General features: G+C 38.4%; 4 protein-coding genes across 6 annotated transcripts; 3 read left to right on the top strand and 1 right to left on the bottom strand.

The window, feature by feature from the left end:
• Positions 1-21,250: 21,250 nt before the first annotated feature.
• LOC107774574 (cyclic nucleotide-gated ion channel 17) lies at positions 21,251-36,364 on the top strand. The gene is made up of 7 exons (XM_016594150.2): positions 21,251-21,601; positions 22,329-22,881; positions 26,337-26,549; positions 26,752-27,053; positions 28,075-28,186; positions 34,685-34,921; positions 35,272-36,364. Exons 1-7 carry the CDS (start codon positions 21,573-21,575, stop codon positions 35,998-36,000), a joined length of 2,175 nt encoding a protein of 724 aa, XP_016449636.2. The 5' UTR covers positions 21,251-21,572; the 3' UTR covers positions 36,001-36,364.
• Positions 36,365-38,368: 2,004 nt separating this feature from the next.
• On the bottom strand, positions 38,369-54,294 carry LOC107774575 (preprotein translocase subunit SCY1, chloroplastic-like). Of its 2 annotated transcripts, none has more exons than XM_075236534.1 (8): positions 54,001-54,294; positions 42,483-42,625; positions 42,007-42,392; positions 41,115-41,414; positions 40,931-41,023; positions 40,295-40,418; positions 39,591-39,754; positions 38,369-38,816 (listed from the first exon to the last, which is right to left on the bottom strand). In XM_075236534.1, exons 1-8 carry the CDS (start codon positions 54,216-54,218, stop codon positions 38,589-38,591), a joined length of 1,656 nt encoding a protein of 551 aa, XP_075092635.1. In that variant the 5' UTR covers positions 54,219-54,294; the 3' UTR covers positions 38,369-38,588. The 2 variants fall into 2 exon arrangements, with proteins under 2 accessions (XP_075092635.1, XP_075092636.1); XM_075236535.1 differs by having other exon boundaries at positions 38,369-38,707.
• Positions 54,295-54,796: 502 nt separating this feature from the next.
• LOC107810797 (uncharacterized) lies at positions 54,797-61,235 on the top strand. Its single transcript, XM_016635626.2, has 10 exons — positions 54,797-55,161; positions 57,045-57,197; positions 57,477-57,692; positions 57,859-58,041; positions 58,432-58,653; positions 59,170-59,286; positions 59,370-59,513; positions 59,905-60,006; positions 60,251-60,319; positions 60,606-61,235. Exons 1-10 carry the CDS (start codon positions 54,964-54,966, stop codon positions 60,837-60,839), a joined length of 1,638 nt encoding a protein of 545 aa, XP_016491112.2. The 5' UTR covers positions 54,797-54,963; the 3' UTR covers positions 60,840-61,235.
• A 2,673-nt stretch (positions 61,236-63,908) lies between these two features.
• On the top strand, positions 63,909-68,711 carry LOC107810798 (uncharacterized). 2 transcript variants are annotated; one of them, XM_016635628.2, is made up of 7 exons: positions 63,909-64,067; positions 65,255-65,431; positions 65,639-65,721; positions 66,444-66,599; positions 67,433-67,543; positions 67,892-67,958; positions 68,040-68,664. In XM_016635628.2, the coding sequence occupies exons 2-7, from the start codon at positions 65,314-65,316 to the stop codon at positions 68,318-68,320; spliced, it is 816 nt and encodes a 271-aa protein (XP_016491114.1). In that variant the 5' UTR covers positions 63,909-64,067; positions 65,255-65,313; the 3' UTR covers positions 68,321-68,664. The 2 variants fall into 2 exon arrangements, with proteins under 2 accessions (XP_016491114.1, XP_075092634.1); XM_075236533.1 differs by lacking the exon at positions 63,909-64,067 and adding an exon at positions 64,343-64,616 and having other exon boundaries at positions 68,040-68,711.
• The last annotated feature ends 3,165 nt before the right edge of the window (positions 68,712-71,876 follow it).

Below are 71,876 nucleotides of genomic sequence, written 5' to 3'. Positions count from 1 at the left end.
TGACGATAGTATACTGGATGATTGAAGGACCTATTAACTTATATTAACTTTCCGTAGCTAGTAGGGAAACTTTAATATAATTGTATATCCAAGACTCTTACATAATTGAGTATAGAAAGAGAAATCGTCTTACGTGTTGATTGGAGTGCGTGATAGAAATAGATGATTCGATAAGCTTACTTCTTTCAGAAAAACTAAAATCTTTTAGTCTTCCAGTTTATGCACTCTTTAAGAAAGACATCTAATAGTCTTTAATCACAATTCCCGTTACATCTAACAATCATAATTTGTTAAATATTTTAGTAAACTTAAAAGATCAATATTGCCCAAAATTAAAGTATATATTAAAGGACTATTTTAAACATAATTCCAAACATAAGGGGCCGTTTTTTGTTATTTTATCTTCCCATTTCTCGCACAAAATATTGTAGTTCTACATGTAGTAATAGATGACATAGTGCCTTAAACTTTCAACCAAAAACGTTTGCTCTAATATTTCCTATTAGCACCTTTTCACTCTTAACTACCCATTTGATGGAACCTTTCTTTGCAAAACATGTCTAAGGCTAAAACTCTAACGTAAAGTTAGTGGTAAAATGAGACTAGAAAGTAAAGAATGAAAGGATGGTTAACAAGCTTCCAAACCAACTGACCTAACCCATGGATACAAGAAGTGAAAATAGCTAAGCTAAGAGCTAAACTTAATTAATAGTAGAGCTTGCGAAATATTTAGTAAGTATTCGTACTAGGGGGTGGGCATTCAGTATTTAAGAATTACGGTTCGGTACTTCAGTATTCGGTTTATCAATTATATATATCAAATACCGTACCAAAGTATTTCGGTACGGTTCGTATTTCTTGTTTGGTTCGATACGGTATCGGTATGATTTCAGTATATCAGTTTGCATTACAAATTTTCATATGAATATAAAAATTAGGAAAGGCAGTAGCGACTAGATATTAAAAAGTGAACCATAGATACTCATGGCATAAAACTTTCAATTTTACTTTGTGATCCCACATTGAATCTTGAAAAGTTTTTAAAATCATGCATGTTCCAATAGTTTTTTTTCTTTTTCCAACATGATATGATAGTCAACTCAGGAAACCCGGTAGAGTAGAGACATAGCAGTTATGTCACGACCCAATTTTACCTATAGGTCGTGATGGCGCCCAACACTACGGCTAGGCAAGCTAACTTAATAAATTAAGCATACATTGACAAAATTTAAAATCAAGAAAAAAATAAAAATACCAAATTCTACCAATGTGTGTGCCAAGACCTGGTGTCACAAGTGTATGAGCATCTACTAGATTATACAAAGCCTCAAATACTGTCTGAAATAAAAATAAACAGAATGAAAAATACAAGGAGAGACACTAGTAGCTGTAGAACGGCTCAGAAAGGCAGCTCACCATTATGCCCCGGGATAACGTGAGTGTAAGACGACAGGTCCCCCACTAGTACTTGCCTCAGGTCCTGTACAAAAAGTGCACCAAGCGTAGTATGAGTATGTAAACAACGTGTACCCAGTAAGTATCAAGCCTAATCTCGAAGTGGTAGAGACGAGATGACCAACTTTGACATTCACTATGGGTCATTAATAATAACTAAAATACAATTAGAATATCTAAATCAGCATGATTCACAGAATTTACAATAATTTATTAAACCAACGGAAATAATCATATTCCTTCAAATGCAACAATTCTCAATATATCAATTAAATTCCTTAAATTCAAATAATTTTTAATTTAGCAATTAATCTCATTTACAGGAATAACAATTTATTCCTTAACAAGCAGGAATAATAAATTCATTAAATTTCAAGGATTCTCCAATTTATCAATTAGCTTCGCAAGCTTGAAATAACTATTAAAGTATCGTGTAATTATTATTATTAAGCGCGATTTCTGCCGAGGACGTACGGCCCGATCCAGAGTGTCGTGTACACTGCCGAGGTACGTGCGGCGCGATCCATAGATGCATCTATCCTGCCGAGGCATTCGGCCCGCTCCACAAGAAAGGAGGACATTTTCTTATGTACCTCCGAAAAGAGAGTATATTTATTATAAGATAAATTTGGGAGGAAGAATAATTTCTTTTAACAATTAATTAATTTAAACAGAAAATCAAGCATATGAGATTTTCATCCTTTAATATCATTATCTAACAATTCACATTATATTCATATATATTAATTAATATTAATTAAACAAAGAATATAATTTACACAAGTAATTCATGCTTTGAGTCCTAAACTACCCGGACTTTAGCATTAATAGTAGCTACGCACGGACTCTCGTCACCTCGTGCGTACGTAGCCCCCGCAATTAGCAATAATTATTCAATTTAATCCCTATGGGGTAATTTTCCCCTCACAAGATTAGACAAAAGTATTACCTCGTATCAAAGTCCACTTTCTGATTATCACGTCGCGTTGAATTCTTGATTCTACGCCGAAAGATTCGAAACTATCCAAATATTATACACAATAATTAATATATCCTAAATTATACGAAATTTATCTATTAAATAAATTACCTTATCCGAAATGGTAAAATTTTTAAAATTCACCCTGGGCCCACGTGCTCGGATTCTTGAAATTTTTGGATGAAAACGTTACCCATAATCTCAAGAACTTAATATATAATTTCTACCAAATTCCATAACTATTTTTGTGGTTAAAATCTGACTTTTATAAAAATCTAGGTTTTTCATCTAAATCTTTGATTTCTAAGATTTACTAGTTATAATCTACTTATAATCTATGTATTTAACTCAAGGGGTGTGGAATTAACTTACCTTTGAATTGCTAGTTGAAACCCTCTTCTCAAAAGCTCTGAAATCGCCCAAAAATGGAGAGAAAATGGCAAAAGTGGTGGATTCCCGTTCTTTTAAGCTTTCTGCCAAACAGGCCTTTCGCACCTGCGGAGGTTGGAAGGCACATGCGGCTCCGCACCTGCGGAAAAATCCTCGCAGGTGCGAGTTCCACTCGACTGGCCAATTCTCGTATCTGCGCGTCTAGCCTCGCACATGCGCGTTCGCAGGTGCGCCCAATATTCCGCACCTGCGGTGGCAGGCCTCCCATTCCTTTTCCGCTTCTGCGAAGAAATCTCGCATCTGCGAGTGTCGCGCCTGCGAGCTTCTGTCGCATCTGCGAATGTCGCACCTGCGATTGGCCAAGCGCAGGTGCGATTCTGACAGTAGTTGGGAGTTTTAGTTTGGGCTCCCAACTTTCAATTTGGTCCGAGCCTCGTCCGATTGACACTCGAGGCCCCCGGGACCCCGCCCAAATATACCAACAAGTTTGAAATCATAAAACGGACTCGCTCGAACCCTCGGAACACGTAAAACAACATCAAATCTAAGAATCATACCCTAAACCAAATTGATTCAAACTTAAGAATTTCAAGTTCTTCAATTTACTTCCAAGGCGCCGAAATATACTTAAACTACTCGGAATGACACAAAAATTTACGTGCAAGTCTTAAATCACTATACGGAACTATTCCCAAACTCGAAATTCCAAACGGGACTCAATTACTCAAAATCCTACTCCAAACCAAATTTAAAGAATTTTAAACCTTCAAATAGTTAATTTTTACTATTAAGCGTCAAAACGCTCCCGGGTTATCCAAAACCCGATTCGGACATACGCCCAAGTCCAAAATCATCATACGAACCTATTGGAAATGTCCAATCCCGATTCCGGGATTGTTTTCTCAAAATATTGACCGAAGTCAAACTTGTCCATTTAAAGCTAACTTAAGGAACCAAGTGTTCCGATTTCAACTCACACACTTTCAAATCCCGAACCAACCATCCTCGTGGGTCATAAATTAATAAAAGCATGTTCGGGGAGTTTTATTTTAGGGAACGGGTTTATAAAAGTTAAAATGACCGGTTGGGTCATTACATTCTCCACCTCTTAAACAAACGTTCGTCATCGAACGGGTTTAGAATAATATCTGGAGTGCTAAATAAGTGTGGATATATACTACGCATGTCCTCCTCGGCCTCCTAAGTCGCGTCCTTGACTGGTTGGCCCTTCCACTGAACCTTTACTGCAGAAATCCTCTTGGACCTCAACTGGCGAACTTGTTTATCAACAATGGCAAATGGCTCTTCTTCATAACCCAAACTCTTATCTAGCTGAAATATGCTGAAGTCCAACACATGTGATAGGTCAGCATGATACTTCCGAAGCATAGATACATGGAAAACCGAATGAACTCCTGATAGACTGGGAGGCAATGCAAGCTCATAAGCAACCTCCCCAGCTCGTCTCAACTCCTCAAATGGGCCTATAAACCTTTGGCTCAACTTGCCTTTCTTCCCGAATCTCATAATTCCCTTCATCGGCGAAACCTTCAAGAGAACAATTTCACCTACCATAAATGATAAATCACGCGCTTTATGATTCGCGTAACTCTTCTTTCTGGACTGTGCTGTACAAAGTCGCTCCTGAATCAACTTTACCTTTTCCAAGGCATTCTTTACCAAATTAGTACCATATAACTTAGCCTCATCGAGCTCAAACCATCCGATAGGTGAACGACATCAACGACTATATAAAGCCTCAAATAGAGCTATCTCGATGCTGGATTGGTAACTGTTATTATAAGCAAACTCGGCCAAAGGCAAGAAACGATCCCACTGACCTCCAAAGTCAATCACGCATGCCCTGAGCATATCCTCCAAAATCTGAACTGTCCGCTCTGACTGCCCGTCGGTCTGCGGATGAAAGACTGTGCTGAGCTCTACACGGGTCCCTAATTCACTCTGTACTGCTCTCCAGAAATGTGAAGTAAACTGAGGGCATCTATCTGATATGATGGAAATTGGCACACCGTGCAACCGAACTATCTCCTGAATATAAATCTGGGCCAACCTCTCTGAAGTATACATAGTCACAATAGGAATAAAATATGCCGACTTGGTCAACCTATCAACAATCACCCAAACTGCATCAAACTTCTTCAAGGTCCGCGGCAATCCAACTACAAAGTCCATAGTAATTCGTTCCCATTTCCACTCTGGTATAGTCATCTGCTGAAGTAGGCCACCTGGCCTCTGGTGCTCATATTTAACTTGCTGGCAATTTAGACACCTAGCTACATACTCAACTATGTCCTTTTTCATTCATCGCCACCAATAATGCTGCCTCAAGTCACGATACATCTTCGTAGCACCTGGATGAATAGAGTGCCGAGAACTGTGTGCCTCCTCCAGGATCTTTTTCCTCAGTTAATCCATATTAGGAACACACAGACGATCCTGGAGTCGCAGAACACCATCTGCACCAATAGTAACTTCCTTGGCACCACCTCGTAGTACTGTTTCTCGAAGAACCATTAAGTGTGGGTCATCATGCTGGCGAGCCTTGATCTGCTCAAATAGTGAAGACTAAGCTACGACACATGCAAGAACTCGACTGGGCTCTAAAATATCTAGCCGCACAAGTTTGTTGGCCAAGGACTGGATATCCAAAGCTAATGGCTTCTCTTCTGCTGTAATGAAAACCAAACTACCCATACTCTCCGCCTTTTTACTCAAGGCATCTGCAACTACATTTGCTTTACCTGGATGATATAGGATAGTAATATCATAATCTTTTAGTAATTCCAGCCATATGCGCTGCCTCAAATTTAGGTGCCTCTGCTTGAACAAATGTTGCAAACTGCGATGATCAGTATAAACTTCACAAGACACCTCATAAAGATAATGCCTCCAAATCTTAAGGGCGTGAACAATCGCAGCTAACTCCAAATCATGTACCGGATAACTCTGCTCGTGGGGCTTCAACTGACATGAAGCATATGCAATAACTTGCCCTTCCTGCATTAATACACAACCCAAACCAACACGTGAAGCGTCGCAATATACTGTATACATCCCCGAACCGGAAGGTAACACTAACACATGTACTGTAGTCAATTCCGTCTTGAGATTCTGAAAGCTTGCCTTACAATCATCGGACCATCGGAACTGAACACCCTTCTGGGTTAATTTGGTCAAAGGTGCTGCAATAGATGAAAAACCTTCCACAAACCGACGATAATAACTTGCTAAACCCAGAAAACTCCTGATCTCAGTCGCCGAAGTGGGTCTATGCCAATTCTGAACTGCCTCAATCTTTTTGGGATCGATTTTAATACCTTCGCTCGATACAATATGTCCCAAAAATGCTACAGACTCTAGCCAAAACTCACATTTAGAGAACTTAGCATATAACTTTTGTTCCCGCAATGTCTGAAGCACTACTCTCATATGCGGCTCGTGTTCCTCCTTACTGCGTGAGTAGATCAAAATGTCATCAATGAAGACAATGACAAACGAATCAATATATGGCCTGAATACCCTGTTCATCAAATCCATAAATGTTGTTGGGGCATTAGTTAAACCGAAAGACAATACCAGAAACTCATAATGACCATATCTAGTACGGAAAGCAGTTTTCGGAACATCCGAATCTCGAATCTTCAACTGATGATACCCCGACCTCAAGTCGATCTTATAGAACACTCTAGCACCCTGCAACTGGTCAAATAGGTCATCAATACGCGATAACGGGTACTTTTTCTTAATAGTAACTTTGTTCAATTGGCGATAGTCAATACACATTCGCATTGTGCCATCTTTATTATTCACAAATAATACTGGTGCACCCCAAGTCGATACACTCGGTCTGACGAACCCTTTGGCTAGTAACTCATCAAGATGTTCTTTCAACTCTTTCAATTCTTTCGGAGCCATGCGATACGGTGGAATAGATATAGGCTGAGTATCTGGAGCTAAGTCAATACAGAAATCAATATCCCGATCAGGTGGCATACCTGGAAGATCTGAAGGAAATACATCGGAGAACTCTCGAACTACTGGCACTGCATCAATAGCCGTAGTCTCTGCAGTAGTATCCCGAACATAGGCTAGATAAGCCAAACAACCCTTCTCAACCATGTGTTGAGCCTTTATAAAAGAAATAATTGATTAAATGAACTAACCGACGAACCCTTCCACTCCATCCTAGGCAAAGATGGAATAGCCAAGGTAACAGTTTTGGCATGACAATCTAGAATATCATGATATGGAGATAACCAGTCCATACCCAGAATAATTTCAAAATCAGTCATCTCGAGCAATAAGAGATCTGCTCTAGTTTCATAACCACATAATGTAATAATACAAGACCGGTAGATCCGGTTCATAATAACAGAATCGCCTACAGGAGTGGACACATAAACATGAGTATTCAAGGACTCACGAGAAACACCCAGGAATGGAGCAAATAGAGATGACACATATGACTACGTGGATCCTGGATCAAATAATACTGAGGCATCTTTGCCGCAAACAGAAATAATACCTGTAATCACAACATCTGAGGCCTATGCATCTGGTCTAGCCGGAAAAGCATAGAACTGAGCTGGAGCGCCAACTAGCTGGCCTCCACCTGGCTAACCTCCACCTCTAGGACGGGCCCTACCTACTTGTCCTCCACCTCTTGGTGGCTGGACTACTGGTGTAGCAACTGGTCAGGTAAGCATAGGTTGTTGACCCTGCTGTGCTGGTCTACCCCGAAGCCTCGGGCAAAACCTCTGTATGTGACTGGGATCCCCGCACTCGTAACAACTCTTCGGTGCAATGGGCTGCTGACTAAGAGTCTAGCCCTGGGGACCTGAATACCCACTGGGAGGACCCTGAATAGCTGGTGGGCGGTATGAACTCTCTGGTATAGCACTGAGATAAGGTCGCACTGGAGCACCAGAAGGAGGTGGTGGTGCTGGAAATGGGGGTCTGCTGGACTGCCCCCTCATGAACTGACCTCTGCCCCCAGACGGAGCACCTCTGAACTCTCCAGAGTACTTGAACCGCTTATCTCTCATAATCTGCTCTCGGCTCCGCTGACGCACACCCTCAATCCTCCGAGTTATCTCCACAACTAGCTCATAAGAAGTACCCATCTCAACCTCTCGAGCCATAGTGGCCTGGATGCCACTATGTAAACTGGCTATAAACCTCCACACTCTCTCCACCTCAGTGGGGAGTATCATAAGTGCATGGCGAGATAATTCAGAAAACCTCGCCTCATAATCGGTCACTGACATCTGACCCGGCTGGAGCTTCTCAAACTGAAACCGCAACTCTTCCCTCTGGGAGGGTGGAATATACCTGTCCAGGAAGATATGGGTGAACCTGTCCCAAGTCATGGGAGAAGAATCTGCTGGTCTGCCAAGAACATAAGACTGCCACCATCTACGGGCCCTGCCCTCTAGTTGAAAAGTAGCGAAGTAAACCCCATGAGATTCCAATATCCTCATGTTGTACAGTCTGTCCCTTAAACGATCAATGAAGTCTGGTGGATTCTCATATCGCTCACCCCCGAATACAGGAGGATGTAGTCTAGTTCATCGGTCCAATAGTTTCTAAGGATCGGCTGCTACAGCTGGCCTGGGCTCAGGTGTAGCTGCTGCCACTGCCTGGGCTCCACCCATAGGTAGTGCACCCCGGGTCTGATATACAACAGCTGCCTGTCCATGAGCCTGCACGGTAGGGGTCTGTGCTCCCCCGCCCGCCTGAGATGTGGCTGGGTCTGCCTAAATAAACCAGCCTGAGTCATATTGTCCATGAACCTCAGCATACGACTCATGACATCCTGAAATCCCGGTGCAGATGTGAAATCCACCGGAGCTGGCTCTGCCACAGGCACCTCATCTTGTTCCTCAACAATGGGGTTCTCTGCTGGACCCACTGGCGGCATAACTGGAACAGCCCTGGGACGTCCTTGCCCTCTACCACGGGCTGGAGCCCTCCCTCGGCCTCTAGCAACTGGGGGAGTAGCTCTTCCCTGGCCTGGAACCTCATTTGAGCGCGTTCTCACCATATGAGAGAGAATAAGAGAAGGATATTTAGAACTATATCAATTGCACGATGGAATATTAAGAAAAGTAATTTCCTAACACCCTATAGCCTCTCGAAGATAAGTACAGACTTCTCTGTACCGATCCGCAAGACTCTATTAGGCCTGCTCATAACTTGTGAGACCTACGTGAACCTAGTGCTTTGATACAATGTTGTCACGACCACATTATACCTATAGGTCGTGATGGCACCCAACACTACAACTAGGCAAGCCAACTCAATAAATTAAGCATACATTGACAAAATTTAAAACCAAAAAAATAATAAAACACCAAATTCTACCAATGTGTGTGCCAAGACCTGGTGTCACAACTGTATGAGCATCTAGTAGATTATACAAAGCCTCAAATACTGTCTGAAATAAAAATAGACATAATGGAAAATACAAGGAGAGACACTAGTAGCTGCAGAACGGCTTAGAAAAGCAGCTCACCACTATGCCCCTCGATAACGTGGGGTGTAAGACGATAGGTCCCCCACTAGTACTTGTCTCAGGTCCTGCACAAAAAGTGCAGCAAATGTAGTATGAGTACGTATACAACGTGTATCCAGTAAGTATCAAGCCTAATCTCGAAGTGGTAGAGACGAGATGACCAACTTTGACATTCACTATGGGTCAATAATAATAACTGAAATACAATTAGAATATCTAAATCAACATGATTCACAGAATTTACAATAATTTATTAAATCAGCGGAAATAATCATATTCCTTCAAATGCAATAATTCTCAATATATTAATTAAATTTCTTAAATTCAAATAATTTCAAATTTATCAATTAATCTCATTTACAGGAATAACAATTTATTCCTTAACAAGCAGGAATAATAAATTCATTAAATTTCAAGGATTATCCAATTTATCAATTAGCTTCGCAAGCTTGAAATAACTATTAAAGTATCGTGTAATTATTATTATTAAGCACGATTTCTGCCGAGGACGTACGACCCGATCCAGAGTGTCGTGTACACTGCCGAGGGACGTGCGACGTGATCCATAGATGCATCTATCCTGCCGAGGCATTCGGCCCGCTCCACAAGAAAGGAGGACATTTTCTTATGTACATCTCGAAGGAGAGTATATTTATTATAAAATAAATTCACGAGGAAGAACAATTTTTTTAATAATTAATTAATTTAAACAGAAAATCAAGCATATGAGATTTCCATCCTTTAATATCTTTATCTAACAATTCACATTATATTCATATATATTAATATCTTTATCTAACAATTCACAATATATTCATATATATCAATTAATATTAATTAAACAAAGAATATAATTTACACAAGTAATTCATGCTTTGAGTCCTAAACTACCTGAACTTTAGCATTAATAGTAGCTACGCACGGACTCTCGTCACCTCGTGCGTACGTAGCCCCTGCAATTAGCAATAATTATTCAATTTAATCCCTATGGGATAATTTTCCCCTCACAAGAATAGACAAGAGACTTACCTCGTCTCAAAGTCCACTTTCCGATTATCATGTCGCGTTGAATTCTTGATTCGACGCCGAAAGATTCGAAACTATCCAAATATTATACACAATAATTAATATATGCTAAATGATTCGAAATTTATCTATTAAATAAATTACCTTATCCGAAATGATAAAATTTTTAAAATTCACCCCGGGCCTACGTGCTTGGATTCTGGAAATTTTTGGATGAAAACGTTACCCATAATCTCAAGAACTTAATATATAATTTCTACCCAATTCCATTACTATTTTCGTGGTTAAAATCTCACTTTTATAAAAAAACTAGGTTTTTCTCTAAATCTTTGATTTCTAAGATTTACTAGTTATAATCTACTTATAATCTATGTATCTAACTCAAGGGATGTGGAATTAACTTACCTTTCAATTGCTAGTTGAAACTCCCTTCTCAAAAGCTCTGAAATCGCCCAGAAATGGAGAGAAAACAGGCAAAAGTGGTGGATTCCCGTTCTTTTAAGCTTTCTGCCAAACATGCCTTTCGCACATGCGGAGGCTGGAACGCACATGCGGCTCTGCACCTGCAAAAAAATCCTCACAGGTGCGAGTTCCACTCGATGGGCCAATTCTCGCATATGCGCGTCTAGCCTCGCACCTGCGCGTTCGCAGGTACCCCCAATATTCCGCACCTGCGGTGGCAGGCCTCCCATTCCTTTTCCGCTTCTGCGAAGAAATCTCACATCTGTGAGTGTCGCGCCTGCGAGCTTCTATCGCATCTGCGAATGTCGCACCTGTGACTCGCCAAGCACAGGTGCGATTCTGACACTAGTTGGGAGTTTCAGTTTGGGCTCCCAACTTTCAACTTGGTCCGAGTCTCGTCCGATTGACATTCGAGTTCCCCGGGACCCCGCCCGAACATACCAATAAGTTTAAAATCATAAAACGGACTCGCTCGAACCCTCGGAACACGTAAAACAACATCAAATCTAAGAATCATACCCTAAACCAAATTGATTCAAACTTAAGAATTTCAAGTTCTTCAATTTATTTCCAATGCGCCAAAATATACTTAAACTACTCAGAATGACATGAAAATTTGCGTGCAAGTCTTAAATCACTATACGGAACTATTCCCAAACTCAAAATTCCAAACGGACCTCAATTACTCAAAATCCTACTCCAAACCAAATTTAAAGAATTTTAAACCTTCAAATAGTTGATTTTAACTATTAAGCGTCAAAACGCTCCCGGGTTATCCAAAACCTGATTCAGACATACGCCCAAGTCCAAAATCATCATACGAACCTATTGGAACCGTCAAATCCTGATTACGGGGTCGTTTTCTCAAAATTTTGACCGAAGTCAAACTTGTCCATTTAAAGCTAACTTAAGGAACCAAGTGTTCTGATTTCAACTCACACACTTCCAAATCCCGAACCAACCATCCCCGCGAGTCATAAATTAATAAAAGTATGTTCGGAAAGTTTTATTTTACGGAACGGGTTTCTAAAAATTAAAATGACCGGTTGGGTCATTACATTCTCCACCTATTAAACAAACGTTCGTCCTCGAACGGGTTTAAAATAATACATGGAGTGCTAAATAAGTGTGGATATTTACTCCGCATGTCCTCCTCGGCCTCCCAAGTCGCTTCCTCGACTGGTTGGTCCTTCCACTGAACCTTTACTGCAGAAATCCTCTTAGACCTCAACTAGCGAACTTGTTTATCAACAATGGCAAATGGCTCTTCTTCATAACCCAAACTCTTATCTAGCTTTACTGTGTTGAAGTCCAACACATGTGATAGGTCAGCATGATACTTCCGGAGCATAGATACATGAAAAACCGGATGAACTCCCGATAGACTAGGAGGTAATGTAAGCTCATAAGCAACCTCCCCAGCTCGTCTCAACACCTCAAATGGGCCTATAAACCTTGGGCTCAACTTACCCTTCTTCCCGATTCTCATAATTCCCTTCATCGGCGAAACCTTCAAGAGAACTTTTTCACCTACCATAAATGATAAATCACGCGCTTTATGATCCGTGTAACTCTTCTGTCTAGACTGTGCTGTACGAAGTCGCTCCTGAATTAACTTTAACTTTTCCAAGGCATCCTTTACCAAATCAGTACCATATAACTTAGCTTCACCGGGCTCAAACTATCCGATAGGTGAACGACATCGATGACTATATAAAGCCTCAAATGGAGCCATATCGATGCTGGATTGGTAACTGTTATTATAAGCAAACTCGGCCAAAGGCAAGAAACGATCCCACTGACCTCCAAAGTCAATCACGCATGCCCTGAGCATAACCTCCAAAATCTGAACTGTCCGCTCTGACTTCCCGTCGGTCTGCAGATGAAAGGTTGTGCTGAGCTCTACACGGGTCCCTAATTCACTCTGTACTGCTCTCCAGAAATGTGAAGTAAACTGAGGGCCTCTATCTGATATGATGGAAATTGGCACACCGTGCAACCGAATTATCTCCTGAATATAAATCTGGGCTAACCTCTCTGAAGTATACGTAGTCACAACAGGAATAAAATGTGCCGACTTGGTCAACCTGTCAACAATCACCCAAACTGCATCAAACTTCCTCAAGGTCCGTGGCAATCCAACTATAAAGTCCATAATAATTCGTTCCCATTTCCACTCTAGGATAGTCATATGCTGAAGTAGGCCGCCTGACCTCTGGTGCTCATATTTAACTTGCTGGAAATTTAGACACCTAGATACATACTCAACTATGTCCTTTTTCATTCGTCTTCACCAATAATGTTGCCTTAAGTCACGATACATCTTCGTAACACCTGGTTGAATAGAGTACCGAGAACTGTGTGCCTCCTCCAGGATCTTTTTCCTTAGTTAATCCACATTAGGAACACAGAGACGATGCTAGAGTCGCAGAACACCATCCGTACCAATAGTAACTTCCTTGGAACCACCTCGTAGTACCGTTTCTCGAAGAACCATTAAGTGTGGGTCATCATACTGGCGAGCCTTGATCTGCTCAAATAGTGAAGACTGAGCTACGACACATGCAAGAACTCGGCTGAGCTCTGAAAATATCTAGCCGCACAAGTCTGTTGGCCAAGGACTGGATATCCAAAGCTAATGGCCTCTCTTCTGCTGAAATGAAAGCCAAACTGCCCATACTCTCCGCCTTTCTACTCAAGGCATCTGCAACTACATTTGCTTTACCTGGATGATATAGGATAGTAATATCATAATCTTTTAGTAATTCTAGCCATCTGCGCTGCCTCAAATTTAGGTCCCTCTGCTTGAACAAATGTTGCAAACTGCAATGATCAGTATAAACTTCACAAGACACCCCATAAAGATAATGCCTCCAAATCTTAAGGGCATGAACAATCGCAGCTAACTCCAAATCATGTTCCGGATAATTCTGCATGTGGGGCTTCAACTGACATGAAGCATATACAATAACTCGCCCTTCCTGCATTAATACACAACCCAAACCAACGCGTGAAGCATTGCAATACACTGTATACATCTACGAACCGGAAGGTAACACTAACACTGGTACTGTAGTCAATTCTGCCTTGAGCTTCTGAAAGCTTGCCTTACAATCATCAGACCATCGAAACTGAACACCCTTCTGGGTTAATTTGGTCAAAGGTGTTGCAATAGATGAAAAACCTTCCACAAACCGACGATAATAACCTGCTAAACCCAGAAAACTCCTTATCTCAGTCGCTGAAGTGGGTCGATGCCAATTCTGAAACTGCCTCAATCTTTTTGGGATCAACTTTAATACATTCGCCCGATATAATATGTCCCAAAAATGATACAGATTATAGCCAAAGCTCACATTTAGAGAACTTAGCATATAGCTTTTGTTCCCGCAATGTCTGAAGCACTACTCTCATATGCTGCTCATGTTTCTCCTTACTGTGTGAGTAGATCAAAATGTCATCAATGACGACAATGACAAACGAATTAATATATGGCCTGAATACCATGTTCATCAGATCCATAAACGCTGTCGGGGCATTAGTTAAACCGAAAGACATTACCAGAAACTCATAATGACCATATCTAGTACGGAAAGTAGTTTTCGGAACATCCGAATCTCAAATCTTCAACTGATGATACCCCGACCTCAAGTCGATCTTAGAGAACACCCTAGCACCTTGCAACTGGTCAAATAGGTCATCAATACGCGGCGATGGGTACTTGTTCTTAATAGTGACTTTGTTCAATTGACGATAGTCAATACACATTCGCATTGTGCCATCTTTATTCTTCACAAATAATACTGGTGCACCCCAAGGCGATACACTCGGTCTGACGAACCCTTTGGCTAGTAACTCTTCAAGATGTTGTTTCAACTCTTTCAATGCTTTCGGAGCCATGCGATACGGTGGAATAGATATAGGCTGAGTATCTGGAGCCAAATTAATACAGAAATTAATATCCCGATCAGGTGGCATACCTGGAAGATCTGAAGGAAATACATTGGAGAACTCTCGAACTACTGGCACTGCATCAATAGCCGGAGTCTCTGCAGTAGTATCCCGAACATAGGCTAGATAAGCCAAACAACCCTTCTCAACTATGTGTTGAGCCTTTATAAAAGAAATAATCGATTAAATGAACTAACCGACGAACCCTTCCACTCCATCCTAGGCAAAGATGGAATAGCCAAGGTAACAGTTTTGGCATGACAATCTAGAATATCATGATATGGAGATAACCAGTCCATACCCAGAATAATTTAAAAATCAGTCATCTCGAGCAATAAGAGATCTGCTCTAATTTCATAACCACATAATGTAATAATACAAGATCGGTAGATCTGGTTCACAATAACAGAATTGCCTACAGGAGTGGACACATAAACATGAGTACTCAAGGACTCACGAGAAACACCCAGGAATGGAGCAAATAGAGATGACACATATGAATACGTGGATCCTGGATCAAATAATACTGAGGCATCTTTACCGCAAACAGAAATAATACTTGCAATCACAGCATCTGAGGCCTCTGCATCTGGTCTAGCCGGAAAAGCATAGAACTGAGCTGGAGCGCCAACTGGCTGGCCTTCACCTGGCTGACCTCCACCTCTAGGACGACCCCTACCCACCTGTCCTCCACCTCTTGGTGGCCGGACTACTGGTGGAGCAACTGGTCCGGTAAGCATAGGCTTCTGACCCTACAGTACTGGTCTACCCCGAAGCCTGGGGCAAAACCTCCACATGTGACTGGGATCCCCGCACTACTAACAACTCTTCGGTGCGATGGGCTGTTGACTAAGAGTCTGGCCCTAGGGACCTGAATACCCACTGGGAGGACCCTGAATAGCTGGTGGGCGGTAAGAACTCTCTGGTATATCACTGGGATAAGGTCGCACTGGAGTACCCCGAGGAGGTGGTGGTGCTGGAAATGGGGGTCTGCTGGACTGCCCCCTGACGAACTGACCTCTGCCCCCAGACGGAGCACCTCTAAACTCTCCGGAGTACCTGAACCGCTTATCTCTCATAATCTGCTCTAGGCTCCGCTGATGCACACCCTCAATCCTCCAGGCTATCTCCACAACTAGCTCATAAGAAGTACCCATCTCAACCTCTCGAGCCATAGTGGCCTGAATGCCAGTATGTAAACCGGCTACAAACCTTCGCACTCTCTCCGCCTCAGTAGGGAGTATCATAAGTGCATGGTGAGATAATTCAGAAAAAACCTCGCCTCATAATCGGTCAATGACATCTGATCCTACTGGAGCTTCTCAAACTAAAATCGCAACTCTTCCCTCTGGGAGGGTGGAATATACCTGTCCAGGAAGATATGGGTGAACCTGTCCTAAGTCATGGGAGGAGAATCTGTTGGTCTGCCAAGAACATAAGACTGCCACCATCTACGGGCCCTGCCCTCTAGTTGAAAAGTAGCGAAGTCAACCACATGAGATTCCAATATCCTCATGTTGTACAGTCTGTCCCTGCAACGATCAATGAAGTCCTGTGGATCCTCATGTCGCTCACCCCCGAAGACAGGAGGATGTAGTCTAGTCCATCAGTCCAATAGTTTCTAAGGATCGGCGGCTACAGCTGGCCTGGGCTCAGGTATAGCTGCTGCCACTGGCTGGGCTCCACCCACCGGTAGTGCACCTGGGGTCTGATATACAACAACTGCTTGTCCATGAGCCTACACGGTAGGGGTCTGTGCTCCCCCGCCCGCCTGAGATGTGGCTGGGTCTGCCGAAAATAAATCGATCTGAGTCATATTGTCCATGAACTGCTGCATACGACCCATGACATCCTGAAATCCCGGTGCAGATCTGAAATCCACCGGAGCTGGCTCTGCCACAGGCACCTCATCTTGTTCCTCAACAATGGAGTTCTCTGCTGGACCCACTGGCGGCATAACTGGAATAGTCCTGGGACGTCCTCGCCCTCTACCACGGGCTGGAGCCCTCCCTCGGCCTCTAGCAACTGGGGGAGTAGCTCTTCCCTGGCCTGGAACCTCATTCGAGCGCGTTCTCACCATCTGAGAGAGAATAAGAGAATGATATTTAGAACTACATCAATTGCACGATGGAATATGAAGAAAAGTAATTTCCTAACACCCTATAGCCTCTCGAAGATAAGTACAGACGTCTCCGTACCGATCCGCAAGACTCTATTAGGCCTGCTCATAACTTGTGAGACCTACGTGACCTAGTGCTCTGATACCATGCTGTCACGACCCAATTTCACCTATAGGTCGTGATGGCGCCCAATACTACAGCTAGGCAAGCCAACTTAATTAATTAAGCATACATTGACAAAATTTAAAACCAAAAAAATAATAAAACACCAAATTCTACCAATATGTGTGCCAAGACCTGGTGTCACAAGTGTATGAGCATCTAATAGATTATACAAAGCCTCAAATACTGTCTGAAATATAAATAGACATAATGGAAAATACAAGGAGAGACACTAGTAGCTGCAGAACGGCTCAGAAAGGCAGCTCACCACTATACCCCTAGATAACGTGGGTGTAAGACGATAGGTCCCCCACTAGTACTTGCCTCAAGTCCTGCACAAAAAGTGCACCAAGTGTAGTATGAGTATGTAAACAACGTGTTCTCAGTAAGTATCAAGCCTAATCTCGAAGTGGTAGAGACGAGATGGCCAATTTTGACATTCACTATGGGTCAATAATAATAACTGAAATACAATTAGAATATCTAAATCAGCATGATTCACAGAATTTACAATAATTTATTAAACCAACGGAAATAATCATATTCCTTCAAATGCAACAATTCTCAATATATTAATTAAATTTCTTAAATTCAAATAATTTTTAATTTATCAATTAATCTCATTTACATGAATAACAATTTATTGCTTAACAAGCAAGAATAATAAATTCATTAAATTTTAAGGATTCTCCAATTTATCAATTAGCTTCGCAAGCTTAAAATAACTATTAAAGTATCGTGTAATTATTATTATTAAGCACGATTTTTGCCGAGGACGTACGGCCCAATCCAGAGTGTCGTTTACACTGCCGAGGTACGTGCAGCGCGATCCATAGATCCATCTATCCTGCCGAGGCGTTCGACCCACTCCACAAGAAAGGAGGACATTTTCTTATGTACCTCCGGAAGGAGAGTATATTTATTATAAGATAAATTCGGGAGGAAGAATAATTTCTTTTAACAATTAATTAATTTAAACAGAAAATCAAGCATATGAGATTTTTATCCTTTAATATCTTTACCTAACAATTCACAATATATTCATATATATCAATTAATATTAATTATATCTAAAAATTTACAATATATTCATATATATTAATTAAACAAAGAATATAATTTACACAAGTAATTCATACTTTGAGTCCTAAACTACCCGGACTTTAGCATTAATAGTAGCTACGCACGGACTCTCGTCACCTCGTGCGTACGTAGCCCCCGCAATTAGCAATAATTATTCAATTTAATCCCCATGGGGTAATTTTCCCCTCACAAGATTAGACAAGAGACTTACCTCGTCTCAAAGTCCACTTTCCGATTATCACGTCGCGTTGAATTCTTGATTCGACTCCGAAAGATCCGAAACTATCCAAATATTATACATAATAATTAATATATGCTAAATGATTCGAAATTTATCTATTAAATAAATTACCTTATCCGAAATGGTAAAATTTTTAAAATTCACCCTGGGCCCACGTGCTCGGATTCTTGAAATTTTTGGATGAAAACGTTACCCATAATCTCAAGAACTTAATATATAATTTCTACCCAATTCCATAACTATTTTTGTGGTTAAAATCTCACTTTTATAAAAATCTAGGTTTTTTATCTAAATTTTTGATTTTTAAAATTTACTAGTTATAATCTACTTATAATCTATGTATTTAACTCAAGGAGTGTGGAATTAACTTACCTTTCAATTGCTAGTTGAAACCCCCTTCTCAAAAGTTTGAAATCTCCGAGAAATGGAGAGAAAACGGGCAAAAGTGGTGAATTCCAGTTCTTTTAAGCTTTCTGCCAAACATGCCTTTCGCACCTGCGGAGGTTGGAACGCACCTGCGGCTCCGCACCTGCGGAAAATTCCCCGCAGGTGCGAGTTCCACTCGACTGGCCAATTCTCGCATATACGCGTCTAGCCTCGCACCTGCGCGTTCGCAGGTGCGCCCAATATTCCGCACCTGCGGTGGCAGGCCTCCCGTTTCTTTTCCGCTTCTGTGAAGAAATCTCGCATCTGCGAGTGTCGCGCCTGCCAGCTTCTGTCGCATCTGCGAATGTCGCACCTGCGCCTTGCCAAGCGCAGGTGCGATTCTGACAGTAGTTGGGAGTTTCAGTTTGGGCTCCCAACTTCCAACTTGGTCCGAGCCTCGTCCGGTTGACACTCGAGGCCCCCGGGACCCCGCCCGAACATACCAACAAGTTTGAAATCATAAAACGGACTCGCTCGAACCCTCAGAATGCGTAAAATAATATCAAATCTAAGAATCATACCCTAAACCAAATTGATTCAAACTTAAGAATTTCAAGTTCTTTAATTTATTTCCAATGCGCCGAAATATACTTAAACTACTCGGAATGACACGAAAATTTGAGTGCAAGTCTTAAATCACTATAAGGAACTATTCCCAAACTCGAAATTTCAAACGGGCCTCAATCACTTAAAATCCTACTCCAAACCAAATTTAAAGAATTTTAAACCTTCAAATAGTTGATTTTTACTATTAAGCGTCAAAACACTCTCAGGTTATCCAAAACCCGATTCGAACATACGCCCAAGTCCAAAATCATCATATGAACCTATTGGAACTGTCAAATCTCGATTCCGAGGACGTTTTCTCAAAATGTTGACCGAAGTCAAACTTGTCCATTTAAAGCTAACTTAAGGAACCAAGTGTTTCGATTTCAATGCACACACTTCCAAATCCGGAACCAACCATCTCCGCTAGTCATAAATTAATAAAAGCATATTCGGGGAGTTTTATTTTAAGGAACGAGTTTCTAAAAGTTAAAATGACCGGTTGGTTCATTACAAGCTAGCTCTAGCAACTAGAAAGTATTGTGCAACTAACGAGCAACATCAAAATATTTGTAATTTAAAGCCCATAATATTTCTAACATTTTGAATAACCCATAATAGATCTAAGTTTTAACCGGCTTTAGAATCAGAACAATTAAAGGATAAGCAATTAGCAATGAAATTTGCAAATAGGAAAAAGAAATAATAGATAGTATGAATCTTGTAAGAGAAAAATGATGAGTTGCACGAGGGCTGCCTGCTAAATACCTAAACCTAACGGAAAGATACAGCTAATGGTTGTATACGTTGCTGCTGCCTGCGAATTGTGACTAACATTTAGTAAAAAAGTTCGGTATTTTGGTTAAACCGAATATCAATATCTTAATACCGCGGACTGGACTGTACCGAAGTACCAAACTTTCAAAAAATCCATACCGAAGTACCGAAACCGAAGTACTGAATTAATTTGATCCAATCCGATTTTTTAGTTTTTTGAATTTTATGCCCACCCCCTTATTCGATGTCCTAAATCGTGGCGCGAAAGCCTTTTATATATGTTCCGCGAAATAGTTGTGAGTTAAAGAATCATGAAACAATGACCATTATAATGGAATTACTTCACAATTAAGTGTGTAGATCATTCTAAGTAAAATATAAGCGGAACATACCGAATACTTTCTTTGTTCAATTATCAGTTATCAATTATCATTTCAGTTATCAGTTATCATCTATCATTTTAGTTATTATTTATCAGTTATCATTTCAGTTTTATTTCAATAATTATAAAAATAAAATTACATATTTTTTTTTTATAATTTACGAAATTTTTCAATAATTTTATTAGTTAGTTGCTTGAAATTTATAGCAATTGTTCTTTTGGAGGGGCGAGTATACGAACTCGCTAGTCGTTAAAAATTATGTCTTGTCCAAAAATTTAATAAGGATACAAAAAGTTTCTATTTTAACACAAAGGTATAACTCTGGTGGTAAATTTATCAATTAGAAAACTTAAAAAAGAAAAGTCATAATATCTTTTTTTCCTTTTTCCAAATGAAGCCTAAAATATCTAGAAGACATGAATCCTATTTTGTTTTTCTTTCATTATGAGGAAAATTAAGAAGAAGTAAATAAGTCCACTAGCAACCATGCCTCCAATAGGATAATTTTTGCTTAAAAAAATTGTACTGGGACCCACAGATGAATATGACATCACATGATTTTTTTTATTTAATAACAAAAATGCATTTCATTACAGTCCTAGTTCTGGTCAACATTTATTGACTAATTGCATCTGCACCCTTAATTAACTCCAAAACTTAATACTACTAACAACTCTTAAATATTAAAATAAAGTTTCCAAATCTATAAAAACCAATCACTAACTTCCTCATTCACTTCCTCTTCGCACTTCCCATTTATTCGTCAGAATTTATCAGAACTCTGCAAATCTTAAAACAGACACCACCAAAGAACTTGCAAAGAATGTTTTATTTTTCTCATTTAAATTAGATTCTTGATTAAAGGGCTTTTTGGGTATTTTTCAGTTGTAGTTCACTGTTGTGCTTTGCCCACTTTTTCTTAAGACTTGTGTTTGTTTGTGTTCACATTAGAAGGGGAAAATAGACTGGAAGATTTAAAAGAGTAAAGGGTTTTGAAAAAAACCATTTTCTTGGGTTTATTGTTTCCCTTCTTGGGATGGAGCTAAAGAAGGAGAGATTTGTAAGGTATGTGATATTTTTAGTTTTGGGTTTTTGTCTTTTTTTGTTTTTTATTGTTCTTTGATTTAGTTTATGTGATTTGGTAAATTGTGGTGTAATAATTTGAAAAAAAAGATTTTGTTTTTTAATGTGTTGAAGAATTAAGGACTTTGGGTATTGAAAGATTTGATTTTTGTATTATTGTATTGCTTTTAGGAGTAAGGAGAGGTTTGTAAGGTATGTGATATTTTGAGTTTTTGTTTTTCTGTTTTTGTTTGTTCTTTTGGTTTAGTTTATGTGATTTGTTAAATTGTAGTGTAATAATTTGGTAAAAAAGAGATCTTTTTGTAATATGTTGAAGAATTAAGGACTTTGGGTATTTAAAGATTTGATTTTTATGTTATTGTATTGCTTTTAGGAGTATGTTTTTCTTATTTTTGATGCAAGATATTGAGATAATTTGCATTTAGTTTGAAAGTTTATGTACTCGCTGAAGGGTAGCCTTGGCGTAACCGGTAAGGTTGTTGCCATGTGACCAGGAGGTCACGGCTCGAGCTGTGGAAATAACATATTGCAAAAATGCAGGGTAAGGCTGAGTACAATAAACCCTTGTGGTCCGGCCCTTCCCCGTACCCGCATATAGCGGGAGCTTAGTGCTTGGGCTGCCCTTTTTTTATGTACCCTCTTTTAATGAAATTTTTATTATAAGATGGATTTTCCTTTTTTGCTAATAGTTGATTTATGCATTTGTTAGGTTCTACTCCGGTGAAAAACAACAGGGTGGCTTTTTGGGAGGAAAAGCAGACAGTTCAAACTTAGAGAAATCATCTTCGGGATATAGATATTCATCTCCTTTATACTCTGATGGCAGATATAAAGTCAATGATACCCTTAAATTTGGGAGGTCTAAGGTGTATCCTGAGGACCACAACGGGTCATGGAGGAAGCGAATACTTGATCCGGGGAGTGATATTGTAATCCAATGGAATAGGATTTTCATTATATCTTGCTTGCTGGCTTTGTTTGTTGACCCGTTGTACTTCTTTTTGCCCATCATACAAGGAACTAAAGAGTCGAGTTGTGTGAAATCAGATTTGAATTTGCGAATTGTTGTCACCATTTTCCGAACTATAGCTGACTTTTTCTATCTGTTACATGTGTTCATTAAATTCCGGACTGCTTATATTGCCCCAAATACAAGGGTATTCGGGAAGGGTGAGCTTGTCATGGATCCTAAAAAGATTGCTCTCAGATATTTAAGATCAGACTTTTTTGTTGATCTGATTGCAACCCTTCCTCTGCCTCAGGTATGTCGTTCCACTTCATGACATTCAAATCAATACATTTTCTTTCATGTCCATATGTCCAGATATTAGTGTGAATATTAGTGTTTTATGTGAGGCGTAGTTATTGTTTTTGTGTACTGGGTTTTATGTGCCAAATTTGCTGCATATTTGGCCTTTTGAGATACTTATCTTGGAGTCAAGGTGGTCAAAATTTTGGTTTATGAGGAACGCAATGTTCAACAATTAGTTCCTTCAGCTTCTTGTCCCAATAGACTGTAATCCTTGTAAGTTGCTAATATTGGCCAAATTTGTAATCGAAAATGGTATGCACTATCATATGAAAAAATATGTTATTTTCCTATCCTCACTCTAAAAAAGAATAAAGAAAAAGACAGAGATATTCTCCATTTCTCCTCTTCCGCTTCCCTCAAACATATCCCCATTACAGAAGACCCCCACAATGCCACCACCCTCTACTATGATTTAGCAACACCCTTAGTCACAACAAGTTCGCTCTTTGCATTTGCACTTCTTTTCTCTAGACTCTGGTTGCAGTCCTGTCCTGTAAAATATAAGTACAAATGCTTACAGATACTCCTTTCTTATTTGTCTTGCTCTTGACTCTCTTGCGATTATAAGTGTTTTATCGATAGGAAAAAAAATCCTCGAGCCAAGTTTTAGAGCAACATGAAGTGTTTTACCTTGAACCATTTCACCAGCTTCTGTACTTACAGGGATTCTTTAAGAATTTATCTATAGCAAATAATAGGTACGGGGGTGGGAGGTCTTTCGCCCTGCTTAAAATTGATAATGTTGCAATACTAACCAAGTAATTGAATTGCTGCTGTCTTGATGTGCTCCTTCTTCTTATGTAAACTATGTGTGTACCGTTTTGTGCGAGGAGGTCTAAAGTGGTAGTAACTTTTGGGGTTTCATTTTCTTATTCTTTAGCTTTTTTACACATTTATCATTTAGTGTTGTGTGATTAGTGGCATGTCTATTTTTAGATATAAAGCGCCCAAACATGGCTTTTTTTTCTGTCCGATTTTTTTGTTTGTATTATGTTCATTTTATGAATTTCATTCCCATGAGTTTAATTGGCTTTTGATTTAGTTTCATAAACTGTCTCTAGAACAAATCATGTACGAGTAAGACTCTTTTTAGAGTGATAAGATGTTTGCTTTACGATGTGCTTGAAGTGGCTTGACAAGGGGCTAGGGGACAGGACAGGTGTCGCAATAAGGTGGTATGGACGTAGAGTTGTTGGATCAGAGTTCTGATAATTGGGAGTAGTCAGTGCAGTGGCGGAGCCAGGATTTTTATTAAGAGGGGTCAAAATATAAAGAAGTAAACCCACGAAGAAGCCAAGAAGTGTCAATATATAGTATATATACATAAATTCTTTTTTTTATCTAGCTAAACAGTGTAATTTTCTGACGAAGGCGTGTCGGTTGACACCCCTTGAATACATGTGGCTCCGCCACTAAGTCAGTGACTAGGGAACTGTTGTGGGTTTGGTTGTTGATTCTTTTTTCCCTTATGGAAAACAACTATATGTGCCGCTTTTGGTTGGTTCAGGGATCAAAATATACTTCTTCAAATAGTTTGAGGACCTTCAGTGTCATTTGCCTCAAATCATTACCATGTCTCGCGTCCAGCAAACAAGTCAACCATCTTACATGGCTTATGCTTAACATCTGTTGTAGGAATAAGTAACTGATGGTGAAACGTTAAGTGAACATGTTTAATTTGGTTTGACTTGAAAGAGATGTGGATGTTAACCATCTCGTTTCTCCACTTCTTTTTGCTACTTGTGTGTGGGATTTCTTCCCACATACCGGAGTGAGACATGATGATAGAAAAAGCCTGTAGCTTGTGCTGTTACCGTATGATGGACAATTAAAGAAGAGGTTGTATTTGTGAAACCATTTAGTCGTCGCAAGTGAAACTACTAATCTGTAGAGGGATAGGTCATGGCACCTTCGAACACAACTCTTACATAATAAAGAATGGTCTGCATTGGGACAGCCTCGTTTGAAGTGCCACTATATCCTGTGTTCCTTGCTTTAACTGACAGAAGAAAATAGTGCAGTTACATCGCAATGGCTTTTTGATTTAATGGATTAGGTGAGAAATACTGAGAAGTCTCGAAAAAGGTAACATTTGCTGAGATCAAGCACCTATTTGTCGAGGGATCAAAGCATTTATAAACCTTTTTTGTAGACTAGAATACCTAAAAAGACACATTTGATAGCCTTTGGCTGAAGTTTGTCTTTTCTAGGGGTAAGATCATGAGCAAAAGAGGTACAACCAAACACACGTGGAGGAAGTGGGAACAGAGTCTGGTCCGGATAAAAGACCGAGAATGGACTCTTGTTCTACAAAACAGAAGAAGGCATACGATTGATTAAATAACAAGCAGTACTAATGGGATCACCCCAAACACGGAAAAGCTACATAGTTGTGAATGAGTATGTCCAAGCCATTTTGATGAGATGTTTGTTCTTCCGTTTAACAATTCCATTTTGTTGTGGATTATGCGCACAAGAAAACAAGTGTAATAAACCTTGTGATGACATAAAGGAAGAAAGAGAAGACGAGAAATATTCTTGGGCATTATCACTGATTAATTTCTTTATGATAACACCAAATTGATTGTTAATTTCAGTACAAAAATTCTAAAAAGTAGAGAACAATTTAGACCTATTTTTTATTAAAAATAACCAGTGCAGCGAGAATAGTCAATCAATAAATGTAATAACATTATGTAAGCCTAGTGAAGTATTGACACGACTTGGACCCTATATGTTCGAGTGAACAACTTCAAACCTAGAGAAAGCCCTATTATTGGCATGTTTTGAGAAAGAAGCACGAGTGTGTTTTCTAAGTTGACACGACTCACATTCTAACAAAGATAAACTAGATAGAATCGGAGTACTAGATAAGGCAGGACATACAAGAGATGTTTGTTGGTCTCTTTATGGTAGGCCTCTACGTAATAATGATCGTCCTTGACATTCAATAAATGTGGCTCACGTTAGGGGGCGTTTTGAGACATAATATTATAAATTAATTAAAAGTATGCTATCTCTAACAACTTAAGCTTTTAGAGAGAGAGAGCATGTTTTTAATTAATTATATTATGTCTCAACATAATCTGTAAGTGGCTTTAAAATATAAGCAGTTGTTTCTTCCGATTCTACTATACCACTACATGATCATAAAGATAGCCTGATTTCGGGCAAGTGTACCCCTGATTTTGGACTAGTGATTGTGCCACATATTTCCAATTTCTTGATTCTATTTGGTAGCAGAGTATTTGATGCATTTGTTTGTTAAATGTGGTAGTTTTACATGTCAAGGAAATGATAACCCGTTCTTCTAGTTTTATCTCATTAGTCATCATTGCTTTCAATTTTTTCTCTCTTTTTACTGGAGTGGAGCGGGGTATGATGAAAAAGTAATCTTTCTTGCAGATGGTTATCTGGTTTATTATACCAGCGACAAGAAGCCAGCATGCTAATCATAACAATAATGCCCTAGCGCTGATTGTCCTACTTCAGTATGTTCCCAGATTGTATCTTATATTCCCATTAAGTTCACAGATTATCAAAGCAACTGGAGTTGTCACAAAAACTGCTTGGGCAGGGGCTGCATATAATCTACTTCTCTACATGTTGGCCAGTCATGTATGTAGCTCCAACAACCTTATTTTCAAAATATTGGTTTAAAACCGCTGTTGTTAATGTGGTATTAACCTGAGGGCCTCACAAAATATTGGTTTAAAACCATTGCTGTTATGCAAGGGTTTTTCTTTTTTGTTTTTTCTTTTCTTTATGTATTCTTTTCTTGGGAGTTTGATGTAACAGCAGTCTATTTGTTTTTCTTTAGGTTATAGGGGCAGCATGGTATTTGCTTTCAGTTGATCGATATACTTCATGTTGGAAATCAATATGCCGAAATGAAAACAGCTCTACGCAGTGTGTGCTTCGCTACTTGGATTGTGATACTTTTGACCAAAATACTCGTAAGAGTTGGGCAAATATCACCAAGGTTTTTGAAAGTTGTGATCCTGATGGGGATAGTACTTTCAAATACGGAATATTTGAAAGCGCAGTTAAAAAGGATGTTGTCTCCTCAAGGTTTATGGCAAAGTACTTCTATTGCTTGTGGTGGGGCTTACAACAACTGAGGTAATTTTCCTATGTGGTTGGACAAAATAATGATGTCTTTTGCATTTATAATGTTCTTATCTAGTGTTTTTGGCTGTAATTTATAGAAATGGTATCCCAGTTAGACATTTCCAAATTCGAAAGCACATGGTTCTTATCTAGTGTTTTGGTATTTAAAAAGAGAAAAGATAGAAGCAAGCAAACCAGTAGCATATCAGATATTACCTCAGTTCTAATTTGCTTGACCATTTATCTGTTTAGTCTATCCAGTTTATGAGACCTATTTTATAAGATGGATAACTATGTTATCTCTAACAGTCCAAAAATTCCATAAAATGATTCTATTTCGATTGTTTTGACCTTGAGTCTGTACTTCTTCAACAACTAATACTTGTTTAATCACTTTGAGCTTGTTTGACAATCTGCCCCACGTACCATCTTTCAGCCTGATTAAACACATCTAACTAACTCCAACAAAATACTGTTCAAAATTGTTGATTTTTGCAATAGTCAGTGGGGTTATCCAAGTTATGAAATCAGAGCCTCTTGTTTTAGCCTTGTCGATGGTGGATCAGAGTTCAACCGAGTTTAGGCAACCCGGTTAGGCGGGGCAAACCTCAGTGCTGAGTCTAGGAGAATCCCATGCGGTGGGGCAAACCTCAGCGAGGACGCTGAGTCCATAAGAGGGAGTGTATGTAACACCCCAAACTTTAGACAGAGTCTCACATCGACAAAACATAAAAGGGATGCTGGTTATATAAGTTAACAAGCCTTAGATCCTAGTGACACGTTTAAAGCGGTGCGGGCCTATGCCCAAAGCGGACAATATCACTAGCGGGCTGGGCTGTTACAGAAACTCGTTATGTGTGTGGTTTTGTGCTGCTTTTTCTTGAAAATACTTAGATGGAGTCATTGAAAAAGGTTCTTAAGGATGAAATTACATTGAGAGAGTAAATGTGCTAGTTGCACTTCTAATCCAACCTTTAACGAGCCATTTGAAGGAAGTTCTAAACTTGAAATCTTTCGTCTTCTTGTGTTACAGTTCTTACGGGCAGAATTTGTCAACGAGTACATTTATTGGGGAGACATCCTTTGCTATACTTATTGCAATTTTGGGTCTGGTTTTGTTCGCACACCTTATTGGGAATATGCAGGTAAATCAAAGGCTCTGCTGCTTTTCATTCTCCCTCCATACGAGCTTGTTTTGGTAGACCTTGTAATTCTTTCTCTTGAGATAAAAATAATAATCGAACAAGAACAGCTAAGAAACAGCGAAATGTCAACACCCAAGTATGCGAGCATTCTCTGCATGCTATTCCTCTTTGTACATTTATATGCAAGTAGAAAATGTAGAGAACTTCTAGAGTTAGAGAAACATTCATACCGGCTTATGACATAGACGGAGAGGGTTCATAAGCGGACCTCAACTTGCTTGGAATGAACACAGTTGTTGTTTTCTTCTTAATAGTGTAGTAGATTCCTCAAAACATCTTCTACTTCTTATGTCCCAAATGGTAAACCTTGGGCTATCCTTCAGTTGTACTACACAATGTTGTCAAAGGCGCGCTTAAAGCGCGCAGGGCAAAATATGTTGAGCGCTTCGCCTCGCTTATCGGGCGCTTCAATGTCGTCATCATGGCTCGAAGGCATACCGTTCTTTGCAAATGAGCGTAATCCTGAAGAGGCGACACTAAACAATTGGTATTTCACTTTATTGTAAATGTTTTCAATTTCTTTGTCCATATATTTATTATTCATGGTTATAATTATTAGTCTTGAACTACACATATACATTTGTATTTTTTTCTCCAATTGCGCCTTTCTTCACTAAAGCCCACGCTTTATTTGCGCTTTGCGCTTAAAGCCTTAATAGACCTTAGAGCTTTTTTGCGCTTTTCGCCTTTGATAACACTACTACGTATGCTATAAGCTTGTTCTCCCATGTTGGGGACCTTAATGTTGTGGGAGGTAAAAATACCAAAAATTGAGCAGAAGATTTCAACAAATAGCATGTGTTAAATCATTTTTTACGGCATTGTTTTTATGCTGGATGCTCAACCCAGCTTAATTTTAAACTTTTTTTCGAATTTGGCTATATTTTTAGAGAAGGGGGCAAAAAGACCTCTTGAGTCTTGAACAAAGGATCAGAGACTTTGGCTATGTCAAAGATAATTAGGTGAATTGGGGCCTGATTGTAATTTCTAAAATGTTGCGGGAACATATTAAAATCTGAAAATCTCCCACTTTTATAATTTCAAATTTAATTTGTTGGTTCCTTCTCCTCTTTCTTTCTTCATCTTCTTCCTTCTTCTCCTCCTTCTTCTTCCTTCTCTTTTCCTTCTCTCCCTCTTCCTCTTCTTCTTCCTTATCGTCTTTGCAATTTTTTTGTTCTTCTTTTTGGGTTTGTTGTGACGATTTCTGGAGATAAATTTGCGAATATAGATTTTTGAATCCATGGATGAAATTCTAAAGTCCATAAAAAACAACCGAGAATTGTTTAAACAACGTCACGTTGTTTATTTCAAATAGCCCAAGAGTTGTTTTAACAAGGTTGTATAGTTCAAACAACCAGGAAATGTTTAGGCATCCTCAAGTTGTTTAGTTAAAATAATCAAGAAATGTTTAAACATCCGTTAGTTGTTTGGAGGTGGTGGAAGGGGGAAGCGGGAGCGGAGGGTTTGTGAAAATAAAATAAACTTTGGGGCTTTTTCATTAACACTAATAAAAACGAGTACCTCCTACCTATTTCATAAGATTTGAGTCTTTGAAACTTAAATAAAAGACTAAAAGGTCTCTTATAAATTTTCCCCTATGTTATTAATATGCATACTTTTCATTGATTTACTTGTAGAAATGAATAAGAAGCTTAGACAAGCATTTGAATCACCGCAGATTTAGATTTTTGATCTACATACCTCTCCAAAAGCAATGTTAGATACTTTTTATGGTTAAACCTGATTAACAGAGAACTCAATTAATGTTATTTTACTCCCAAAGTTTTCTAAAATATAATTGAGGTTTCATCCCTTAGTTTCCCTTTAGCCTTTGAATGTTGTTGGTATAGAGGTTCCAAAATAAATTGTTTGACGTGGTAGATTCCACAACCGATCTATTTGGACATCAATCGGGTTGAGGCTGGAGTCGTGGTCCCTGGAAAAGTTAATATGCTACTATTCAAACCTTATGATTTGCAAGAACGCATATCTTTGACATGCTTGAATTGAGTATGAGTTGAAAATGGGCATGTATTCACCTCGTAACCTGAAAGTATGTGCCATTGAGCGGAAAACTTCCTTTCATAGCCGACCGACATGGTATATGTTAGACAAGAATAGCGGTGAATGACGAAAATTATCATCACTTTCCTATAATAAGAATTCTAACAGTTTGTGGGCCTTTTCTTACCAGAAGTGTCCCTCTCACTGTTTGAGAACTTGCGTCATGTATGCTGTTGTATGTGAAACATGTTTCATCATCTTATGGTCTGCCAGTTTCTTGGGAGTTGCATTGTCTTCCTGGTGGCTTACTAGAATCAACTTTCCTGGTGGCTTACTAGAATCAACTGTTTCACGTGATATGAATTTGGTACATGAGGGGGAATTAACTTAATTAACCTATTATCTTTTTCTCAGGCTTCCAAAATTAACTTAATTTTCCCTCGTGTACCTAATCAATATCACGTGAAACAACAAACTCTATTTAGCCTTCGGGAAGACTGTGCAACTCCTAAGAAACTGGTAATTATGTGATGTTGAAACATGTTTCACATGCAACAACATATGTAAAGCACGTTCTCAAACAGTGAGAGACAATTCTGATAAGAAAAAGCTCAGAAATTATTAGAATGCTTGTTAAAGGAAAGTGATGATAATTTTAGTCATCCACTAATTTTCATGTCTAACAAATACCATGTCGGACGGTTATGAGAAGAAGTTTTCCGCTCAGTGGTACATACTTTTATGTTAATGAGGTGAATACAATCTATTTTCAGCTCATCTTCAATCCAAGCATATCAAATATAAGCATTTTTGCAAATAATAAGGTTTTAATAGTAGCATATTTGCTTTTCTCAGGTTTGCTGACCATAACTCCAGCCTCAACCTAATTGATGTCTCAGGAATTTGGCTATGAAATCTGCTAAGTCAGACAGTTTACTTTGGAACCTCTTTATTAACAATTATTTAAAGATAAAAGCGCATCTAAAGGATAAAATCTCAATTATTTGTAAAATGTTTTGAGAGTAAAATAACACTAAATGAGTTCTTTGTTTGTCAAGCTAACCACAAAAACTATCAAACGTTGCTTTTTTTGGGTATGTAGATAAGAAACCTAAGTCCACAGTGGTTTAAATGCTTCTCTTAGCTTCTTATCTATTTCAACCAAGTAAATCAATTAAAAATGTGCATGATAATAACATAGATCCCGTTTGGACTAGCTGAATAAAAGCAGCTTTTAAGTACCAAGTGCTTAAAAGCACTTGTTTTAAGTGCTAGAGCTGGTTCTATAGATAAACAGTTACGTGTTTCGATAGAAGTACTGTAACTTAAACTATGCAATGATGTATTTGGTAAGAAAGTGCTATAAGCACATTTTTTTTGTTAAAATTACTGATATGTCCTTAAAGTTGTTGTTTGTGAAGATTCTTTTCCAAAAAAAATTATTTGTGTTTAGGTATTGGTTTTTGAAATTACTATATTTAGTGCCATATATTAGTTTTCTTTACTGGCAAACAAGTATAGCGTTGTTTGTTAACAAAATCTAAAAATTGAAACAGAAAAGATTTTCAAGAAAAAAAAAAATTATTTGTAAATACTTACTAACCGAAGGACTAAAATGTTAACAAAAAAGTACTAAAATCTGTACAAAGCAATTACTATATTTAAGAATCTGAATAACTCATATAAATAAGATATTCATTTATTTGCCATTAGGGGCAGTATCTTAGTTACCACCTTGAAAAATCAACAAAAGCCAAAAAATGAAAGATAAAAGAAAAAGGGAAAGTGGAAAATGGTTGACAAAAAATAAGAATTCGTAAAAGATAGCAGATAGAAAACATTGAGATATGCCATGGAGATGGCGCAATTGCAGCAATGGAAGGCAAAGATGGAAAACCAGTGGAGGGAAGGAGTAGGGGATAAAACGAGTACAGCTAGGCTTTTACTTATGATGGGTTTTTTGGGTATTATAGAAAAGTATAGAGGATAACATAGTAAAATATTTGGTCAAAGTGTAACTGCTTTTAAGCTAAAAAAACAAAAAGTTGGGCTTGCCTAGCTTCTTGGTTTTTGCTTATTTTGGCTTCAAAGCACTTGGCTTTTAAGCTGTTTTGATACTTGTCAAACACCTAAACAAAGCCAGAAAGTGATTTTAAGCTGGTTTGACCAGCTTTTAAGCGTATCCAAAGACCCTTGTAGTCAAATTCAAAAGATGGTTTAAAATAAAGCTGGTGTAAGCACCCACCATAAGAACAAAGCTTGAAACTAAGGAAAAAAGATTTAAACACATTCCTATCTTCTTCTCAATTTATGGTATTTTTACCTCCCACAACATTAAGGTCCGCTGCGTAGGAGAACATGTTTATACAGCCTATGTAGTAACAATTGAAGAACAATCCAAGGTTTACCGTTTGAGACAAAAAGAAGTAGAAGATGTTTTGAGTACTCTGCTAACACTATTTAGAAGATAAAATTCTCTTTGCATGCATAATGTTCCCGTGAATGCCAATTGGATGCCTCAGTTTTTAAGTGTATGTTAACAATATCAAAGTTTACATAATAATAGTTGGTAGAGTATCAAACTCCCAGTTCCCGCAACTAATTTACATGATCAGCATGAGATAGTGTGGTCATATCCCACGTCGATCTTCAGCTGCATTGCATCAGTGGTTAGGCGTGAAACCATGATGAGTGAAGATGTTAAAAAGAGACGAGGTAGACCTAATATTATATGGAAGAAAGTCGTTTCGAAAGACCTATAATTTTTTGGAATCGATGTAGGCATAGTGAAAGAGACACATCTATATAGGCAATACCAATTAATTGGGATATATTTTAGCCTTGTTGTAAATTTACTTTAGGTGCTATGATTTCTATGAGTTCTTTTAGCCTTGTCTGACATTTTTATGCCAATGAAAAGAACTAATACTTTTTTTTAAAATTTTTGTATAATGTTGGCCTGAGATGTATTTAAATGTAGAAACATGGTCACCGAGGATTCATATAGCCGACACTCTTGTTTGGGACTGAGATGTAGTTTGTTTATAGCATCATCATGAATAAAATCAATAGTATCTAGTCATATGATGACACAGGGTTTAGACAGTTTTACAATGTATCATTAGCGGGAAAGGAGACTTTTAAGATTTTGCTTTGAGGTATTGATTCTCTTGGGACACTTCCTGTCATTTCAAAAGCTTCTCAAACTCATTACTGAGGTGGTTTCATTACATCCCTGTTTAATTTGGTGCCTGAAGATAAACTGGAAATATATGACTTTCTATAACTTGTCAATAATGGGATGGAGTGTGGACTGACAATATTTAGAAGCTGTAACCATTTAGGGACTCTGTAACATCCCTGAGGCATGAGCTGTATTGGATACCTTCACATTAACCGTTTACCTAAAAACTTCTTTCCTTTTCAAGAATGATCGTTTCTGCTAACTTCAGTTATAAGGTGGTGGATAGAGGAGCCAGGCTCAAGTCTCACAAGTTTGGTTGGCCTTGTTTGATCAAAAGAAATGACGTTAATCTTGAATTCACTTTTATAAGACAATATCATTGGCGCTATTGGTTATGATACTTAGAAGAAAATTTCCAAGAAGTGATCTTCTTGCTTCCTGGTTTGCTTAAAGGAGTCCCTCCCTGTTCTTGGGAGACACCAGTTATTTGATAGGAAAAACTTACTTCTTTACCATATCCTTAAAATATCAAACGAATAATATAAAGACAATAAAAAATGAATATCAAATGAATAATATTAACCATTTTTCTTTATTTATAACATTAGTTGTTAGCAGTCTTACTTGCACATCCTTTTATAGAAGTTTTATACATGACAATAGTTAACTAACTTATAGTTCGTTCTCTTGCCATTGCTCCTTTTACATCGAGTTCTTGTCTTCCTTGTTTTCTATTTCTTTTTTTTTTTTGGGGTGGGGGGGTTTGGGGGGGGGGGGAGGGGGCTGGAGAAAGAAGACCGTGAAAGTTTTATTTTCTTTTTAGTAGTTCTAAAATGATTTTTGGTTTATTATGTGATTAATAATGTTGAACTCTAATTGGGTGTGAACTGGACAAGACCCGTCTTCTCTGGGTAGGTAACGGCTCACGGCCCCCTGAATTCCATTTATACAATATCCATGGGATCCCGACTTTGTTTTCCTTGAGGGAGGTCCGATGTGATGCAAGTTGTACATAACCTTACGACTTTGTAATCAACTTCTCATATCTGAAAAAAGGGGCAACCCGGTGCACAAAACATCACACGTTAACTCAGGGTCGTGGAAGGGTCGCAACCCAAGGGGGTGTGATGGCTGGTGTGATGGCTGATTCCACGGTTCGAATCCATGACCTATAAGGTCACACGGAGACAACTTTACCATTCTCATATCATTCTATTTGGGTATAACCCTTCATTTTTTCTTGCATGTAGACATACCTGCAGTCTTTGACGGTGAGGCTCGAGGAATGGAGACTCAAGAGAAGAGATACTGAAGAGTGGATGGAGCATCGTCAACTTCCAGAAGATTTGAGAAAGCGGGTTAGGCGTTTTGATCAATATAAATGGGTTGCTACTAGAGGAGTAGATGAAGAGACAATTTTGCATGGTCTGCCTACTGATCTTCGTCGTGACATCCAACGTCATCTTTGCCTGGACCTTGTCCGACGGGTATGATTTTCCTTCATCGGAACTGATTCTTTTCCAAGTATTCATATATTTATCAAAAAAACACGTGCCCAAATGGTGGCTTCTAAAAAGATAGACACTTGTATTGTTGGTTTATTTTCAACTTCTTGGGTCTGTTCTCAAAATGTATCTTTATTAATTACACCATCCTTTTTGGCCCTGGTTTCTTGCATTAACGGGCCTACCGCTTTCATATGAACACATTTTTATGTCCTCACTTTTCAATCAGTGCAGGACAGATGTGTGTTGATTCAGTTGCAATTATATAAGCATTTGTTGTAGAGGCATTTGCTTGTTAAGCTCATTTCACTTATTTTATTATAACTGTTTAGGTTCCATTTTTCTCCCAAATGGATGATCAATTACTTGATGCAATATGCGAACGTCTAATCTCGTCCTTAAGCACCGAAGGCACCTATATCGTCCGTGAAGGAGATCCAGTTACAGAGATGTTATTTATCATCAGAGGTAGGCTCGAGAGTTCTACTACAAATGGTGGTAGGACTGGTTTCTTCAATTCCATCACATTGAGGCCTGGAGATTTTTGCGGAGAGGAGCTACTCGCTTGGGCTTTGCTTCCAAAATCAACTGTGAACTTGCCTTCTTCAACCAGAACAGTCAGGGCACTTGTTGAGGTGGAAGCATTCGCGTTGAGAGCCGAGGATCTCAAGTTTGTCGCTAACCAGTTTAGACGTCTTCATAGCAAGAAGCTCCAGCATACATTCCGGTTCTACTCTCACCATTGGCGTACATGGGCAGCATGTTTCATACAGGCTGCATGGAGGCGACATAAGCGGAGGACAATGGCGAAAGATCTTGTAGCATTGGAATCATTTGCTCTGGACGACAGAACAGTCAATGAGACAGAGCAAAGTGAAGAGCAAGATCAAGGTAACGCTAGCTCAAATCAATCCCCGAGAATATCCCACCTTGGAGTCACAATATTGGCTTCAAGATTTGCCGCAAACACAAGAAGAGGAGCTCAAAAGCTTAAAGATGTACGTTTGCCTAAGTTACAAAAACCTGAAGAGCCTGATTTTTCAGCTGAGCCTGATGACTAGTAACTTGCATCAGGTAGATATATCCTACAGCTAATAGTTTTCATTCAGATATCGATAAGATGACCAATTCTAAAAATGAAGTTTTCTGTAAAACGTTCTTGCACTCGGATCATCGTTGTAAATGTGGAAAAACGTGTTTCTAGACGATAGAGAGTGCTGTAACCTGAGAAGTTTTGGCAAGGGAATGCGGGACCGGTTTTTTTCCTTTTTGGTTAATGTAATTGTATTTAATAGTAGTAGGTTTTTCAGTAGCAGGATGCTCTTCTGTACTATATAAACTAAATAACTTCTTGAGTTATCTGTAAAAGCTCTCTTTTAAGAGTTGCTAGTTCCATACTACCAGTAAATAAGCATTTTATTCAAATTTTACTGTGCTTACAATTACAGAGCTTAGCTTGTCTTCTTTTTTTTCCCCCTTCCTGCAAGTCTCAGGCTACTACATGTTTGTTATGCTTAAAAAATACATGCTAGTTATGTTGGGGTTATAACTACTGCTTATGCTTGAAATATCTAAACACCTGAAATCCACTAAATAGATGTTGCCCCTTAAATAGTGTGAAAGGATGGTAGGTAGAACTATGGGACTCTATATCTTCTCGGGTAGATGATCGATAACTAGAGGAGTGAAAGAAAGCCTAGAACAAGAGGACGTAGGCTGCTAACACTAAAAGATTTGCTATCACATACTTTCAAAGACAATGCCTAGATCGTTACGCCTTTCGTGAGGGTGCCTAGATCGTTACGCCTTTCGTGAGGGTCGGAACTTACATGACTAGAAATTTCGCTACCTTAGGACTATCATAATTACGGTCGCTGTTCAGTGGGGGCTTCGGTCGTCCGCGCCCCTGTTGCCAATTTCCTTGACCTTCCGGCACTGGGCAGGCGTCAACCCCCATACATGGTCTTACAACTTTGCGGAGACCTGTGTTTTTGGTAAACAATTGCCCATGTTTGTTATGAAGTGAATAATAATACGTGGAATGTTATGCAAGGATTACCTACCATATTGCTAATACATATAATCATATTTCAGATTTCATTCCGTATAAAATAATACCTTAAACTTCTGCATAACTTAATATGGATATTATTTAATACTGTAAACTAAATGTTGCATTAGCTATGCGAGGATTATTTTTTTCTTATATGACCAACCAAATAATGCATTAGCTATGTACGAAATGTTTTTTCCTAATCCTTCAACCAAACGATCCACTATTATCAGCCTTTAATTAATCCAAGCCAAATAGGCCTTGAAAATCAAGTTTCTTTTTGTTTCAGACCAGGAATGGCAGTTTTGAAAGAAAGATTCTGTCCTTACTTGAGTTGTCTTGGATCTATTTTTGCAGTTGCATTTGTCAAAATCTACCCTTAAGAAGTTAATTAAAGACAAGTTCTCTCTTCTTTTGCTAATGATAATGGCAGTGGAAAACAAAACTAGAAAGCACCTTCATGAGATAGTTGATTATGATTTCTAGCGTCAAATAAAAGGGCAACCCGAGATACTAAACTCCCATTATGTGCTGGATCCGGGTAAGGACCGGACCATATTGGTCTGATCTACGCAATCTTACCTTGAATTTCTACAAGAGGATGTTTTCGTTGCAAACTTTACCGCTCCGTCTATTTCGTGTTTTGTCCTATGACATGTCTCATCACATCATATCCCTTCACGATCAATTTGCTTTCCTCTCAAGTCAACCTACGCAACGCGAATTTGAATTAAGTGGACCAATGAATTTCAAATACCGAAAGCATAAAGAAAAAAAAAAAATGTTCTCGTGCAAGACAAGACACGGGGTGAATACTTGGTGAAGGGCGTGAATCACAATTCCTTTACTATCTCTTTGCACTCCTCATCTCAGATGCATAAGCTACTACTTATTTTCTTGAAAGGTTTAGAGAAAAAATGTGCACCTGAATTTAACAAGTCATTTATCAGTTGTTACATAGTCCAATATAAACTCTTGAGAGACTAAAGGTTTCACAATTTCCCTCACTTTATTTTTCAGAAATATGATGAGATCCGATGTACAATCCAGGTAACTACAAATAAAAGAGAAACTTGGTGAAAGAATCAAAGCTGAGCTTTCAAGTGATATAGTTCAATAATTTGAAAAGGGAAATTAAAAGAAAGGACAACCCGATGCACTAAGCTCCCGCTATACGCGAGGTCCGGGAATGACCGGACGACAAGGGTCTATTGTACGCAGCCTTACCCTGTATTTCTGCAAAAGGTTGTTTCCACGGCTTGAACCCGTCACTTCCCGATCACATGGAAGCAACTTTACCAGCTACGCCAACGTTCCCCTTCAGAAATGCAGGGTAGAGACTAAATACAAAAAATAAAACACAAAAAAGATGGCAGTTTTGTGTCTGCATTTTACAGATCTAAGAAACATGTACATCTAAGTTGTTAATACAGAGACTACTAGAATACATTGATTAAGACAAGTAGGGGGCAGGGGAATCAAAAGTAGAGGCTCTCGCGTCCAGATCAAACTCAATGAACTAGTTTGTATTCCGGCTTTTATGTTTTCTTTATGTATTACAGGCTCATTTCTCCAGCTTTAACCAGATGTCTCGACTCAATATTTATTATCAATGTCGTAAAACTCTATGTTCTTGTACTTTTGGGATATAATCTCCGCTTGCACTTTCCTTGCAGTGTCTGTAGCACAACCCACGAGAATAAGCACTGACGTCCCTGCAAAGCCCCGGAAAGCAGTGAGGTGTGTTGCCTGTTCAATTACAGCAGGGCCAGCAGCAAGAACTGCCAAGAATGCAGAACCAAGAACTGATATCCGGCTGAGTACCTGTAATCCCCCGTTTTAAGGCATAATGAAATGACGAAGTACTTTGATCTTTAAATCATAGTTAAACTATTTGATAAGATTACCATGTGACGGACGGTGTTCATGTACTATTACATATGCAATACATCAGTTACTTACCTATTCTAGAGTATCAAGTATACACTAAGAGAGACTATCTTTTACAAGAAAAGAAATGGGAAAAGTAAGAAAACCCCCGTAAATCCAAATCATATAGAAGGTTGGCTACTTTTAACAATATAGGGAAATATATATGAATCTCAGACAAAGCATTTGAGCTTTATCCAGTCTGAAAGTTAACTTGGATTTGTGTTACAGACACTTATATTGTCGGCATATATATGAATGAATATACACAAGTTTTTAATGGGCTAATTTGAACTGTGCCTAAAATGAGAAGCCAATGAATATTAGCCCTGCCTGCCCACCCAAATCTGTGTGGGTTGGCGGACTATATTTTCTTGAACTACCTAATTGTGACTTATAGTACTTTCATTTTTAGAAATTTGAAGAATCTATGTCCAAATTCAAGTGTTTTGACCATCGCGTCTATTCACATGAAATGGGACAGAGGGAGCACATCTTATATATAAAGATCTAAATAAATCAACAGTTTTCTGTTATCTCCAACCACACGCTGAACATGACTACTGTCTTATAAGAAAGAGTGCACGTCCTGCTAGATTAGAGAATCAAGAGACGCAATGAGTAGAAAGAAAAAAAGGCCATCACGGAAACCAAAGAAGGCAATAATACCGTCTTGATGAATGCTGCTGTGCTTTTACCCGGTCGAACAAGTGGGATTGAGGCACCTTGTCGCTTCAATTGTTCGCTGACATCATCAGGGTCCAATTGCAGGAATGTATAATAGTAATTGAAGAAGGCAATCAACAAAACATTTGCCGGGAGATAGTAAGAACCTACAAAGGAACATCTGTTTGGTCAAAGCCCTCAAAATATTATAAAGCGAAAATAAGTCCACACATGCATGAACAGAAAGAAATGCACTGTCAATAATGAACTATTTCTCCACTTGTTTTGCTTATCTCCTTTTCGTTGAAAATACAAATACCATTTTATCTTTAACCTTTTCTTTCCGAAATTATGGTCATCGATAATCTCTTCAGAGAGAAGAGTTAGGAAAAGACCCTACGTAAAAATCAATATTCCTCTGTAGTCGAGTACCACCTATTCCACCTTAGAAAAGTCATTTTTCAGATTCTGTCTCTAGTTGCTCTATCTTCTACGTAGTACCACTAACTCAAAAGTATTGCACAACAGGTTTTACAAGACTACACCTCTTCGTTTAAGGATAGTCGTCAATTTGTTTCAAAACTTTAGTACATCAGGACAGGGAGTGTATATGCACTACAAGTTCAAAGGTAGTCGAGTTTAAGGCACAAGCTTTATTCAGTGGAAAGTGCATGTGAAGTGAGGAAACTGCACTATCTTTTACTTACCTCCAGGGTTTAAACCTGCTGCAGCATTCCTCAGGAAACCTACACCAGTGAAACGTGCCAGGGTGCCAGGAAGGGCTAGTGATGATGTAGAGAAAATAATCGGCATTACTCCTGTACTGTTCACCTGACCATTGTAACTATAGTCATAAGTTGTATCTAAGAAGGATCATAATTTACTAACTGTACAAAGAACTTCACTGCATGCTTCCATCAAAATATAAGGATTAACGTGAAACAATGGCTCCCCTTGTCCCTTAGCCGATGTGGGAGACTCAACACCCCTTCACACACCCAAGTCTGCCAATTGGAGCATGAACAATATAATACGGGGGCCCAACATCGATGAAACAAAGGACTGGGATGGGTCTGGCTCTGATACCATATTGAATTGTGTGACCATATCATCTAAAAGCTTAAGCTGTTAGAGAGAGTCCCCTCAACACTACTTATCGCATGTCTAACCACTAATGAAACAGCAGGAAATTTTAAACAAGTAGCTAAGTGACTTCCTCCATAAGGAAACAGATTTCAACCCTCATTCTTCTCATCCAAAGAAGAGCTGATGCCCCACTCTTCTTAAGGAGTACAAGCCTTCAAAACTAACTAAACGAAACAAGAGAAGAAAAGAATACTAACTTTAAACGGTAAGTATGCAGATTTTTGAAGTCCTCCACCTGTTCTGCCAGAATATCTTGATGCATAATTTAGCGGAATTTTCCTCTCTGCTTCCTGAAAATCTTGGCTGAGAGCACTGTTAACAATTTCCCTCAAAGGCATGACAAGAAGTTAAATGTTACGTAACCTAGAAATAAGAACATACCTGTACATATACAATGCTAAGGACTAGGAGGAAGAACGAGACTAGGATGCCGACAAGCCCAACATAGTTACCATCTTGATATGCTTGTGCGACTGTCCTACCAAAGGATGCTGGCAAGTAGGAGATGATATTTGTAAAGATCAAAAGGGATGTACCATTTCCAAGTTTTAAATCAGTGATTCGCTCCCCAATATACGTCGTAAGTACAGAGCCGAGGGTCAAGAGAACAATAGAAGAAATTGCCCACTGGGTACTGAAGTCATTGACATAAGGTCGAAGGAATAATACTTGGCCAATTGCCTGCCGCAGAAATTAAAGATAAGTGTAATTTGCCAATCGACTCTGTATTTATGCATGAAATGCAATTCTTCAACCACAATGTACAAGTGAGAATCAAATTCAAACAAACTACTACTACTCAATTGTACAGGAAATATCTCATATAGAGAATGCTTCTTCATTCAAGTAATACTCCTACGTTTCATCTAATGTGCCGGTGTTTGACTGGGCACATAATTTAAGAAAGAAAGTATGACTTTTACAGCTTGTGGTCTTAAACATGCCATGACATTTCATTGGCTATAAAAGATTGTCATTAAGGGTAAAATGAAAATTTTAAGTTAATTTCTTTTCAAATATAGATAAGTATCATTCTTTTTGTAACAGGCTAAAAAGGAAAGAGTGTCACATAAAATGAAACATGGAAAGCCGAGGCGAATCCATGATTTAAGCTCTATGGGTTCATATCTACTATTTGTTGCAATTTTAGAGAATTTTTAGACATAAATTTATGCTTCACGTCGAAAGTACTGGGTTCAGACGAACCCGGTATCGATGTGTTGCATCCGACACTAAGGGAGAATATCAGTTTTTCTAGGAAAAACAATATTACCTGTACTACAGCAAATCCAACAGAAGCATAGCGAGTATACTGAAGAACTTTCTTTCTTCCAGCTTCACCTTCTTTTTTCTGAAGGTCTTGCAACTTGGGGTAGATTTGAGCAAGAAGTTGAAACACAATTTGTGCATTGATGAAGGGAACAATACCTAGCGAACATATTCCAAGGCGACCTATGCCTCCACCAGAAAAGGAATCCAAAGTACTTAATATACTATTCTCATCTAAATTTCCAACAAAGGCCTCCCGATTTACTCCACCAAGCGGTACATAGATTCCGAGTCGAGACAAAGCTAAAAAGCCTAATAGCTTTAGAAACTTTCCTGGTAATGGACCTTTGAAGAAGTCCCCAAAATCAATGCTAGTATCTTCAATTGCAGCTGTCAGTGACAAGAAATTCTAATCAAAGGCTAAGATATGTGGGTGCAATCAACAACGTAAAAACACAATTTTGTAGATAGATATGCTACCTGCGAACCCTCGAGCTGATGAAGTTTTGTCTTTCCTAGTATTTGAGGAACTTTCAAATGTCTCAAAGAACAAGCTCACCAAATTATCCCAGGATGATTTACCTGAATTGATACCCAACGGATCAAATACTGAACTATCACAGCTGGAGAAAGAGGATATCAGTCAGAAAGAAGAAAAGAGTAAAGGTTATGGAAATTGGTACAAAACTAATTAAATCGATGAAATGGAGCAACAGAAGATAGTAGTGCAAAAAGATCAAGGAAGGAGAAAGCTTATGTGAAACAGAAGATAACATTTTAAGATTTCATGCACAACCCCAACGACTTCACAACCGCAAAACCATAAGAAAGAGTAATGAATATGATCAAGACAATAGAACAGAGAAGTTATATTCAACCATTACAGACTTTGATGTCCCCGATAAGCATATATTTCTCTAGTTCAAGTTTGGGAGTTTTTTCTCTTTCTTTAGTGAGCAAGAGTCATAAGGTGGATAGCCTTTTTGTCGAACGGCCAAAGTTAAAAAAGAAAAAGAATAAAAACTTTCACGCGCAACTTGAATCTTTCAATAAGTCGCAACCAGCCTTTTCTTTATATATCCATCTGGTATCCAGTACCCATTGTCAAGGCACATTAAAGGGGAAAATGCCTCCTACTAGGGGTTTCTCCATTTCTAAGGCTCGAACTCGAGACCTCTAATAAAGGGTGTACGGATCCCATCCATACCACCAAACCATTTGGTCTACGCTTTCTCTAGATTCCCCTTGCATAAGACTTTTTATTTTGGTTTCAAGATAAGGGTCCTTTAGACCAAATTTCATATTAATTACTCCTATGTTTCCTCTATTGTTCTCTAATAAAAGTCTGTAAGGTCTCTAGTATGTTAGAAATTTGTTGGACTTCCTCATTGAAAAAGAAAAGAGAGACTACTTATTTCACATTCTTTAACTGCTGTGAGAAGGCACGGGAGAAAATATATTATTGATATTAGATGATAAATACAATACAAGAGGTCCCTATTTATAGCTATACACTACAAGGAGAAATTACTCCTCTTCCAATGTGGGACAAGACTACACTATACATATCTGTAAACTAACACTCCCCCTCAAGCCGGTGCATACACATCATATGTACCGAGCTTGCTACACATGTAGCTAATACGAGAACCAGTAAGAGACTTAGTGAAAATATCTGCTAGTTGATCATTCGACTTTACAAACTTTGTAACAATATCTCCTAAAAGTATTTTTTCTCTAACAAAGTGACAGTCGATCTCAATGTGTTTAGTTCTCTCATGGAACACCGGATTTGACGCAATATGAAGAGCAGCTTGGTTATCACACACTAGTTCCATCTTGCAGATTTCTCCAAACTTTAACTCCTTGAGCAACTGCTTGACCCAAACTAACTCACACGTCGCCATAGCCATGGCCCGATATTCGGCTTCGGCGCTAGATCGAGCAACTACATTATGTTTCTTGCTCTTCCACGAGACCAAGTTACCTCCTACTAGAACACAATATCCAGACGTAGAACGTCTATCAAAAGGTGATCCTGCCCAATCAGCATCTGTGTACCCAACAATCTGCTCGTGGCCTCGATCCTCGAATAGTAATCCTTTGCCTGGAGTTGACTTTATATACCGAAGAATGCGAACGACTTCACCCCAGTGACTATCACAGGGAGAATCCATAAACTGACTTACAACACTCACCGGAAAAGAGATGTCAGTTCTAGTCACTTTGAGGTAATTCAATTTGCCAACCAATCTCCTATATCTCGTAGGGTCTCTAAGAGGCTCCCCTGTTCAGGCAGAAGCTTAGCATTCGGATCCATAGGATAGTCAATAGGTCTGCAACCCATCATTCCAGTCTCCTCAAGAATGTCTAAGGCATACTTCCGCTGTGAAATAACAATACCTGAGCTAGACTGAGCGACCTCAATACAATACAACAACAACAACAACCCAGTATAATCCCACTAGTGGGGTCTGGGGAGGGTAGTGTGTACGCAGACCTTATCCCTACCCTGGGGTAGAGAGGCTGTTTCCGATAGACCCTCGGCTCCCTCCCTCCAAGAACTCCCCACCTTGTTCTTGGGGTGACTAGAACTCACAACCTCTTAGTTGGAAGTGGAGGGTGCTTGCCACTAGAGCGACCTCAATACCTAGAAAATACTTCAACCTGCCCAGATCCTTAGTCTGGAAGTGCTGAAAGAGATGTTGCTTCAGATTAGTAATACCATCCTGATCATTGCCTGTAATAACAATATCATCAACATAAATCACTAGATAAATACACAGATTAGGAGCAGAATGCCGATGAAACACAGAGTGATCAGCCTCACTACGAGTCATGCCGAACTCCTGAATAATTGTGCTGAACTTACCAAACCAAGCTCGAGGGGACTGTTTCAAACCATATAGTGACCTGCGCAATCTGCACACACAACCATTAAACTCCCCCTGAGCAACAAAACCAGGTGGTTGCTCCATATAAACTTCTTCCTCAAGATCACCGTGGAGAAAAACATTCTTAATGTCTAACTGATAAAGAAGCCAATGACGTACAACAGCCATGGACAAAAAGAGACGAACATATGCTACTTTAGCCACGGGAGAGAAAGTATCACTATAATCAAGCCCAAAAATCTGAGTATATCCTTTTGCAACAAGACGAGCCTTAAGCCGATCAACCTGGCCATCCGGGATGACTTTGACTGCATAAACCCAACGACAACCAACAGTAGACTTACCTGCAGAAAGAGGAACAAGCTCCCAAGTGCCACTCGCATGTAAAGCAAACATCTCGTCAATCATAGCATGTCGCCATCCTGGATGAGATAGTGCCTCACCTGTAGACTTAGGGATAGAAACAATGGACAAAGAAGATATAAAAGCATAATGAGGTGACGACAGGCGATGATAACTTAAACCGACATAATGGGGATTAGGATTAAGTGTGGATCGTACACCTTTGCGGAGTGCAATTGGTTGACTAAGAGGAGACAAGTCCGCAGTAGGTGCAGAATCTGATGCGGGGCGTGAATCACCTGGGCCTGATGCTGGATGTGGACGACGATGATAAGTCAAGAGTGGTGGAGCTGCAGAAGGTTGAGCTGGATTATGTGGAGGAACAGGAGCTATAGGTGATGGAGCTACAACTGGAGCTGTAGGTGGTGGAACTGGAGCTATAGGTGGTGGAGCAACAACTGGAGTTGTAGGTGGTGGAGCTGGAATGACTGAATCTCCAAAAGATGAAACTGGTAGTACCTCAGAAATATCTAAGTGATGACCTGAACCTGTTTAGTATGATTGGGTTTCAAAGAAGGTAATATCAGCGGACATAAGGTACCGCTGGAGGTCAGGAGAGTAGCATCGATACCCCTTTTGTGTTCTCGAGAAACCCAGAAATACGCACTTAAGAGCACGATGAGCTAACTTATTTGTTCCTGGAGTAAGGTTATGGACAAAACAAGTGCTTCCAAAGATACGGGGTGGAAGAGAGAACAAAGGTAAGTGGGGAAACATGACAGAGAATGGAACTTGGTTTTGGATAGCTGAAGATGGCATACGATTAATAAGATAGCAAGATGTAAGAGCTGCATCCCCCCAAAAACGCAACGGAGCATGAGATTGTATGAGTAGGGTACGAGCAGTTTCAATAAGATGTCTATTCTTTCTTTCAGCTACCCCATTTTGTTGAGATGTGTACGGACAAGATGTTTGATGAATAATCCCATGAGATTTCATAAACTGCTGAAATGGGGAAGACAAATACTCTCGGGCATTATCACTACGAAATGTACGAATAGAAACCCCAAATTGATTTTGAATTTCAGCGTGGAAGGTCTGGAAAATAGAAAACAGCTCAGATCGATTTTTTATCAAAAATATCCAAGTGCACCTAGAATAATCATCAATGAAACTGACAAAGTAGCGGAATCCCAAGGTGTAACTGACCCGACTAGGACCCCAAAGATCTGAATGGACTAAAGTAAAAGGTGACTATGCTCGATTATCAAGACGCTGAGGGAAATGGGAGCGGGTATGCTTACCGAACTGACATGACTCACACTCTAGAGCTGACAAGTGAGATAAACCAGATACCATTTTCTGAAGTTTTGACAAACTGGGATATCCCAACCGTTTATGTAATAAATCTGGTGAATCAGTAACAGAACAAGTTGTAGAAGGAAGACAAGATGTGAGTCCAGTGATTTAGCAAGGATAAGGTAATAAAGTCCGTTTGATTCACGCCCGGTACCAATGATCCGCCCTGTACTATGTTCCTGTATAAAAACATGGTCATCAAGAAATAAAACAGCGCATTTAAGTGATTTGGCTAAGCGACTAACAGCTATGAGATTAAAAGGACTATTGGGAACATAAAGGACTGAATCTAAAGGTAAGGAAGGAAGTGGGCTTGCTTGACCTATTGCAGTTGTCATGGTTTGAGACCCATTGGCCATTGTGACTTTTGGAAGAGATTGAGAATACGAAATAGTAGTGAAAAGAGATTTGTTACCAGAAATATGATCTGATGCACCTGAATCAATAACCCAAGACTCAGCGGATGAAGATTGGGAGAAATAAGTCACACTATTACCTGTTTGAACAACAGAAGCTATCTCAGAAGATGTCTGCTTACATTCTTTATACTGAAGGAACTCAATATACTCTGCTAAATAAACCATCCGACTATTCAAAGCATCGGTTCCCATGTCGCTACAATTTGTAGTAGTAGGGTTAACTTGAAATAGTGAAAATAAGTAACTCCTGTGAGAAAGCTGAAGAAATAGCTTGAAAAACACTGTTTACAGCAGGAAAACAGAACAATGTTCTGTGCCGGAAATACTGTAGCTCGCCGGAAAATTCCAAAGTTGTCGGAATTTGTCGAAACCATGATGGATAGACTCGGAATGTGTATCAGAGAAGGGGTCGAGTGTGTGACATGGAGAAAGGGACCTCGTCTAGGGGGGGTGGGGAAATGGGGGCTATTGTTGCTTATGGAAGTTAAGATCCTTTCATGGAATGTCAGGGGGATGAATGACCCAAACAAAAGGGCCATCATCAAAGTGGGAGTTAGGTGGGAGTTAGGGAGTGGGGTGCCAATCTAGTTTGTTTTCAGGAGACTAAAATGGAAGTTTTGTCGGATGCGATCGTGAGAAGTGTCTGGGGAGGTAGTTGGGTGAAATATGACTGGGTCCCTGCAGCGGGAAGTGCCGGGGGCATTCTACTTATGTGGGATGATAGAAGTTTGGAGGTAAAGGAGATTAGGAAGGGAGCTTTCTCTTTGGCAGCTCTCGTCAAAGATAGAGTGAGTGGGGTGGAGTGGGGATTTGGGGGCGCGTATGGGCCGGTAGGGGAAGGGTCCAAAGTGTCTTTCTGGGAGGAACTTGCTAATATTATGGGGGAATGGGACATTCCATGGGTTCTAGGGGGAGACTTTAACACAATTAGATTTCCGGAGGAGAGATTAGGGTGCAATTTGATTTCGAGGGCCATGGAGGAGTTTTCTGACTTCATCAAAGATCACTTTCTCATTGATCTTCCTCTGTCAGGGGAAAGGTTTACTTGGGCCAGGGCGGAGGATTCAAACTCAAGGTCCAGACTCAATAGATTTCTGATATCGTCCTCCTGGGATGAGCTGGTGCCGAATGTGTTGCAGATCCCTTTACCTAGGCTGTCTTCGGATCACTTGCCTATCTTGCTAGATGGATGCAGAGGGAGGGGGGTCCGTGCTCCCTTCCGGTTCGAGAACATGCGGTTGAAAGTGCCAGGATTTTGCGACAAAGTGAAAGAATGGTGGACCAACTACGGGGTATCAGGGTCACCCTCATTCCGTCTGTCGAAGAAACTCAAATTGCTCAAGGGAGATATTATTAGGTGGAACAAGGAGGTCTTCGGGAGGGTGGAGGTCAAAATGAGGGAGCTTATGCATGAATTGGGGGAATTAGAGAGAGGGGAAGGGGCGAGGGAGCTAGATGAATCTGAGAAAGTGAGATTGGGGGAGGTTAAGAGTGAAATAGTCGAGCTAGCAATAGCTTAGGAGACTAGTTGGCGACAAAAATCAAGGGCGCTCTGGTTAAAGGAGGGGGATTCGAATACTAAGTTTTTCCACAGGGTTGCGATTGCAAATTGAAGGAGAAACTTCATACAGTCCTTAGTTGTAGATGAGGTGAGGATCGAGGGAGAAGAGGAGGTAAAAGGGGCGATAGTGGGGTTTTATGAGAACTTATACAAAGAGAAAGTTAGTTGGAGGCCTACTTTGGGGGGAATAGAGTTCAACCACATAGGGGAGGGAGACAATGAGTGGCTAGAAAGAGCTTTCGAGGAGGAGGAGGTGCACGATGCTGTGTCGAGCTGTGATGGTGATAAGGCCCCTGGGCCTGATGGTTTCTCCTTGGCCTTCTTCCCGCTCTGTTGGGACACTGTTAAGGGGGAGTTGATGGAAGCCATCGAATACTTCCACGTGAATGGTGCTTTCGAGAGAAGCATCAATGCTTCTTTTATTACCATTGTGCCTAAGAAAGAAGGCGCATCTTGTATCAGAGACTATAGGCCTATCAGTCTAGTGGGGAGCATTTACAAGATTATTTCTAAAGTGCTCTCCAACAGACTAAAGAAGGTTCTTGACGTGTCTGTTTCGTCCTCCCAGAATGCATTTGTGGAAGGTAGGCAGATCCTGGATGCTGCTCTGGTGGCAAATGAACTTGTAGACTCCAGAAGGAAAAATAGAGAATCCGGATTACTGTGCAAGTTGGACCTTGAGAAGGCTTTCGATCATGTCAATTGGGAGTTCCTGGACTTCATTATGAAACGGATGGGGTTTGGGGAAAGATGGATCAAGTTTTGCATTTCATCAGTCAGATTCTCTGTCCTGGTTAATGGTAGCCCGTGTGGTTTCTTTGGTAGCTCCAGGGGGCTCAGGCAAGGTGACCCCCTATCCCCCATGCTATTCATTTTAGTGATGGATGCTCTGAGTAAAATGATGGATCGTGCAGCGAGTGGAGGCTTCTTGAGAGGTTTCTCAGCTCCGATCGGGGTGCTCAGTGCCCGAAGGGTCTCTCATTTGCTTTTTGCGGATGACACCCTAATTTTCTGTGATGCCGATATGGATCAGTTGACCTGCCTGAAGCAGGTACTGCAGTGGTTTCAGATAGTATCAGGACTCAAAATCAACCTCAGCAAGTGTGAGATTTTCCCGGTGGATGAGGTTGCTAACATTGATGCTTTGTCTCATGTTCTCGGATGCAAGATGGGCTCTCTCCCCACTACCTACCTGGGTCTACCATTGGGTGCTTTGCAAAAGGATACTACTGTTTGGAATCCAGTCATTGAAAGGGTTGAAAAACGATTAGCAGGCTGGCAGAAACGGTATTTGTCAAAAGGCGGTAAGAAAGTGCTTATTAAAAACACTTTGTCAAGTATCCCTACCTATTAATTATCCCTGTTGCAAGCACCTGTGAGCATCACAGAAAAACTGGAGCGGCTTCAAAGGAATTTTCTCTGGGATGCGGCAGATGGAACTAGAAAGTTTCATCTAGTGAATTGACAGACAGTCACTTCCCCAAAGAAGTGGGGTGGACTTGGAGTAAAAGATCTCAGGGTATTCAACAGAGCTTTGCTGGGGAAGTGGTTGTGGAGATTCGGGGTAGAAAAGCATGCTCTATGGAGGGAGGTCATAACAGAAAAGTACGATTCCACGGGAGGGGGTTGGAGGACCAAGGCAATCACAGCACCGTTCGGGTGTGGCATGTGGAGGAACATCATGAAGAACTGGGAAGCTTTTTATGGCAACATCACTTACAAGGTGGGAGATGGAAGGAGAATCAGCTTTTGGAAGCACAGGTGGTGTGGAGAGGCTACTCTGAGGGTCTCTTTCCCCCACGTCTTCAGAGTTTCAAACCAGAAGGAATTGATGGTCCAACAAATTCGCAAGGAGCATGAAGGGGGATAGTATGGGACCTCTCTTTTAGAAGGAACATGCAAGATTGGGAGATTGCGGAGCTCCAAAATTTGTTGGCACTGCTATACGGGCAAGATATGCCCCATCCATCTTATGATTCTTGGAGATGGGGGTTGCGTGATGATGGCTTGTTCACCGTAAAGTCCTTCTACCAGAGTATGTTGGTGAGACAGGAGGCTACTTTCCCATACTCATCGATCTGGATTCCTAAGGCGCCCACGAAGGTGTGCTTCTTTGCATGGCTAGCAGCGAGGGTAGTGATCTTGACATCTGAAAATCTGCGAAAGAGAGGAATTACACATGTTAGTTGGTGCTACATGTGTAAAAGCTCAGGGGAAGAAGTTGATCATCTTATGCTGCATTGCCCTGTGTCCTGGGGTTTATGGAGGGCAATCCTGAATCTTTTTGGTGTTCAATGGGTGATGCCAAACACTGTAAAGGAAATGCTATATAGCTGGGCCGGTTTCCGTAGAAGAAGCAAGCAAAAGGCGTGGAAGTTCGCCCCGTTAGCTCTCATGTGGTTAGTTTGGGGAGAGAGAAATAGGAGAGTTTTTGAGGGGATTGAGTCTCCGTTTTCACATCTTAAGAATAGTCTTTTATCTTTGATCGCTTTTTGGTGCACACATGTAGCACCTACTTGTGTAGAAGATTGGGCGTCATTTGTAGAGAATCATGTTCTGATGTAAATTCTCTACTTTTTGTATACTTCTTGTATGCGGGAGCTTTTTTTCTCCCTTTTGATTAATACAATTTACCTTATCAAAAAAAAAAATCAAGACGCCGAGGGAAATGAGAGCGAGTATGCTTACTCGCTGACATGACTCACGCTCTAGAGCTGACAAGTGAGATAAACCAGTTACCATTTTCTGAAATTTTGACAAACTGGGATGTCCCAACCGTTTATGTAATAAATCTGGTAAATCAATAACATGACAAGTTGTAGAAGGAAGACAAGATGTGAGTCCATGTGATTTAGCAAGGATAAGGTAATAAAGTCCGTTTGATTCACGCCCGGTACCAATGATCCGCCCCGTACTGCGTTTCTGTATAAAAACATGGTCATCAAGAAATAAAACAGCGCATTTAAGTGATTTGGCTAAGCGACTAACAGCTATAAGATTAAAAGGACTATTGGGAACATAAAAGACTGAATCTAAAGGTAAGAAAGTAAGTGGGCTTGCTTGACCTATTGCAGTTGCCATGTTTGAGACCCATTGGCCATTGTGACTTTTGGAAGAGATTGAGAATACAAAATAGTAGTGAAAAGAGATTTGTTACCAAAAATATGATCTGATGCACCTGAATCAATGACCCAAGACTCAGAGGATGAAGATTGGGAGAAACAAGTCACGCTATTACCTGTTTGAACAATAGAAGTTATCTCAGAAGATGTCTGCTTACATGCTTTGTACTGAATGAACTCAATATAATCTGCTAAAGAAACCATCCGACTATTCAAAGCATCGGTTCCCAAGGTGGAACTGACCCGACTAGGACCCCAAAGATCTAAATGGACTAAAGTAAAAGGTGACTATGCTCGATTATCAAGACGCTGAGGGAAATGGGAGCGGGTATGCTTACCGAGCTGACATGACTCACACTCTAGAGCTGACAAGTGAGATAAACCAGATACTATTTTCTGAAGTTTTGACAAACTGGGATGTCCCAACCGTTTATGTAATAAATCTGATGAATCAGTAACAGAACAAGTTGTAGAAGGAAGACAAGATGTGAGTCCAGTGATTTAGCAAGGATAAGGTAATAAAGTCCGTTTGATTCACGCCCGGTACCAATGATCCGCCCTGTACTACGTTCCTGTATAAAAACATCGCATATAAGTGATTTGGCTGAACGACTAACAGCTATGAGATTAAAATGACTATTGGAAACATAAAGGAATGAATCCAAAGGTAAGGAAGGAAGTGGGCTTGCTTGACCTATTGCAGTTGTCATGGTTTGAGACCCATTGGCCATTGTGACTTTTGGAAGAGATTGAGAATACAAAATAGTAGTGAAAAGAGATTTGTTACCACAAATATGATCTGATGCACCTGAATCAATGACCCAAGACTCAGAGGATGAAGATTGGGAGAAACAAGTCACGTTATTACCTGTTTGAACAATAGAAGTTATCTCAGAAGATGTCTGCTTACATGCTTTGTACTGAATAAACTCAATATAATCTGCTAAAGAAACCATCCGACTATTCAAAGCATCGGTTCCCATGTCGCTACGAGATGTAGTAGTAGGGTTAACTTGAAATAGTGGAAATAAGTAAATCCGGTGAGAAAACTGAAGAAATAGCTTGAAAAACACTGTTTACAGCAGGAAAGCAGAACACCGTTTCTGTGCCGGAAACACTGTTCACGCCGGAATCTACTGTAACTGACGAAAAAACTCAAAGTGGTCGGAATGAAACAAAACCAGTGAGGGTAGGATCGGAATTAACAGGCGATCCTACTGTTCAACTGAAACTTTTTCAAAATCTGGCCAGAACAGTGCTCACGCGCCGGCGCGTGGGTCCGATCTCGCCGGAATTTTTCTTTTCTTTTCCAGGCGCGTGAGGGCGCGTGGACGTGTGTTTTCCGGTGGGGTTGACTGGGGTTTGGTCGCCGGAGCCTGAGGAGTCTTGTGGTGGTGTTTGTTTTTGCACAACACAAACAGAAAGTGATTTGCTTACGGACAACCTTCTAAGTCGCCGGAAAATTGCACGGCGAAGAGGTCTTTCTTCCCGGATGTCGCTGGAATGATGCACAGCGACGAGTTTCTCACTAATGCTCTGATACCATGTGAGAAGGCACGGGAGAAAATATGTTATTGATATTAGATGATAAATACAATACAAGAGGTCCCTATTTATAGCTATACACTACAAGGAGATATCACTCCTCTTCCAATATGGGACAAGACTACACTATACATATCTGTGAACTAACAACTGCAAAAAGCCTTAAAAGCTCCATCCTAGCAATAGCACCATTTCACAATTGTCCAGAACTAGTTTTGAGAATTTTTCAGGAAAAACTAATCCAAGACAGTATTTCAAACTCAACATGAAAGTAGATATTACAATCCCAGAAAGAAAAAGCAACACAGAAGTCTTAAATTTGACGAAATTAGAAGCTCGAAACAGGAATTATCACAATAAACAATCGGAAAGTTCAAGACTTTTTTCCAAAAAACAAATGAATTAAATGAAAGTAAATACTATAACCCCAGATAAAGTAAGTAAACAATTAAAAGTCTTTTTCTATAACAGTTGCTTACACGAAACTACATTAATTCTATTGATATACCTCCCACCAGCAAAGGTACCCGTTACAATAAACAATGAGAAAGTTCAATTCTTTATCTTCACAACATATCTTTTCAATAAATTAGAAGTTTTAAACAAGACCCATTACAACAAACAGTGAGAAAGTTCCAATCTTTATCTTCAAAACATATTTAATCAAATTGACATATTTATCAAAATTGAGTAAAATTCAAAGCATATAAGAGCAAAAAGAACAAAAAGGTATATTTTAATTTCAAGAATTTGTACCTATTTGTGGAGTGAAGAAGGCCAAGATTCCATGTTGGGGCAGTGGTATTAGTGTTTTTTCTATTAAAACTGAGGCTGCTGGCTTTACAAATTGGAGTGGACCTATTTACCTTTAGAGAGTGTAGCTGCTTGGAATTATTATTATTAGTAGAAATGAGAGAATTGAAGAGCAGAGAAGAAGAAGAAGAAGTAGCAACTTCTCTGACTGTTATCAACATTATTATCCTCACACCCTGTTCTTTTTCTATCTTTGATTTTATTTATGGATATTAGGATTCTTGGACTAGTCAGTTGGAGTTGAAGTAAGAAGCTTATTATATACTTTAGCTGTTTCTGAGGTATATAGTTTCATCGATGATCACTTGGCCCCCTACAGTTTAGAAATATTGGTTTTTGGCTTATCTAGTTTGAGAAAGTTGGTCATTCAAATCCATCATAATAAATGCTTACAGACAGTAACATGTAGGATTTCAATTTTCACCTATTAGCTTATTAAATCAACTCTTATTAGCTGATTAATTCAAGTTATACTTATTTTAAAAAATATTATAATTAGAGTATAAATTATGCCAATATCTACAACGATATACTCAACATCTTTTAGAAATACTTTTAAAATAATACTTAATAATTATACTAATATACATAATCTAATAATAATTTATATAATTTAAAAAATTATATTTATTGGATCCTAAAAGTAATTTATAAAAAGAGAGAAAAAGAGAAAAGAATTTGAAAGAAGAGGACCTCAATTGTCCCTTAAAGTTTTGTGTAAGTTCAATCTCATCCTTTCGATATAATAGTTGTTTCCTTGCACTTGTTTGCCTTTCCCATCTCAAAAAAGTAAATAAAAAATAAGAATAAAAATACAAATTTTAGGACTTTACCGAGCTCTAAAACCCTACCTCTGACATCACTCTTCTTCCCTACAACTCCAGCTCCTGAGTTAAAGCTTTAACAATGGAACTTGGAACTTGTTTTAATGCTTCTAATGTCAATCAAACAATGTTTTTATTAGTCCCCATTACCCAAAAATCGAATTATCTTCCAAGTTCTTCGCTTAATCCCTTCAATTTTTCTTTTCCAACTTTAAAAAACAATTCTTGCAGAGCATTAGCTAAAGGGTCCATCGTCAGTTCCTTGAAAACTCAAGAAAAGGTTAGCTCTTTTGCTTTTTTGGTTTTTTTTTTTTACATAGTACTTTGTATAGCAATTCTCTTATTTTGTTTGTTGTTTATGTTACATGGAGCAAAAGTTTCATTTTTTTGGAGAGTTTTTAATGTGTTTTAAAGAATATGGATGAAAATTCAAGAAAATGTTACTTTTTTTTTCTATTGGTTTTTTTTTATATGAGCTGAAATTTCCATTATTTTTGTTTTGTTAATTTTTTTTTTTTTTTGGGTGGAGTTTATGTTACATGGAGTAAAGTTTCATTTTTTTGGAGAGTTTTTAAATGCGTTTTAAGAATCTGGATGAAAGTTCAAGAAAAGGTTACTTTTTTGTCTATTGTTTTTTTTTATATGACTGAAATTTCCATTATTTTTGTTTTGTTAATTTTTTTTGCTGGACTTAATGTTACATGGAGTAAAGTTTCACTTCTTTGGAGAGTTTTTTAGGGTTCCTTTGGTACGAGAGACAAGGAATAATTAATCCCGGGACTAAATTTAAGATGAGTTTATCTCATGTTTGGTTGGGAGAAAATTGTGGTATAATTAATCCGGGATTGTGTTTTTTTATCCCCATGGAAAGGTGGAATAACTAATCCCGGGATAACATCTTTCCAACCAAACGACCCCTTAATGTGTTACAAAGAATCTGGATGAAATAACCATGCCCATATCATTCTTTTGTATATATGATATGAAGCTTCAATTTTACATACTATGTTTAAGCAATTCTTATTTATGTTTTATTAGTTTTTGATGCTGGGGTTTATAATTATATGGAATAAAATTTCATTCTTTAGAGGGGACTTTAATGCGTGATAAAAAATCTGGATGAAATAGCTAAGACCATGTTATTAGTTTTATTAGCTTTGATGTCAGAAGATGCTGGTATTGGAATGGTTACTTTTAAGTTCTAACATTTTTAATGTATTTAATGATTTGCGCTAACACCAATCAAATACTCTTCCAACACTGGTATGTTAGGTCAAATAAATTTTCCATGAAACAGAACTTAGAGATGGCCGATTTTGGTATATGCACATTACAATAAAGGTGCAGTCTTGATGATGAAGAGTTCGGTTTTCCCTCTTTCAACATAAGAAGAAACTATAATACACTGAAATATTGTAATACAAGTTTCATCGTGGTATTACTTCATCTCTCTATTAGTTATGTATTTTATTCATCTATACGGCATAGTAGATGAAGATTTAACAATAACTTGTTAATCTTGATAAAAAGGAGACCAATATCTTGTGTTAAAAATCTGTTTGAGAATACCCCTTTTTTCAAAGATAAGAAAAAATGAAATGCTGCTGAGATTGTTTAAGTTTTAGACTCAAACAATAATTTCATATGCTTGGTAGAAGGTCCATAAAAATCAAGACTCTGTTCAGGCTGTGGAGGGGGAAAAAGATTATAATGGTGAAAAAATCTAGTTGTCAATAGATAATTACTTGGCCTTCTTTTCCCTCTTGGTTGGATTGAGGATTATCCTCCCTCTTTCCTCCATTGTTTGCTTGCTAGATGTAACAATTCATGGTTTGAAAATTTGTTGTATATATCTACATGTGCTTCTAACGGGACCTAGGCCTCTCAAAATTTCTGCAATTTACGGAACAAAGTGTCCAATTTGCCGTCTATTCTTGTCGAAAAGATTAGAATGCTCATTATGTTACCTGCGGCATAAGCTTGCTCTATAAATATGCATGCCTGCCCTATGGATGCTTTTTAACAAATGCGTATCTAGTGTGGAGTTCATCGGCACTCAGCTCATCTTTTTATTATTGTCTCGTGGACCAGTGGCTCTTTTCTTTTCTTGGAGAAGTTATGGCTTACATGATTTACTGACATAGTATCTTTTTAACTTCGTAGGTCACAGAGATGTCTTCTGATCATTCTCAAGATCTAGAACTCTCAAGTTTATCAGCTCTATGCCCATTGGATGGACGTTATTGGGGTAAAGTCAAAGAATTGGCTCCTTTTATGAGCGAGTTTGGCTTAATTCGTTTCCGCATTTTGGTTGAGGTTGTTACTTTTTCCTCTTTGACTATCTCTCACTAAAGTTTAATTTCAAGATCATTTGCATTTGGAATTTTTCAAACTGATACAAAGTTCTACTGATCCGCTGCATCTAACACTCTCGTTGAATTACTCTCTGGTACTTCGAAGTATCTTCAGTTATGCCAACCTAAATCAAACTTCTGACTTTTTAGATTCCATGGGCATCTCAGCTCATTGTATTGCTGTTAACACCCCCTCCCCCAGGTAAGCAATAATGATAGTTTGACGTCTCTGTTTTGTCAGATTAAATGGTTGTTAAAAATGTCTCAAATACATGAAATCTCTGAAGTTCCAAACTTCTCCGAAGGAGCTCAGACATTTTTGCAAGACTTGATTGATGAATTTAGTATGAACGACGCCTTGGAAGTTAAGAAGATTGAGAGAGTCACGAACCATGATGTGAAAGCAGTGGAATACTTCTTGAAACAAAGATGTCAATCACATCCAGAGATAGTTAAGGTATGGATAAATCTCTGGCGTATTTTACACGTTCATCTTCTTTCAATCTAAGTAGGAAATTAGAGTTAAAGAGATTTATGTGAAAACTATCAACCCAAAATCTTTATGTGATGTAACTAACTCTGAATTTATCTTGTTCCTATTGTTGTCCCTCTTTCTGTGGTAGGTGCTCGAGTTTTTTCACTTTGCTTGTACATCTGAGGACATCAACAATCTTGCCCATGCATTGATGCTAAAAGGAGCTTTGAACACGGTCATTTTGCCGGTCATGGATGAATTGATTAGAGCGATATGTGACATGGCCACAAAATATTCTTCTGTTCCCATGCTTTCTCGCACCCACGGGCAGGTATAATTTTTTTTCCCCGTACATCCTCTAGTTAGGTGTACTTTGAATAGGTTTTGATACGAGAAGCTTAACCTCTGAGAAAATGGTGGTCATCTACAGAGGCGTAGCCATGATTTCAACTTTATGGGTTCTGGATTTTAGAACGATGACTTCAAGTGCTAATAATTGGGTTCTAAATTTAATATTTGTACATATTTGATGAAACTTCTTAACACAAATACACTGTTTGAACAAAAGCTACTGGGTTCGGCCGGACCCGTAGCGGGGCTTCTAGCTCCGGCCTTGGTCATTCATCTATATGCTTAGTGACTGCATAATGCAGTTTGCTTCTTAATAATTTTTGAACACTTCTTTTTTCAAAGCATTGCTCATTCTTTTTGCAACTTGTAGCCAGCTTCACCAACAACCCTTGGAAAGGAAATGGCAATTTTTGCTTATCGATTAAGCAGGGAAAGAAAGGAGATTTCTCAAATTGAGATGCTCGGGAAATTTGCTGGTGCTGTAGGAAATTACAATGCACATGTGGCTGCATACCCTGAAGTAAACTGGCCACAAATTGCTGAGGAGTTTGTGATGTCACTTGGATTAAAATTCAATCCATATGTTCCTCAGGTTTGTTTTACAGATTGAATACTTTTGATTCTTCAGCACCATATTAGGCTTACTGTGCCTTTTCTTTTAATTGTTTGTATTGGTGCGGCATAATTCATTTCATAGTTGAGCTTTGTTCATTAGTTAGAGGGAGGATTATAGTTGTTTGTGAGGTACTCCATTTGTTTTAGTTTATACGACGGTATTTGACTAGGCACATAGTCCAAGAAAGAAAGACTTTTAAGACATAAGCCAAATATGTATATCATACTAAAATAACCCATAGAATCTTGTGGTCTTCAACGTGCAACATTTCCTATAAAGCATGTGATTAAGGCAAAATGCGATATTAATATCAAAGAGTTTCCAAATATAGAAATGTGTTGATCTTTTTGGAATGGACCAGAAACGAAAGTTTGTGTGTCGTACATAACAGAAAGGAGGAAATATGTGTATTTAAAGTTTATATACCTTTCTGAATGAGTGCATAAATTAGAGACTGTTTTCAACTTCCGACTCAATTTCATTGTAATGCAGATTGAAACTCATGACTATATGGCCAAACTTTTTCACTCAATTGTCCAGTTTAACAACATTTTGGTTGATTTTGATAGAGATGTTTGGGGATACATTTCTCTGGGTTACTTTAAGCAGGTGAGTATCCTACATTTTGGATATCGTCTATTATTATTCTTTTGTCGGATAATGGAGTTCATAATTCTTTTTATGTTACGTAGACAACTAAAGCTGGTGAAATAGGGTCCTCGACGATGCCTCACAAAGTAAATCCAATTGACTTTGAAAATAGTGAAGGCAATCTTGGAGTAGCTAATGGAAATCTATCCCATTTGAGCACTAAACTACCTATTTCACGTTGGCAGGTATGTCTAATCCGGTCATATTTATCTCTATCTTTATCTTGAAAGTTGTTACAGCTTGTTGCTACTGTTTCCTTTGTCGTTATTATCTTTTTGGCCCTCTTTGTTGATATTTCTTGTTTCTACTGTCTCTTTTCACCTTTCTCGAGCTAAGGGTCTATAGGAAACAGTCTCTCTAACTTTCCAGGGTAGGGGTGAGATCTGCATACACACTACCCTCCCCAGGCCCCACTTGTGGGACTTCACTGTGTTGTTGTTGTTGTTGTTCTTGATAGTAGCAAAGGCAAGACATTTAGAGCATGATAGTTTGTAGGTTCTGTTGCTATTCTGATTGTTTCAGTTCCATCTATCTTGTTCGTAATTTTTCTGTGATCCAAATTTTGTCACTTTGCAGCGGGATTTGACAGATTCAACTGTTCTGAGAAACATGGGAGTAGGACTAGGACACTCTCTTCTTGCTTACAGAAGTGCATTACAGGGGATTCAGAAGCTTCAGGTAAGCAGTACAAGTTGAAACTGCATGTCGTATAAGTTCCTTTATTATCCTTTCTCCATTATATATCGTGATGCTTAGACTGCCAAGTGCTATAAAATGTACTTTTCCCATTTTCTCACATGACATTAAATAAAATGTGGATGCAGATATTGGCGAAGTTACTGTACTGTAATGTACATGTTCACATTGTCATGCTGAAGTATTGATTTATTAGTTTGTTTTGACTTTTCGCTTTTCCAACCAGGTGAATGAAGCTGCTCTGACTGAAGATTTAGATAAATGTTGGGAGGTTCTTGCCGAACCAATACAAACGGTATGCGGCTTTTGTTGCCTTGTGTATGCAATAGGTTTAGATTCCAAACTTGAGTTTTCCCGTATGATCGATGAAACATATTGTAGAAGCAATGCCCGATAGTGTTTGCTAGAATATGTTTCAATTGGTCGAGTCTTTCAGAGAAACAAGCATCAAAACTAATAGTCTTTCAAGAAATCTTCTTGAGCCCCGACCCCACTATTCTTGAGTCCCTCCCATGTTCCTGGCATAATAAAACTTGACGAATTTAAAAAGTTTATTTTTTCTATTTTTGTTTGGTATTTAGGTGATGCGAAGGTATGGAGTGCCGGAGCCTTATGAGAAACTGAAGGCGTTAACCCGAGGAAGAACAGTGACCAAAGAAATTTGTAGAGAATTCATACAAAAATTGGACATACCAGCTGATGCAAAGACAGCTCTCTTGAACTTAACACCTCATACTTACATTGGAACAGCTGCAGAATTGGCTAAGAACATAAATGAGGCCATAAATCTAGAGAATGGAGCTCAAATCTTTTGAAACGAGAGCCGAAAATGTTCACAGCCCTCTGCATCGGTGGCGGATGGAGCATACGATCAACAGGTTCTACTGAATCCAACATTTTCGACAGAGAATATAGATCTTTTGTGAAAAATCACCTAAGATTTCAAAAGAGTTCGATTTTTGAACCATTAGATTCAAAAGTGTAATGGGTTCAGCAATAAGAACTTAAATGTTGAACCCATCGAATTTAAATTTTGGATCCGTCTTTACTCTATATTATTTCCATCCATGAGTGGTTATCGACGTGCTAAATCATTGGAGATATAATGAAACTTTGTTCTACTTGTAACATCTTTTGTTTGTTTAATGCACTACAATGTAAAATAACTTTGAGAAGATCAGTCTTGAATTTATTTTAGCATCTATTATGAATTTTTTTTTGTTTCCCTGTATTGAAATTTGCACCGTGTGAACTTCACAAGGTGCAAATTATTAATTATAATTTGGGCGGGTCATTGACGCAACCCATTTTAACGCATTTGATACCCTAGTGTGAAGCTCTTTAAAAGAGGAAAAAGCTCGAATTCGAAACCTTTGAATAATGGTGGAGATATATCTATCCTACAAATCAGGGTGGTATCTATGGTGATTGTTACATTAAGTAAAATCTTTCAAAGGGCAGTAGCATTTGAGTGGAAAGAAATGTAAATGCAATCGATGTATATATTGTATTAATAAGTCATATATAACTAATAGAAATATTACTACAAAACTCCTTAAGTGACAACGTTATGGTTGCATTAAAGTACGCTTTTTAAGACTTCAATAATTGAAAAATTAGACGTAGGATGGAGGTCGGAGTTGCATAGTAGGCTCCAAATTGCATTATTATTTTTGGGGTGGCGGTCCGAAACTAAAAACTAGATTAAGTTCGATCTTGACATTGATAAGTACTCTTTCATAATTAATTATAGGTTTCGAGTTTGAGCCTAGGTATGAAATCGTTGTTGGTAAGGAGCGTTTTACTTCTAAAATAAGACTTTTTGGTACAAATTCAAATTAGCGGACCTAAAAGCTGAGATTGGACACCGAATAAAAAACTAAAAGACAAAAAAGAATCTCTCCCTCCTATTACCAAATTGGAGCCAGTTATGCTCTTTTCTTGAAAATATCAAGCCTACTCTGAATAATGTCCCAGACAAATGTCTGAATAGCCTGTCTGGCCAGCTTCTCAAGAGCCCAAAAGTGTTTTTTTCTCAAAAACATTTTTTTTCTTCTAACTTGAGGTGTTTGGCCAAGCTTTTTTGGGAAGAAGCAGAAAAAAGTAGTTTCTTCCCAAAAGCAGAAGCAGAAGCAGTTTTGACTTTTCTTCTTATCAAAAATACCCTTAACAAAATATAGTATATACCAAAATACCCGTTAAACCTAATACTTAGGATATTAATGTATAAATATTTTTTATTATTTTTAGGATAGCTTTCTAATATATAGTGACTTTAGGGGTGAATACTTTTATATTTGTTGAATGATTTTTAATATATTTAACTTATATTAAAAGAATTAAGTATTTTTAAATTTTATTTTCATATTTTACTTAAATAAAATGAAAAGATTTAATTATTGCATGTAATAATAAATTTTTAAGATTATTTATTTACTTATAATATTAACTATTAAGTAAATCTATTCATGTCTTTATTCATAATTTGATATTTAAAAGCACTTTCTGAAAAGCTTGGCCAAACACAAATTATTGCTCAAAAGTGCATTTTAGAGTGATTAGCCAAACATAAACTGCTTCTCTCCAAAAGTACTTTTTTCGAAAGCACTTTTGAAAAAAATACTTCTCAAAATAAACTGATTTCTCCAGTTTGGCCAAACAAGCTATGAAATCACCTGATGGAATCATGAAACTCAACATTGATGGGTAAAGGCAATTCAAGCAATTCGGGTTAATGACTGTTCAAAAGTTAACCTGATGGAATCATGAAACTCAACATTGATGGGTAAAGGCAATTCAAGCAATTCGGGTTAATGACTGTTCAAAAGTTACTTGGACTGAGATGAGCTAGGTTAAGATGGGCTAAAATTTGGATCATAACCCAATTCGTACAAGTCTTACCAAGCTTTAATTAGAGGGTGTTTAGCTAAGCTTATAAGATGGTCAAACTGGCTTATAAGCACGTTTTGACTTATCTACACGTTTGGCAAACATTCAAAGTGCTTATAAGTCAAATGCTTATAAGCTAAAATCAGACATAAGTCATAAGTTGGTCATCCCCAACTTATGATTTTTCAGCTTATAAGCACTTTTAGTTTGACCAAGGTTTTTACTAGTTTATCCTTAATAATATTTTTTAATTCACAAAATACTTTTCTCAAAATAAATTTCCTGACTTTCTCTTTGTTCCATATTCGTTGTTATCCTTTTCTTTATAAAGAAACTTTTTAATTTATAATCTTTTATAAAAAAATTAAGGGTATTTTAATCATTTTAATAAAAGAACAACTTATCAGCACTTTTCTGCCAAACACATCAACTGCTTATTATCAGTTTTAGCACGTCTATCCAAACACATAAATGCTTAATTAAAAAAATCAGTTTCAACACTTAAAAATACTTTTTCAGCACTTCAAGCTTATCAGCAATTTATAATCAGCTAATCCAAACGGGCTCTTATTGTGTGTTGTTTTCTTATAAATTATTTAATTATCAATTACGACTTTTTTTCTTTTGTAATGATCATATAGAATATATCAAGTAAAAAAAAAGATATTTTACCTGCTTCATGCCTTTACTCGTTTCTTGTCTTTGGGTCAATTGATGTTAATTTGTTTGTTCGTGAATGCAACCCGATGAGAGAAAGTTTGGACTCTTATGTGCATGAAAATATATATTGCGCTTCAGATTTATTTGGTCTTAAGTTTATTTTTAAGTATAATTTTTACACTTTAGACTTAATTTACTTTAAGTGCATTGAACTTATTTTTTTTTTCTTTCTTGATCCTAAAGTGAGTAAACTTGTAAATTTTTGTGGAAAGTGAGTATAACTTTAATGGGGAGTCTAAAACTAGGTATAAATACAAATGCTCCTAATGTGCCAATTAGGTTGAAGGACTATATAATATGAGATTTTATGGATTTCAAACTTAAGAGGCCTAAAACGAATAAATTGACGTCAATGGCCCAATTTGGATCTATTCGGCCAGAACTTGCTTGGGTTCTTGTCAGCTTCCATCATCTTTTTTCTGTGGCGAATTTATGTAAGTTTCAAAAAACTGTCAACTCCGATTTTTGTCTTTCTCTGTGAACTTTTACCGGTTAATATGCATTACTATTTTCCTTCCCCCCCTTCATTTTGATTTGAGTGGTAACTGAGGTGGATTTATAGTTTAGTTTCTGTTGTATACAACCCGTTTGATAAAATGCCTGTTAGATCTTATGGGGTTGATTCAATGTTAAAGTCACAATTTGAGCTTGAAAACGTGTGTGTACTACTATTAGTTAGTCATGTGATTTTATTTGTGCCAATTTTGCACTTGAGAAATATATTGTTGTTCACATTTGCATATACAGAAATTAGTTGCATTCAAAAAGCGTTGCTCTTACAATTTTTGAGGGTGTTAGGTTTATATGGCTTTGGAAGAGAAGAAATGTTAGGAGGGGCTAAGAAGGAATTTAATTTACTTTCCCATAAAATGGCAGCTGAATAAAATATTTCTTATTTACGTTTGAGGACTGAATTCCACTAAGCATAGTTGGTCCCCATTGAGCCGAGGGTCTATCGGAAACAACCTCTCTTTCTTTGTAAGGTAGGGGTAAGGCTTGCCTACGCATTATCCTCCCCAAACCCCATTTATGATATTATACTGGGTTTTTTGTTTTTTTTGTTGTTGTAGTTGTTGTTGTATAGCTGGTCCCAATTCCAGATAAATGAGGGTTGCGCGTAAAAGTAGTTCTGTAGTGCTGCAATCTGAAATGTTTCTCTTGTTTCCCCTTCATCCTAAGTTAGATTATTTAGTGAAGTGCTTATAAAAAGAAAGTGAGATTATAACTTTTGCCTATATAGAAATCTTTCACCAGTTGTTACGATCGACTCTGAATTTAAATTATTCTTAAGTGTAAGCTAACTCTAACTTTTAGTAAACATGTTTAAATTGCAGAACATGTGCTTGGTGAAAAGTCCTTTCAAACAAACATATGTGATTACTCAAAACTCATTGATGAAGTGCTATTTTTTTGTTACTTCAGTTGGTTCATATCTTTCTATGGGAGACCAAAGAAGGACAAAGAAATAGTAGCTCCTATTAACAAGGGAATTGATTCCAGATTGTGCATTTAATTTGAATGATCTGATGTTTTTTGACTGAACATTGTCCTGCTATGTGCATAGTGTGGTTCATTATCTCATCATACTAGTGTGAAATTTATTGTGCTTTTCTCTTCATAGATGAACTGATATAGTGTAGCTGGACTTGTTGATTGAGAGACCTTTTGTAAGCTGAAAAAATGGTGGGCTGGCAACGACATCTTCAGTGCATGCTTCATCAAGCTGGGAGGAGATGTCAACAAAGTCGAACTGTTCCTTTCAATTCATATTATCACTCAAAGTCATCTCTAGTACTTGGTAATGGTTATTTTTCTGTTTAAGTTTGATGAATTCATTTTGCTGATATCTCACGATGACTGTGAATAGTTAATGTGATCTGTCAATAGAAGCACGTCAAGTTAGGGTTCAGGGTTGTGTTCACTGTCTTCCTTCAGTTGCTTTTCCTTTTTTTATTTCTCAAGTCATATATCAACTTTTGATGGTTGAGCAACATGTAATTTCTAGGTGAGGCACCTTACTTACCAAGCTTGCGGAATATGGTTTCATCTGGCATCTCAAGGCCGTTATACCAGTATCTACAACATTTGGTAATGTTACAATATCATTTAGTTCATATACGTATGTGGCCTTGTATAGTGAATTGAGGTGGCATTGTGGTCGTGAATCTTTATCCCACCATTTTTTGTTTTTCTTTAATAAACTTTTGTTGTTTTGATTTCTCATAGTCGAAACAACATATCATATTGCATACTATCTATTTTACAAAACTTTCTATTTTTAGTGTTACAGGTGCTTGCCTAAGTAGTAACTGAGTGAGCCTGTCTATTTAAAATATAGCACCTTCACAGGTTTTTTCTATTTATATATATCATGTTTTAGTTCTGTATAAACTCGTTTTGTAATCCTTTATGGTCATGCAATCAACTATTTCCCAATTGGTATATTGATAAACCCATCTGTACATAAAATTCCCGTAATATACATATGACGATACTTATATAATTCTATTAGGAATTAAAATCACCATTTCATCATTTTTTAGGTTTTCTCATTTTTACAAAAGCCATTTCCAAGAATGTGTAGCCAGTTTGACAGCTATCTTTCCACTTCAAATATGCAAGTTTAGATGGCTAAAGTTTGTGACTCTTCGTTATCTTGAATTACAATATATTCACTGCTTCTCTGCATGCTGTATTTATAGAACATTTTTCCTATTAATAAAATTCAAATTAGTTAAACTGTTTCATAGTTCTAAATGTTGCTTTTTTTTTTCTTCTTCTTTTCCTCTTTTTTTTCTTCTTCCTGACAGCGGCTCTCTAGTTCAAGGACCTTACTTGCAGACTCAACCACACCAATTTCTTCCCCATTAACACCGCTCCTAACATCAAATACTGGAAATAAAGAAGCTGAGAAAGCAACTTCTAAACCTTCAACAGTTCAAGCAGTTTTGAAGGGGATAAAACAGGTATGAAATGCCACAGCCTTTTAGATATGGTGAATATCTGATTTACCTGACACATTAGCAGAATTTGCATGATGAGTTACGATTTGGCGAGTAAATGTGGTTACAGAGAGTCTTGTCGTTCTTATTATCTAATCTCCTGGTAAACTTCCTTTTCTTTTTGGAAAGTAATCTCCCAGTTACTTGATTACATATTAAATGAGTATTTACAAAGACATGAAAGTTTCTGCCGGCCCCTATGTCTTAGACTGATAAAGTTTTAGAATATTGCTCTTTTATGTAAATTAGGAGGCAAAGCCTGCTGATTTAGCAACATGACAGTGAGTACTACTTTATATCCTGCAGTATATGAGCACAAAGGAGAATGTTAGAATTTTGGAATGTCTTAGCACTTGTTCTGATTGGTTCTTGATTCAATATTTTTGGTATTGGGGAGGACAGTGTGATTAAAAATGCAAATATGAGATAATATTGAAAAATAGGGACTTTATATGACTACATATCTTCTTTTGTTTCATGCTGTTTGTGTAAGCAGACATTTGTCCCATTGGAATGCATGTGACAATTGGGACCTGTCTTAGGTATTGTTATGATGCAATTTATAACTTAGTGAAAGAATACTTTGCTCCAACAAAGAACAGGTATTGTTGGGACCTGATTGTTTCATCGATCCCCGTTTTTAAAGTATTGCTTAATCTCCTTGTTTCTTTTTTTCTTGACGAGTTTTGTTTCTCTTTCTTTACTCCGTTCTGTCAAAAATCTCTTTCCTACCCGAATAAAGAGTGAGGAATCTTACCATGCCCTCCTTTGATTTCTACTACACATGTCCCTTTCAGAGCCCAAAGAAGATCAATTTGGTTGCAGCATTAGTTCGTGGGATGCGTGTTGAAGATGCATTATTGCAGTTGCAAGTGACTGTAAAACGAGCTTCAAAAACTGTCTATCAGGTGAGGCTTCTGACAATTATCTTATAGTTGCACAGAAAAAGATCAAAGGAAAGGAAATTGTTTCTTTTATGAATCATGTAACTATAGTTTATAAGCAGGCTCTAATTCAAATTTTAGTCTCGGCCTTTCTGTTTCCTTCTTTATTAAGAGCATTCTCTAATGTGGCTGCCAGACATATACTGCGATAAAGAATTCTGTGTTGAATAGTAACCTCCATTGTAGTGCGGCTCCCAAACAATACATTAGACCAACCTTAAAGTTGTAGGACTATTGCAAACATGGCTCCTGAAGTCAAAAGATTATTTACAGTTCAGGTGTGATGTAATAGGAACCTTTCATATTTTGTAGGTTATACATTCAGCTCGGGCAAATGCAACCCACAATTATGGATTTGATCCAGATCGTCTCCTTGTTGGTAAAAAAGGCAAACTGACGATCTATGCTCTCCTCTTACTTCTAATCTTGAACTGATTCATTCTTTTCATATTTGGTACAGCTGAGGCTTTTGTTGGGAAAGGACTTTTCAAAAAAAGGGTGTCCTACCATGCTAAAGGAAAGTGTGGAATAAAAGTGAGGCCTGAATGTAGACTGACCGTTGTAGTTAGGGAGATAACTCCTGAGGAGGAGGCCGAGATCGCTAAGTTGAGAGTACACAACTTCAAGAAGCTGACCAAGCGCGAAAGGCGTCTAGTTCCTCATAAGCTCATTGAGACTACTCCAATATGGGACCGCAAAGGCAGAGCTAAGAGCAATGGACCAGGTGCTGCTGCTGCTTGAGCACAGTTATGTTGGTAGTTCACCTTCACTAGAAAGCTTTATAGTTCCATAAAAATCAGTTTGGGATGAAATGATGTGCCTCTTGTCATATTTCTTTTTCAAATGTTCTCTCATACATCCCTGGTAATAGCAGCTTAGGTCGAGATCTTCAGCTTCATTTGTAGGCACCTTCCTCCCTTTATTTGGCATTTCAAGTGCCTCAAACTTCATGTACTTTTATGGCCTTTAGGAGGTTGTTTGGTTTGAAGACAAGTTATGCCGAGATTAGGTATGCTGTGATTAGTTATCCTGATATTATTTCTTATTGACCAGTTGATATGTTGTATTAATCTTTGGATTGTCAATTTTACTGCTTTATCCTAGGATAACATACCTTAGGATTTTTATTCCACCCTCTGGCAGGTATAAGTTATCCTGGTACTATTTTTGATCTTCGGATAACTTATCTTAGGATTAGTAACCAAACAAGGGATAAGGCGGTATTAAATTTTTATTTCAAGATTAATTTTGCTTTTCCATTATATCAAACGACCCCTTAAAGTACTCAGATGACTGATTGAATATGTATTTATGATGGACATGTATTTCCATTTTGGTCATTGTATATTACATTCTGCGTTTTTGTATGTTAAAGTTTCGTCGTAAGTTAATCGACGTAAGCTCGTGAATGAGATTATTTTTGAGGTTATAAGTATTTATGTTATTTATAACAAGTGATAAGTGAGTGCCGTGAAGATTAGAGGGTAAACAAATCAAAGAAAATGAGTTTCGTTGAAGGTTGTCAGTTTGGGATAAAATACGGTCCAAGTTATAATACCCTGTATTTATGAACTAGTGTCATACAAGGTACCACATGATCATGATAGTAAGGTATATAAAGTGTGTTAAAAGTGATTAATATTTTAAGTAATTTGAGATAATTCTTAATTATGTGGGTAATTGGTTAATTATTGATTTAGTGGGAGATTAACATACTAATTAGGAAATTGTGGATAAGCTTAATACCTCCCAACGTGGCAGCAAGCAGGGGTTCTAAATCAAGCCTAGTATTGACTAGGTGAGTTATGGGGCTAGGTGGCATATTTAGGGAATTCTTTGGCTAAGTCATCATATAAAGTGGGGCCTACACCCACTATGATAAAGACACCTCCCTATATCATTGAATGGAAAGGTATATGCTTGCTAGTAACGGATGAAAATTCTCAAAAAGGAATTCTTATGAACCCCTACAATGCTATAGCAGCGTGAGTTGCAAATTCTAAGGGAGCGCGGTATAACTTTTCTCAAAAATATCATACGGATTTTTTCCTACTTCGATCTCGCTGTTACGTATTTTATCGCGATTGACGTGTGTTAGAGGGATTGTCAAGAGAATCTGCTCAAGTATATTAAGGCTATCCCTTCTTTCATTTTGGCATGATCCATACGATACAAACGAAACGAGCAAATGCACAACTTTCATAAATGACTCTATTCACAGAAATATTAGGGGTGCTAATGTTATTGATTCCCCATGTGTCTTATTATTATATCGTCTGTTCATGGGTTTTAGAAAATATGTAAACTGATAAAGTTATTTCGTGATATTACCCGAAGGCATATTGATCGTATGACATCCCGAGAGATCTTATTGACTTACTTCATTATGCATTGCATTCATTTATACATGTACATTGACCCATGACCATATAGCGTTATTTACGCGTATATATATGTATATGGGGTATGAAGAAAGGTTACGACGTTATATACATACCACCACCTGATTAGTTGGTATACATTGATGATTTCGCCCATTGAGGCCGAGATATATGATAGGATGCCCTCAGAGGCTTGATGACGTTATGTACGCATCTACTTATGCATGATATGACATTCATACGCACATGCATAACATTATAAATATTTCAGGATTCACAAAGTTATTTAGGCTTACATGCGAATTCCTTTACTCCATCTTCTTTTATGACTTCTATGTACATTATTCTACAGATTTTTATGCCTTACATACTCGGTACATTATTCGTACTGATGCCTCTATTTCCTGGGGCATGTGTTTCATGTCCGCAGGTGCAGGTAGATAGGCTGACGGTCCCCCTTTTTAGATGCCTTGATCAGCGAGAGTTGGTGTGCTCCACTTGATCCGGAACTGTTATTAGTTTTGGTATGCTATTTTTGTATGTAGATATGGGTACAACGGGGCCCAGTCCCGTCCTTTATACAGTTGTACACTTTATTAGTGGTCTGTAGACAGTCGTGTATAGTTGAATAGTATGTGGCCTTGTCGGCTTCTAGTTTTGGATATATAGTTATCTATAACAATCTTGTCGGCTCGCCCTACCGTATTTCGCATTTATATGTATATATCTTTTGGACATATTTTCCTCACGTATGTTATTCATGTGATTCAGCAGTTCATTGACAAATGTTATTCATGACCTACCCTTAATTCATGTTTATATCTTAGACGCATGCTTAAGGGTGTTCGACAGTTAGGACTCGGACACTCGTCATGGTCCATTGATTTGGGTCGTGACAAAAGTGGTATCAGAGCAGTTTTGTCCTAGGGTTGTCTACAGACCGTGTCTAGTAGAGTCTTGTTTATGAGTGTGTTATGTACCACATTTATAAACATGAGGCTACAAGACATATAGGATATTATCCTCCATTCTTATCTTAGATCGTGCGATATATCATGATCTAAGGATTCATTTCCCTATTGATATGTTATGTTTTCAGCGATGCCTTCAAAGGCTACTGTCACGACCCAAATTTCCTTCCGTATAATGTCGTGATGGCACCTAGTCTTAAGGACTAGGTAAGCCTAACAGTTACTGGTAACTCAACCAATATTTATTAAATATGAACTAGAAATTTTCTACAATCCCAAAACCGGTAGTACAAGTCACAAGCTCTACAGAGTTTACTAGAACAATCTCTAAATACAACTGTTCCAGAATATAATCAACAGTGCAGGAAAAATATCAAAAGGTGACTCTGGGCCTGCGAACGCGACAACATGTATATCTTAAGTCTCCACATCAATGTCCAATCAATTAGCAAGATTATCAACAACACTGAGGTACTTGGATTTGCACAAAAATGTGCAGAATAGCAGTATGAGTACACCACAATGGTACCCAGTAAGTATCAAGCCTAACCTCGGTAGAGTAGTGACGAGGCCAGGTCAAGACACCTATCGGACATATAAACCTATACAAAATGCTACATAAAGCCAACAAGGAAGGAATATCAATGTAAGGCCATTAACCGAAGAATTTCAAATTCAAATCAACAATGAGAACACAGAATAACAACGAGAAAATAATCAAGTAATTTCGCAACAACATAGTCAGAATGCAAATGACATGTGAGTAGGTTCAAGTAAGGAATCATATGACAAATCAATCAATTAAATCATACCACAATAACCGTCCTAACATAAAATGCGTCATGAGAATCACAATCGGAATTAACCTTAATACCACAATAATTTCATATTTGTTCATTCGTTGCGGCGTGCAACCCGATCCCACAATATAATATTATAAATAAA

Source organism: Nicotiana tabacum, chromosome 18 (genome assembly GCF_000715075.1).
Source record: "Nicotiana tabacum cultivar K326 chromosome 18, ASM71507v2, whole genome shotgun sequence".
Lineage (NCBI taxonomy): Eukaryota > Viridiplantae > Streptophyta > Magnoliopsida > Solanales > Solanaceae > Nicotiana > Nicotiana tabacum.
The sequence above is the reverse complement of the archived record's forward strand: the minus strand, read 5'-3'. Positions and strand labels throughout refer to the sequence as shown.

Bases quoted from the DNA above. Each gene is read 5' to 3' on its own strand.
- LOC107774574 (XM_016594150.2), top strand. From the start codon at position 21,573: ATGGAGCTAAAGAAGGAGAGATTTGTAAG. The intron at 22,882-26,336 runs GTATGTCGTTCC...TCTTTCTTGCAG, and splicing joins CAACCCTTCCTCTGCCTCAG to ATGGTTATCTGGTTTATTAT. The intron at 27,054-28,074 runs GTAATTTTCCTA...CTTGTGTTACAG, and splicing joins TGGGGCTTACAACAACTGAG to TTCTTACGGGCAGAATTTGT.
- LOC107774575 (XM_075236534.1), bottom strand. From the start codon at position 54,218: ATGTTGATAACAGTCAGAGAAGTTGCTACTTCTTCTTCTTCTTCTCTG. The intron at 42,626-54,000 runs GTACAAATTCTT...CTCTTTCTCCAG, and splicing joins CTTCTTCACTCCACAAATAG to CTGTGATAGTTCAGTATTTG. The intron at 41,415-42,006 runs GTAATATTGTTT...TTTCTGCGGCAG, and splicing joins TTGGATTTGCTGTAGTACAG to GCAATTGGCCAAGTATTATT.
- LOC107810797 (XM_016635626.2), top strand. From the start codon at position 54,964: ATGGAACTTGGAACTTGTTTTAATGCTTCTAATGTCAATCAAACAATG. The intron at 58,042-58,431 runs GTATAATTTTTT...TGCAACTTGTAG, and splicing joins TTTCTCGCACCCACGGGCAG to CCAGCTTCACCAACAACCCT. The intron at 59,287-59,369 runs GTGAGTATCCTA...TATGTTACGTAG, and splicing joins CTCTGGGTTACTTTAAGCAG to ACAACTAAAGCTGGTGAAAT.
- LOC107810798 (XM_075236533.1), top strand. From the start codon at position 65,314: ATGGTGGGCTGGCAACGACATCTTCAGTGCATGCTTCATCAAGCTGGG. The intron at 67,544-67,891 runs GTGAGGCTTCTG...CATATTTTGTAG, and splicing joins CTTCAAAAACTGTCTATCAG to GTTATACATTCAGCTCGGGC. The intron at 67,959-68,039 runs GTAAAAAAGGCA...TATTTGGTACAG, and splicing joins TCCAGATCGTCTCCTTGTTG to CTGAGGCTTTTGTTGGGAAA.